Source organism: Hylobates moloch, unplaced genomic scaffold (genome assembly GCF_009828535.3).
Source record: "Hylobates moloch isolate HMO894 unplaced genomic scaffold, HMol_V3 SCAFFOLD_2, whole genome shotgun sequence".
NCBI classification, from domain to species: domain Eukaryota; kingdom Metazoa; phylum Chordata; class Mammalia; order Primates; family Hylobatidae; genus Hylobates; species Hylobates moloch.
In genome coordinates this window covers 167,892,167-167,947,275 of record NW_026652277.1, presented here as the reverse complement: position 1 = coordinate 167,947,275, position 55,109 = coordinate 167,892,167, and the positions used below count along the sequence as shown (strand labels likewise).

The following is a 55,109-nucleotide window of genomic DNA, read 5'->3' as shown; positions in this document are numbered from 1 at the left end:
CAGCCTGAGCAACAGAAACTCTGTCTCAAATAAATAAATAAAATTTCCTATAAGCATATCAAATTTGACATATTGAAATCAAACTCTTACAGCCTTCTCTAATCTCAGTGAGCAGTGTAACTATCTTCTGTTAACCAAACCAGAAATTTACCTCTGAAACTCCTCTTAAACATCACTTCTTATAGAAAAACCTTCCCATCTCCTGCATTTGGTGCAGCATCTTACCCCAACTTCCTCTTTCAACTTACTATATAATTCCTAGTTTATCTGTCTCCTCTACTAGACTATATAAGCTTTGCAAGATGATCCTGTTACGCTGCTTTATGCACAGCTCCTAGCACATTATAGGCAGTTTTGAATGAACACCAATACATTCTTTATGGCCAGTGCCTAGCACATTTGAATGAGTGTGAATATATTCTTCTGGAGACAAGGAATGTATTGTTTCCTGCCTGAAGGCTCTATCTAGAGTAAGTTTAGGAGCAAATCTTGAGAAGGTAATTGCATGCTTCTGTTGAGTGGCCAAACAGCATCTGTCCCCTGAGGAGTCCTCATTATAGCTACTCATATGATTACCTACTCATATGGGATAGACGGGGACTAAGAATAATGAATGAAGGAAAGAAGAGGAATTTTTTTTTTTTTTGAGATGGAGTCTTGCTCTGTCACCCAGGCTGGAGTGCAGTGGCGTGATCTCGGCTCACCGCAACCTCCACCTCCTGGGTTCAAGCAATTCTTCTGCCTCAGCCTCCCGAGTAGCTGGGATTACAGGCCCGTGCCACCATACCCAGCTAATTTTTGTATTTTTAGTAAAGAGGGGGTTTCACCATGTTAGGCTGGTCTCAAACTCCTGACCTTGTGATCCGCCCACCTCGGCCTCCCAAAGTGCTGGGATTACAGGCGTGAGCCACTGCACCCAGCCAGCTGGAAAATAATTTTTAAAATTACGTCTTGACCGGGTGCGGTGGCTCATGCCTGTAATCCGCACTTTGGGAGGCCAAGGCGGGCAGATCACCTGAGGTCTGGAGTTCAAGACCTGCCTGACCAACATGGAGAAACTCTGTCTCTACTAAAAATACAAAATTAGCTGGGTGTGGTGGCACATGCCCGTAAATCCCAGCTACTAGGGAGGCTACGGCAGGAGAATTGCTTGAACCCGGGAGGCGGAGGTTGCGGTGAGCTGAGATCACTCCATTGCACTACAGCCTGGGCAACAAGAGCGAAACTCCGTCTCAAAATAAATAAATAAATAAATAAAATTACATCTAGATCTCAAATCATAAACTACCTGGACTGGTGAGCAGGGTGAGTGGGCAGGAAGCCACAAAAATCTCCAAGTGCTTACTCATGAGGAGCCACCATTACAGCAGTGCTATGGAGCCAGTTTATCCTGAAGGGGCCTTCTCAGCATCCTCTCCCTCGTAAGATGCAATCATTCTTGGTTAAGTTTCATAAAGGTTTGCAGGAGTCCAAGCCAGGTCTTTATGCTAGAGGCTGGATTCACCAACCTACCATGTAGCAAATTCCTCCTTGGTCTCCATGAGGCGAACAGTGAATCATCAAAGTGGATTTGTCATAGGATGGAGGTCAGCAGTGTGCTCCTTACCACTAGGGGCTAGCTCAACACTGCCTCAGCACAGCCACCCCATGATGGGTCCAGATCAGTGACATTACCTGGGACTATGAAAGTGTTCACTATAACCACAGGGATAGGTGAACTCCCAAGACAGTGACATAGAGCAGCAGGCAATGATTTGAGTACAGGGCATAACTACTCATGAAAGAGGGAACATCTGAGAAAGAAAGTTGTCAGAAGGAATGGCTTTACATTGTTTTGCAAAAGTGTCTAAAAAACTGGAGTAGTCAGTTGTATCCAATACAGCTGAGGAGCCAAGGAAACTGACATCTATTGCACTCTCTCTATATAGAGGACTCCTAGCAGGAACCAAACTGGGGCACCAATCAGGGGGCACTGTGATCTTTAGACTTCCCAGCCTCCAAAAACAGTGAGGAATGAGTGTGTAAAGCCACCCAGTCTGTGGTTTTTTTTTCATAGCAGCCCAAGCTAAGACAGTAGTGAGTGCTCTTACAGCAGAGAAAAACAAAACATCGAGCCTCGAGGATACATTTGCCCAAATCAATTAAGTGTAATACCAGGATTCAAACCAATTAGATGCAGAAGCCACTCTATCACCTCTTATCATAGTCATACCAGAAAATAAAGCATCTAACTCCAGAAATGAGAAATACTGACTCTATGTACCACAGCATAAGTGCTCTGAGTTATTCATCAAGGCAGACTCAACAGAAACATGAAAATGTCACATTAACAGTTCAATATTAAATTCAGTCATAAAATTGTATCACTGGTTGAAAAATTAATTTCCTACCACAAACTCTTGATTACATTACACCAACAGGACAGAGAAATTCCATTTTTGTTTAAATTGGTCAAGTTGAAGGATGTACATAACAAAAGCCAAACACAGTATCTGATATATCAAACACCAAAATGTTTAATCACATGCAAATTAAAAATCGTACAGGATTTTTTACTCACTTGAGCAGACTGTAGAAAAGGTTAATCAAGGCTGGGCACAGTGGCTCACGCCTGTAATCCTAGCACTTTGGGAGGCCGAGGTGGGTGCTTCACGAGGTCAGGAGTTCGAGACCAGCCTGGCCAACACAGTGAAACCCGGTCTCTTCTGAAAACACAAAAATAAGCCGGGCGTGTTGGTGCACGCCCGTAATCCCAGCTACTCAGGAGTCTGAGGCAGGAGAATTGCTTGAATCCGGGACGTGGAGGTTGCAGTGAGCCGCGATGGTGCCACGGCACTCCAGCCTGGGTGGCAGAGCGAGACTCTCGCAAAAAAAAAAAAAGAAAAAAAAGAAAAGGTTAATCAAGAGACAGTGCAGTAATTAATATACTTCTGAAGACCGGATATACCTGTATCAGCTAAACAAGCAAAAGCAGCAGTTACTTTCAAATAAGTTGTACCTCAGTTTTCGAGTATTACAACTCCACTTCCAAGGTTCCTTGATTGTATTACAAGTTATGTCTAAAACAATACTTTGCTTTTAGCAGAAATGGAATTTCAACCATATATGAAAGCTACACATTTGAAGGCCATTCAGTATCACAGACTTTTATACTTAATTACCTCTGAGAAAATGGAGCAAACTTTGACATTCTTCCACCTTAAAAACATTTTCTCCTATCTACATTCTAACACCCCTTACTCATGTAATATTACCAGATATGTTGCTGGTAAAAGTCAGTAGTACTGGCCAGCGTTTTAAAACAAACATCACTGACTACAAAGATACTCTACTTGAAATCAGACCACAAAAAACAAACCTTGCTTTTCAATTAAAACTCAAAAAGGGCTGGGAGCTGTAGCTCACTCCTGCAATCCCAACACGTTGGGAAGGCAAGGCAGAAGAATCCCTTGGGGCCAGGAGTTTGAGGCCAGCCTGTGCAACATAGCAAGGCCTTGTCTCTATTAAAATTAAAATATATGTAGCTGGGTGTGGTAGTATATGCCTATAGTCTCAGGTACTCGGAAGGCTGAGGTGGGAGGATCACTTGAGTCTAGGACTTTGCGGCTGCAGTAAGCCATGACTGCACCACTGGACTTGAGCCTAGGTGACAAAGCGAGACCCTGTCTCAACTTAAAAAAAAAAAAAAAAAAAAAAAAAAGCCTAAGAAATAGATGACTATTTTCTTTATATTTTTCTGTATTTTAAAATATTTTGTAACAATTATAAGTCAAGAAAAAATTTTCAATGTAGCCCTAAACTCCAGCTCCGTTTTGCAAAATAAGGCATAAATTAAAAATTGTGTGCAAAATCGTAATCAATGCTTAATTAAGTTTGACTGTTGTGGTACTTGAAGGATAATGAGTAGAAATTCAGTGACTCAATGAAAATGACAAATGCTAAACATACATCCAAAACAAAACAAAAAAGCTAATTAAGGAGTTACAATAAAAATCTTTATTTAGGTTTGGTCAGTACAGGTAAGATATACTGGAGTCACAGAGCAATATGCATTAACAGGATACAACAGTTCATAAAAACTGAGTAACTATGCACACAAATTTCTTAAACAGTCACCTAAAGAGAAAATGCACAGATGTATGGTGGAAAAAACTGTATCTAACACTGAAACTACTACAGGACTCCATCAATGAGTCCAACTTTTAGTGATAAAAAACTACTGTACTGGGCAAACTTGGCAGTCATAAACCCACATCTACTCTAACAAGTCTGAATGGTGCATAAGTACAGTAACAGCATGAGTAAGAATGCCCTTACACAGCACAGATTCTACACAGACATAGATTTATACAGACGTCATTGTGTTATATTTTAAGGAAAAATTTCCATTTACAATTTCACATTAACTCATATAAAAATAACTTGACCCTACACAAAATGTCCTTTTAGCAACATTCAAAGTAATTAACTGTTACAATTTCCAAAGGGGCAGAGGTATTGAAGCAAAAAAAACAAAACAAAACAAAAAAAAAAACAGAAAAAAACAAAGAGAAAAAACAACAACAAAAAACAAAACATACACCCACAAAAAGGCAAATTGTGACAAAAGTATGCATTAATTTTCTGGACAGTATCCTCTCCCAAATTAAATGACACTGTATAAAAATTTGCTGAAAAAATATTACAAAACTGAACCCTGTACATTTACACTTGAGTCCAAGCCATTCTGAACGTGGCGGGAACCCACAGTTCGGTTACCTTTCCCACTCACTGCTTTCTCCTCTTGAGGGTCATGATTGGAGTCTGTGTCATTTGATTGGTGTGTGAGAGAGTTTTCACTGCCCGTGGGAGAGTCTACACTTTCATACCCCGCACTGAGTTGATTTACGTAACCACTACCTCCTCTGCCAGTTCTCTCCTCTGAGCTGTTGGAGGACTTATTACCATTCCCTGGAGAAGAAGGAAAGTCATCTTCGGTTGTGTTGCCCTCCCTGTGAAATCCAGACCCAGACGTCCTCTGGCGGGAGGAGCTACCATTACTTGGTCCGTTTGTCAGACGGCTGCAGTCTTTACTTGTGGCCTCTGACTGTTCTACAGGTTCAGAAGCTGTAGTCCTGCTGGTACTTGGGGCAGAGGCCTGAGACTGCTGCTGCTGGTACTGAGCCAACTGCTGGCGTGTCTCCTTCAGCTGCTGCTGCAGAACTAGAATGGTACTCTGCATACCCTCTACTTCTTCATCAAGCTGGATGATGAAGTCATTCAGTTCTGTGCAAAGGAGAGTCAGACCAACTTTAATATCGCTTATAACATTAAAAAATGTTTCTTTAGTGCCTGCCACAAAGCAAGGGAGTCAATAAATGCTTAAGTAAACAAATACAATTCTAAAATCACACTACATTTAAAAATTTTGCTTAGAATCTTAAAATATGACTGAGTTTGTTTTGGGGGAAGTCAGATACTTAACATACAGTTGGCCCTCCACATGCAACCATGAATTCAACCAACTGTAGAAGGAAAATATTCAAGGAAGAAAAAACTGGGTCTATACTGAACATGTACAGATTTTTTTTTCTTGTCATTATCCCCCAAACAATACAGTAAAATAACTATTTTCATAGCATTTATATTGTATTAGGTACTGTTAAGTAATCTAGAGATGGCTCAAAGGGGAAGATGTACATAGGTTTATATGTAAATATGACATCATTTTATATGAGGGGCTTACTGTGGGAGGTCCTGACACCAATCCACCACGGATACCGAGGGCGACTGTATTAAGCAACCAAGTTAAAATTGTTTTGATCCATCTTGCCATATGCCTGATTACAGCCCCAAAGTTTGACTCACGTTTACTTATGGGCCCACTATGGCCAATCCCCTTATTCCTGACCCAGTGCCTTAGTTCCATAGCAGGTCTGATCCTTAAGGACAGTGTGGTCCTCTATAACACTCCAAAGAGGCCCATGTTCTCAACCAAGGACTGTTACATATATAAGGACAAAAGTCACAGGAAATAATTCCTGAAGATTTTGAAAAGGTAGGTAGTTCAGAAGAAATTACTTGGTTACTGATCATCTTTGCAATTAACCAGACACTAATTTTCAATTTAAAATTTCAAAGAATTTGGATATTTTCCTTATTAATAATGCACCTTACAAAGAAGAGAAACAGGGATAAAGCTACACTTGCACTAAAAAGGATGGAGACGGACAAGTTTTGTTTATCTCAGCAAATTTAAAGATTAAATCTCTTATTCACTAATAAAACCTTCACAGATACAATCAACTATATTACTTTCAGATCGCTGAAAACTACCAATGTTTCTAAAATTTACGCTTAACAAGAAATGCTTAAAAAGATATTCTCTCTTTCAAACAATGAATACAAATTTGTCCATCTTGTTAAGTAATACAACACCCTTTTATCTTTTACCAAATCCTACCCTCGACTAAAAACAAAAATGAAGAAATTTTGAACAATAAAGAATTAGGAGGGTGGGGATAAACATACTAAAATTATATGGCTTTGTTTGCGGACTCAACTAAAAATGCTTCATTCACAATAATATACAATCATAGAGCAGAGGTTAACAATGTACAGAATCTAACCTATAATATTCATGACTGGCAGTTTTAAAAAGCCAATGCAAAGTTAAGAGAACTTTTCAAAAAAAAAAAAAAAAAAAAAAGAAAAGAGAAAAAACCCCTTACCATCCTGACTGCTTTTAAGCTCCTCACTGTATTTCTTCTGTAAAGCCAACTCTGCTTCAAGTTGTGCAATACGTCCCTGGGACAGCTGCCTTCCAAGCTCTTGATTCTCCTGGATAAGCATTCGACACTTCGCCATTAACTTTTTCCCTGTTTGGCTGCAAAGGAAAGAGCCATCCATCACAAAATGAAGACAAAACTCTCTGTCTTTGCTTACAATTATTACAGTGATAGATGTAACACATACAAACATAACTCTATCACAGCAGATGCTTCCCCATAATTACCATCTTCTTTTCTGGGACACATCCATCTTCTGCATTTCAGTATTTTGCCAACACAGCAGCAAAAATAAACCCTAAACAAAAAGTGCCCAAACAGCTACACCTTGTTTCTATTACATCAATAATCAATTCTGAAATCCATCTATTTTCATCTCAAATTATCACTTGAAATGGAAACAGAGCCAGTTAATTAACACACACCTTGGCTATACCAGTATTATTACACTAAGGAATCTGGCACTTTATCAGAAAAGTTCTTGAAAAGGTACATGCAACATCAATCACAAATACTTCTCTATGAAAATCAGTACCTACAAATAAAAATGAATGAGGGTATTCTTGCTAGAAAAACATTTAATAAGGATTTTCCTTAACAGGAAGTCCTCCAGCATGGGCAACATAGTGAGATCCCAACTCTACAAAATTTTTTTTAAAAAGTAGCCAGGCACACATGCTTGTAGTGCCAGCCTCTGGAAAGGCTGAGGTGAGAGGACTGCTTAAGCCCAAGTGGTTGACGCTGTGACCATGCCACTGCATTCCAGCTTGGGAAACAGGGACCCTGCCTCAAAAAAAAGGAGAGAAGGAAGTTTTCTGGTACATCCATCTTCCATAACTCTCAAGAATATATTATATTAATTGAGGCACATTCCGCAATTAAGGTTTTTTTTTTTTTTTTTTTAAAGACTTAAGACTTTATTAACAGAAAAGATCATCCTTTTGACACAAAAATAAGACCAGTGGTCACGTATCACAATTCAAACATGCAAATATATGCCAATCTAGGAGTGTCACACTTTCCACAAATTAGTTTCCAAATGCTAGTGCAACATACTATAGAACCTATGTGTACATACATAGCAATTGCAAATATGTAATGAAAAGCTCAAATGTTTCCCAATAAAATTTTACTGCTTTTCTTTAGCCTCAGCAATAAAAGGAGAAATTATTTGCTTGTTCTTGTAATTATTTATGAAGACAAAAAAGAAAAAAAAAATGATCACTTTTAAAGGGATCTAAGTAAATAATTGTGATAATTACCTTTGAGACTTGGATAAAGACAGTGTGACATTCTTGTCCTTGGGGTAAGTCCAGGATGACCTTATTGGTTAAAACATTTTTTAAATTCTAGTCTTTCCTTCTTCTAGTGAGGCTTTCACTTGCCTGATACACTACTTCAGTATGCCTTATAATTTAAAAATGAGAGTATTTTGTAAATAATTATCAGTCTTTGAAGTGTTGCATGGTTCTTTCACCTACAGCATATTTTTTTTTTGAGATGGGGGTCTCACTGTATTGCCCAGGCTGGAGTGCAGTGGCGTGATCTCAGCTCACTGGAGGCTTGATGTCCTCAGGCTCAGGTGATCCTCCCACCTCAGCCTCTGGAGTAGCTGGGACTATAGGTGTGCATGAGCACCCCCAGCTAATTTTGGATTTTTAGTAGAGATGGGGTTTCGCCATGTTGCCCAGGCTGGTCTCAAACTCCTAAGCTCAAGTGATCTGCCTACCTCAGCCTTCCAAAGTGTTGGGATTACAGACATGAGCCACTGTGCCTGGCTGCAAGTTTTCTAACCTAATGTAATTCAAGGAAAAGTTTGTAATTAAGCTTTCTTCCAGAAAAGAGTTCAACCTGGGTTACTACTGCTCAGAGGAGCCCAAGGGTGAAAGCCACCAGTGAGCATGTGGTAAAGGCTTTATTCTTTGATATGATAACTTTATTAGCTGGTGTTCTTGTTCACTGCTACTGTAGCTCCAGATTTCCACCATTTCCCATGAGCACTCTCAGGCGTTAGCCTCCACTGAACATCCACTTAGAAATTAAACAGTGGGAAAATAAGAGATATGCAAGATTGTTAAAAACAATGGAATTCCTTCCACTTTACTGCCTATGCTCTCAAAACTGTCTTCTTGCAAAGTATATATTTCATTGGTGTTTACAACTAACCTTCTTACTATATGAATTTTAAAGAGTAGAAAAAGACAACTGTAGGATACATTAATTTGTGACCCGACTTAACCCCATATAAAAATGTCACAAATTCTAATGCAAAAAAGGTTTCGTTTAAAAAGTCATACCTTTTAATAAATAAATGTCTGAGCTAAGATAGTCATATCACGTTTAAAACTAGTGATTAGTAAAATAAATTTTAACAAAACCACAGTTTTGAAAAATAATTTAATTACAAGTAATTGTTTTTGAAATAATTTTTTTAAATTACAAACAAAAAAATCAACCCATTCCTAAAATCGATTAACCCACAAACATAATAGAAAGCACTTTGAAAGATATACCTCTAAACACTCTAAAATGTGTGCATTCTCACATGAATGAAATATTTTAACTGAACTGGACAGGTTATTTCTGGGAATCTTTCTTCCTCAAAATTAAAACAGAAAAACAGTAAAGCAAAGACACACACACGCGCGTGCGCGTGCACGCAACCCAAAGCAAAACCCATTCCACTACTGGAAATATTCCAGACAGGGGATTGCCTGAGCCATTATTTGTTTCAAATTAGTGATGTATTTATAGTACCTGATATACTCTGGCTTATAGCCAATTTTATAGAAAAAAATTCCATTTATAAGCGATTCAAATAAATTATGATTCCTTAATATAACAGAAATACACTATGTAACCATTAAAAATGTAGTTGTCTAGATACACTAAAAAATGGAAAAATGCCAGAGACCAAGTAAAAAAAAAAACAAGGTGCAACTCATTTGTGTTTATGGTATGATCACATTTGTTTAAAACAATATACATAAAATGACTGTATACGCATAGAAATTATCTTGATGATACCCAAGAAAAAGTAATAGCAGTTACTGCTCTTGGAGAACAGAATGAGGATGTCAAGGTCACATCTGGGAGTGACACTCACTTTTCATCTCCCCCTTTCTCTACAGTATTTCAATTTTATACACAACCATGTATTATCTTATTAAAAGAGAAAATTTTAACAATGACAAGAAAAAACCCACAGAACTCATGACTGTTATCTAAGTGGCAAAGAAAGATGCCTGCTAAATTTGGGTACATGTTAATAGTACATTTTATGGATTACTTTTCCACTAAAATCTACTAAAAAGATACTTAGGCCATTTCTACTGTGAACTTAAATGGTATAAAATATTTACAAAAGCCTTAATGCAAGCACATAAGCTAATTTCAAACAGATCTGGTTACTTACCCTCCAACCCTCACAAATAGTGAGAATTTTAGAAGCAGATTTCTTGCTGAAAAGTCACACAAACCACTTCTTCAACCCACCCTCTGCCCCACAATCAGTTCCCTAAAGCACAAACGTATGATACTTACAATTGATTTGAATGATTAAGAGAGAACTTAAGTCACCCTTGTTAAAACTGCACTTAAACGTTGGGACAAGCTGGAACATTTATCTTCCACTCATCTTAGACTCCATTATCACCAAGCGAAAATTTGAATTGGTGACTTATAGAATGATCTGACGGAAAAAATTCACCTCCAGGATTGGATGGAAGCATGAAGAAAATAATGCCTCATTTATCTAAATGATTAAATGAATTTGCTAGAAATGATCACTATACCTTTTTTCAATTCACAAAATGTCTTACTTAGGCCAGCCCACAGTTCCAACACATTATCTTCTGGCAGACACCCTGTGAAGCTGTCCCGCGTTACTTCCTACTGCAATACCCTGGGACAAAGTGTCATAAAAGTAACAAGTGTCAAGTCTCCTTGTCTTTTATGTAGGTCTTTTAAAAATGAGGCACAGCGCCTTTTCCTTCACTTTGAAGAGCACAGCAACAGTATTTCCAAAATGAATCTGCTCTCAACAGGCCCTCCCCGCCCCAAATTAAAATGTTAGAGAGTACAACAAAATCATCATAATATTCTTTGAACTTAAAAAAAAAACCAACTATTTCAAGGCACATTTAATTTAATATCAAGGTGCAATACAAAAGGCCCAAATACAATGAAGGAACACATTCCCCCATTAACACCAACGACAAAGCTCTTTTAAAACATGTGCCTGTTGAATGGAATGGGGATTTCATAAAATTCACTAAAAAAAATAATGCAGTGAGTCTCATCACAGCTAATATCCTTATACAATCTAGTTGTGAAATGAATGTTTATAATGCTTCAAACAGTTTCAACCTGAAGTTTGATACCACACCTTCATGTTTGTACAGTCCTCAGAAAGATTATCTACAGTTTTTGCAACCATTCAAACAACAAACCATTGAATAAAACCACATTGATTAAGGCTCAAGCAAGTAATATAGAGCCCCAAACTAAATGTTTAAATATATGCGCTACTTGTACGGACATCTACCATTTGATTCTCTCATGACTATTGAAAGTTGGTTCTCAGCAAATAAACCCTTTAAAGGCAAAATTCACCTCATTTGAGTTTTGACCCAGAAGTTCAACAACAATCATGAAGTCCACAGTCTTATTGGCAAAACTGATACACAGTGTCTCTAAGTCACTATGCTCAAGGTTAAGAGCGATGCATATTCCGTTTTTACATTTTACTGGAATTTTACATGTTCAATTCATGATTTAAAATCTCTAGGTTTTCATTCCTTCAAACTGTCTGAAGACACAGTGTGCCACAGACTTAAGACTTCTGCTTCTCCCTCTATTTTCTTCAAACAGAAACATTTCTCAAGTGTCTACATGTTCTAGAAGGGGAATTTTTCGGAGGTGGCCACTTCTTCGGAATAGTCCGACGCCATCAGGCCTCTGAAGCAAGGGGAAGGGGAAAAGAAAAAAGCTGAAACACAAGGTTCATCTGGTAAGTTTTACATTAACCATTACAAGCTGGACAGTGTAAGAATGTGGCTTTTTTTTGGCTCAAAAAGTCTGAGTCTTGGTGTGGAAACGAGTACTTGGCTGTCCCACCACAGCTTTCTCGTAGTGGGACTGTCAGGGAAGTCTTGACTGGGGAGTATGATTTGTTTACCTATCAGGCGTAAACTTCCAGGCACTCAGTTCATTTTGGGCTTGTTCCAGTTTGTCTTTAGTCTGTTCCAGTTCACCTTTCATTTTTAGGAAAAACAAGTTGATCGCTGGGTCTACCATTGTTGATCTCAGTTGGGCAACGCTCGGCTGCTGGACTTGCTTGAGGTACTGGATTTGAGTCTGTGCAAAGCAAAAGAAACAATTACGACCAAATCAAAGGAAACATACATAAGAAGGTGGGGAAAACTCCCTCCATTCACTTGATTTACCAACTCTTTCATTAAGCTCCTCCCCTCTTTGATCCTGAAATTCTCTAGAAAAATCTTAAAACTTTCTAGAAAAAGTACAGATTAAAAACTATTTGATGAATATGCTTATCACCCCGATCTGATCACTGTACATTATATGTATTGAAACATCACTATGTAGTAGTCCTTGAGTATGTACAAAAATTATTTGTCAATTAAAAAAATAACTATTTAAGGTTACTCATTTAGGAATTGAGGCCATTTGATTACATCTCCAAATCTGGGACTTAACTTTAAAGTGGCTACATACATTTTACTTTACAATCTAAACATTACCAAAAAACAAACAAAAATCAATGTTATATTTACTAAAAATGCTGACAACCCACTGGAAAAAAGCAAAGCTTAAAATATTAATTACCTAAGAGTTAATGAAGTCTTTTGGTTTGCTTAATTTTTTGCCTATGGAAATTGTTCTATGTAAAGTCCCCTAAAAATACATCAGGTGCAAGATTATAACTTAAAATACACATTTGAATTTCTAAAGGAAAAAATATACAGTACTTATAGCTATAAGAGTTGCTGTTACAGCTTTATGAAAGCAAAACTCTATAGGACCTTAAGCCAAAATAAAGTGTAATTCATATTTTTCCCCTTCTGAATAGATCCGAATCATAGAATTGTAAAGCTGGAAAGTAACTAACCTAATCCAAACTGCTTATTTTGAGATTAAATAACCCAACTGTTTAGTTCAGTGCCATAGCGGGACTAGAACTCTAGTTCTCCAGCCTTCTGATTGCCAGTCTAGAGCTTTTTCCACCATACCAGAACCCTTCTACTTACATATGAAACCTTCAATTTCGACTTCAGTTGTGCTATTTACTAGCACACTAAAAATACATTTCTAAAATATGAAATATAGTTATTAGCATCAAATTCATCATTTTCTGCATACTCAAAGTAGATCTGGCCCAAGATCTAACTCCATACTAAGGTTTAAATAGGATTACAGTTAAAATTTTCTAATATAAATTTAGTAAAAGGAACAAATATACTAAGTGGTTTGGGAATATATTTGTTTCATTGAGCAAAAATCTAGTACAACTGCATAGTCAATGTGAAGCCAGCTGCTAAAATAACTTAACAGAGCAAAAATAAACCATGAGTTACAGTACACTCCATGTACTGACAGAACTGATTAAAACAGTCTACAGCACTGAGACTCAGTTACTATTTAGCTTTATAAAGACCCAACAGTCAACACTTTCAATCATGAAGAGAGGTGAATCTGACTAGAATAAATTCCATGTTCTAGGGAAGAGAACACTGAGTAAAGTGTTTTCAACGTTAGTTTTATTCCTAAATCTATTTTGAGTTGATTGGCAAAAGACTAAATGAAAAACAGAAATATCCCTGAGGTGAACAAAAATGATAGATTTTACTTACCAACAAAATAGAATATAGTTCAGAATATAGTATATAGTTCAGAATATAGTAACTACGTGGCTAACTTATGCCTTACACTCAAAACTAACTAAATTGACTACTGATGTACTTGGCAAAGACTGCATGCAGACAAAAAAATAAAGCATTATTATTATTAAAAGGTCAAATGGATGAGTTAGTATGCTGGACAAACAAAAGATCTACACAAATAGACTCCTAAGGATGTATTTTATTTTTTCTAAGCTTAGCTTAATTTGAAATACCAAGTGTAAATGCAGCAGCTCTGTTTTAAAGGACAGGTACCTAATACAAACCTTTCCACTATTTTTCACTCTCAAGAGGGTAAGAAACCCTCCTTCTCAGGGCCAATCCTTTCAACCATTTGCTTAACCTATTCCCTCCGAACTCCTATAGTACATAACTCCCATTCTTTCTACTCTTTAAATTCAGTTTCTCTCACTTCCCACTTGACAGTTCCTCTAGAGCAGGGATATCCAATCTTTTGGCTTCCTTGGCCAACAACCTCTTAACTGCCAAGTCTAACGAACAATTTTAAATTCGTATTGTACAGAACTTTATGTATGCCTTTGTTTTAATCACTTTATATTTTGGGGAAGGAGGAGGGAATGCCGGATTTCCTCAGTTTTCCTAACACCACACTCTACTCTTCTTTTAAAATTTGATCTTTGTAGGCTCTATCCTAGTAGCATCATTACTCCGTCAAACAAGACAAATCTGAAGCTGTGATTCCTCCCTAGAATTTTTTCATTCCTTCCACAACAGCATCCAAACTAAACAAGTCCTATTGACTGTGCCTCCAAAACACCTATTCTATCCTGTCTGTTATCACCAGTGGCTTCCTGTATTTCATCTGGACTATTTTAACAGCCTCACAGTTGGTTTTCTTGCTTAAAGTCCTGTTCCTCTCAAATCCATCTTTCATACTCAAGCCAGAGTGATCTACCTAAAATGTAAATCTAAATCTGATCCATCACATACATCTCTTGGTGAAAAATTCTTCAGTGGTCCCCTCTCTTCTAGAATACCCAAGATTCCAGCCTGACTTCATCTTTTTTCACTCTCACCTGAAACTTTATCCTCATCTGCCATATATAATCTTGCCCTTTCCTTGTGATTTTGCTCCTGCTGCCCTGCCCTGTCTACAAAACCTCACTTGTATTATAATTGGAAGAATAGGAAGTTGCTCAGCTGGCGTGTGCAGGTGACAGCTGTTAAAAAAAAAAAAAAAAAAAGGCTGGAAAAGGTTAGGTTCCATTACAGTTGAAATAACCTTAAAATCCAGGTCGAGGAGACAAGAGTGATGAGGTATCACCGAAGGCCTTGACCAGGCATAATATGATCAAAACTGCCAGCACATATACAACAGATGGAGAATCGGAGGTGCATGAATAGCACACACTCTGTGATGTGCACACATCAACTATGATGTCAAGAGTAGGAATCCAGAAAAGAAAAGGAATTCAAGACATTCTGATCCTATGAGATATTAACATCAACACCATCTATTCACACTCTGTCTCCCAAGTGCTAGCAGTCTAAAGGTAAGATCCATTTTTCGTGTAAAGGGAAATTTGTTAAAACATTCATTAGTAACTATGGAGAAAGAAGTATTAGTGGTGGTGAGAATTACAACAAAACTGACAAACAAAAGGACAAAATGTGGTAAGAAGGTAGAGAAAATGATGATGGGCCAGGTGTGATGGCTCACACCTATAATCCCAACAGTTCTGGGAGGCCAAGGAGTAAGGATTGCCAAAGCACAGGAGTTCAAGACCAGTCTGGGAAACATAGGGAAGACCTCATCTCTACAAAAATTAAAAAATTAGCAGCGCTTGGTGGCGCGTGCCTGAAGTCCCAGTTACTAGGGAAGCTGAAGTGAGGTGTGATTACACCACTGCACTCCAGCCTGGATGAGAGAGAGGCCCTGTCTCAAGAAAAGGGGGGGAGAGTAAAGAAAATGATAAAAGCCAGCCTTTAGAAAAGTAAAATGTGAAGAAGTCATTTAGTAACAACTGAAAGAAGAGTGAACAGGTACTTTTGTGGAAATTTAAACAATCTCTGTAAGGGAAGTAAAAGGACTGTGACTGAGCCTTAAGGAACATTCTATTGGCAAAAGAAACAGGAACAGGACTGTGCCCATAGATTTTTGGTGTCTCCAATGACCAGAATACTACCTTAGAAGATTTTAATAACACATTAGAAGACTTCTATATGTATCAAATGAATGGAGAGTACACAAAGAATTGAAGAAACATTCAGATTTTAAAATCAGAAACAAGGATACAGCTGCCTCTAATTATTTTGTATAATTACACTGTAAGATTGAGCCTAAACTACCAGAGCTGGATGATCAATTATGTCACTAGATTTCAGATCTACGTAGACATAGTAAATACTACACAGTACACATCAAAGTTCTAACAATTAAAAAGGAGACAGTGAAGAAGTTGCTGACACTAGGAAAAACAGTTCTATACACAGAAGGGACAAGACAGCAGAGATAAAGTCATCAGATGGCTCTCCTAATCAGTGAAAGCAAAGCAATAAAGAGCAAATGCTCTTTTATTGATTACACCCTCAGACACCAAGGTATCTGAAAAATGTCTGGAATTGATGAACTAATATTTATAAGGCATGAAAATTTCAAAAAAAAAAAACCAAAACTTTGCCATCTTGGCCACAAAAAAATATCTAAATGAGACATTATCAAAATTTTTCATCTAGCATTCTTAAAGCTCAAAGCATACGTACCTATAAAAGATAAGCTCTTATATTTAGCATTAAGTGTTTAAAATTAACATGTAATAATGTGGACTAAAAACCAATTCCTCAACTAAAGACATTTATATAACTTGAAATACTTACAGTACACTCTTGCATCTCTTGTTCCTTGGTTGCTAGTCGCATTACAAGGATGTTTTCCCTGCGTGCAGACTCCTGCTGTTGTTGCTTTAGTTTCTCTTCAGACTCTCTTAGGCCAGTTACATCATTAGCTGATGATTAAAAAAATATTATAAATATAATTTTAAGATCAAGTTCTAAATACCTCTGTCAAGAACAATAAAAACTAGGGTCAAAAAATTAATCAAGTCTTTAGTTTCCATCCTAACTACTTTTATAACAAGCGAATTTCTTCCCGGTCATGAGAGCTCCTTTAGGAGGCAATGGTGTCATAGTGCTCCATGGCTACTAACTGAATTATGTTTTTATAGTTTCATCTATTCCCAACAGAAGACAGGAAACATCTGTGTTATACACTATTCACAAATCCTGATTAGTATGTTTTAACCTATTTAATATAAAAATGCTGTCTGGGCACAGTGGCTCACGCCTGTAATCCCAGCACTTTGGGAGGCCGAGGCAGGTAGATCACTTGAGGTCAGGATTTTGAGACCAGCCTAACCAACATGGTGAAACACCATCTCTACTAAAAATACAAAATTAGCCAGTCGTGGTGATGCATGTCTGTAATCCCAGCTACTTGGGAGGCTGAGGCAGGCAAATGACTTGAACCTGGGAGGTGGAGGTTGCACTAAGCCCAGATTGTGCCATTGCACTCCAGCCTGGGCAACAGTGCAAGACCCTGTCTCAAACAAACAAATAAATAAAACAGTAATAACTGCTGGACAATTCGTATTTTAAACTTGAGGCAGGATCTTATTCTGTTACCCAGGCAGGAGTCCAGTGGCACAATCAGGGCTCACTGCAGCCTTGACCTCCCGGGCTCAAGTGATCCCCCTGACTCATTTTTTTTTTTTTTTTTTTTGTCGAGACAAGGTCTCCCTATGTTGCCTATGCTGGTCTCAAACTCCTGGGCTCAAGTGATCTTCCCACCTTGGCCTCCCAAAGTGCTGGGATTATAGGTGTAAATTTCATTTCGTGATTCTATGGGTAACATAAGTCATGTAAAATTAATTTCAGGGTTTAACCTTCTGAATTAGAAAATATATATATATATATATATATATATATATATATATATATTTTTTCGCTGTATCGCCCAGGCTGGAGTGCAATGGCGCAATCTCGGCTCACTGCAAGCTCTGCCTCCCGGGTTCACGCCCTTCTCCTGCCTCAGCCTCTCCGAGTAGCTGGGACTACAGGCGCCCGCCACCACGCCCGGCTAATTTTTTGTATTTTTAGTAGAGACAGGGTTTCACCGTGGTCTCGATCTCCTGATCTCGTGATCCGCCCGCCTCGGCCTCCCAAAGTGCTGGGATTACAAGCGTGAGCCACTGCGCCCGGCCTATATATTGGTTTTTATACTCAACAAATAGTATGTGATTCAAACAGTAAAAAGTGAGACTAAAATGGCTTAAAATGATAACCTTTCTTATTTTCAGCAAATTTATCTGTATATATTAAATATAATTAAGTTATATATATTGATTTAAGCTGTCATAAATCTGTTACTGGTTGCTTCTATTTATTTCTCTTCTAGACAAGTAACTCATGCTTCAAGTCAAATTCCTATGTAGAAGGGGTTAGGGACAAGTAAGAAAAGTTTCAAGTAGTTCTGAGTTACTGTATCTATACTCAGAACCTCGCATATAATTTTGCTAAGTCATGTCATTACATGAGTATTACACATCTGTCTTCTCCAATGACTGAGACTGTGTCTCATTCATCTTTGTATTTTCTTGCACCCAACACAGTGCCTATGTATAGTTCTTATAATAAAATACGAGAAAAATTACATTTGCTTTAATAAAACCAATTACCCTTTTGATTGTAACAACAATCAAAAGGAGATTATTCAGTCTTTAGGAAGCTAAAACTCAAACTTACAGTTAAGATCTGTGTACTTGCCCTCCAAAGCTTGTACATATGCTTCATACTGTTTCCATCTAATAAAAAAAATCCATACATTAGTTGTTACAATAAAATAGTTTTTATTAAATAAACTAGAAGTTATCTATAAACTCACAGATTTTAGTAATACTGAGCATTCTTCTGGATTTTTCATTTTAAATCTAGTTTTTTTTAGACAGGGTCTCGCTCTGTCCCCCAGGCTGGAGTGCAGTGTGGTGCAAACAGGGTCTGGGCTCAAGCGATATCCCTGCTTCAGCTTCCTGTATAGCTGGGACCAAAGGCACATGGCTAATTTTTTTGTAAAGATGGGGTCTCACTATGTTGCCCAGGCTGGTCTTGAACTCCCGAGCTTAAATGATCCTCACACCTTGGCCTCCCAAAGTGCTGAAATTACAGGCCTGAGTCACCACACCCGGCCTAAATCTAGTTTAACTGATAATAAAGTAGTCCCTCATTATTCCTTGCCATTTTACAGGAAACAGGTAAAAGGAGATATATAGAGAAGGTGTTTTCTGCTGAGAACATGCCAAGCATGCTCTGGGTGAGATCAAACTCCAGATTCACTTTGGTGTCACTGATGATGTTCAGGATAATCCTAGGTTATAGAATCTGAAAAAAAAAAATCCTACTGCTGCTTTCGTATGTTGTCCACTTAGAAAAAAAGGCATATTAGAAATGTGCCTCATTATGTAGAGTTGAAGGTTATCTTGGCTCTTTTGTGAAAATATCATGTGACTCTTCTCAAGGTAATATCAATTTCTGCCTGTAAACATAGGGGGAGAATATAGCATTTTTCAAGACTGTAATTTAACAATCACATCTAACTGTCAGAAACCTGCATAAATGCCATATGCTATCAGAATATAAGGGGACTGTTTTTCTTCATTATACTTCTCTACCCTGAATATATACACTGCTAGGTCCTCTTAGCAATAAAGATTTTTCCTAGTCTTATTAGGCAGTTCCTAATGGAAAGTACCCTGCCGTGAATGTCTGCCATCCTGCATACTTAAGAGCCATGTTTTCAAGCTGCTCTTCAGGTACAGTTAATTAAAATTTGGCTTTAGAAAACCATTTTATAATCTTAAAAACAGGCTTGTCGTGAGTTATTAACATTACAACATAATCAACAAAAAGGCTCATGCCTGTAATCCCAGCACTTTGGGAGGCCGAGGTGGGCAGATCATGAGGTCAAGAAATTGAGACCATCCTGGCCAACACAGTGAAATCACGTCTCTACTGAAAATACAAAAAAATTAGCAGGGCATGGTGGCGCATGCCCGTAGTCCCAGCTACTTGGGAGGCTGAGGCAGGAGAATTGCTTGACTGGGAGGTGGCGGTTACAGTGAGCCGAGATCGCGCAACTGCATTCCAGCCTGGTGACAGAGCAAGACTCTGTCTAAAAAAAAAGGAAAAGAAAAACAAAAAACCTTCCTAATACCAGACTAATCCACTTTCTATATAAACACTAATGTTCAGCCAAGGCCATGCTTTATTTTTATGGCACTTACAACCTAGGACACATACAGTTTACCAAATATTTGGGGATGTATAGAGAAAGGTCTTCAGTGGAGGCTATGAAAGAATGATTTATTTTAGAAGAACAGAAAAATATAAAAACTGAAGCAAGAACATGTATATCGCAAGGATAGAAGGCACAGACTAGTTAAATAAGTAGCAGCTGGTTTAAAATCTCCAAGAGAATTAAAGAGAAAAAAACTCACCTAAAAGTCTTACATGAATTCCCTAAGGAAAGATGTTAAACTGACCGCAAGGAAATACACTGCATATGATTTAGAAACCTTAAAGGTATCTTAAAATAAAACATTTCTATGATTCTTTATTAAGATTACTGATTTTTCCCCTCCCACAGTTAAATCAAGAAAATGACTGCACAGACTAACCAGAGCAATTATGTAAGAAGGCATAAAAAAAAAGTGTACAATGCCAGAGATAGGGAAAAAAAAATCACGGCCAGGCATGGTGGCCCACGCCTGTAATCCCAGCACTTTGGGAGGCCAAGGTAAGAGAATCACTTCAGGCCAGGCATTCAAGACCAGCCTGAGCAACACCTCACCTCTATTATAATTTATATGCACATTAAAACAAACAAAACCCAGCATTGAGTACTAGTATATCTTAAGTAAGTATATACTTCAGCATAAGACAGAAGTGTTTTAGAATACCAAAAATTTAAATTTTATGTGCAGAAAGACAAAGGTATGCAATGCAAACTGTCCTATGTATGAGATTATGGCAAAAAAAAAAAAAAAAAAGATAAAAAGTGTGTTCATAATACAGTAGCTGTGCAAAGGTGAAAGTAGGAAATTGTCACACTCTAGGAAACAACAAAATCCGTGTTAGCCTATCTCACAAAACATCTTTTCTCTCCTCCGCTTTCAGCCTGTTAAAATACTCATTTTATTTTTATCTATAAGTTATCAAGAAACTTACTAACCACAGCAATAAAATACAGAAAGAATATATTTAAGTTATAAAACAGAACATCCTACTTCCTGATTTCTTACACAATCTAAAAAGATTATACGCTGTACTTGACAATCTGCTTTTGTAAGACATTTACAAGATAACCACAGAAATTCGGAACTGGAAGTCACCTTTAACAATAACTTAACCCAACCTCTTCAACTTACAGATGAGAAAATGAAGAGTATGAAGTTATATGACATGGTGAAGGTCACACTAATAAGAAAAAGTAGCCTCACTTCATTAGTAAATTATGTATTTCTTCCATAAATATAAGTGCATCTTTTAGGATTATATTTTTTTTCAAATGTTAAACATGAAAGGAAAAACTACACAAAACAAGCCATATATTTGTTAAACTTATAGCTTCCTAGTAGTTCTTTAAAGTGTTACGTTTTCCTCAGTGTTAATGTAAGAAATAGGTCATAGTATGCTCAAAAAGTACATTAATTATTTGAGGATATAACAACATTAAAAACAATATCTGGCACAAAGACAATTACAGTGTAGAGTCACAATATAATGTTCTATAGAAAGACTTTGTTTTTGAACAAAGAACATTTTACCTTAGAATTAACTCATCTCTTGCCATAACTTTGAAGTCTGTTTCACTCAATCGAACCTATAAAGAGAATTACAATATGAATTTAGTGATCTTCCTGAAGACACAAAGTTCTATAATGAGACCTATGAACCATCTCCCGAGTTTGAGATTTAAACGGCTCAGTACATATTATGATTAAAAAAAAAAAGTGTTTTATTACAAAAGTTTTTTTTTTTTTTTTTTTTTTAAGGTGAACTATTTGGTATCTTAACAATGGGTATCATCATTAGGAAAATGCACATTAAAACCCCAGGTATCACCACACACTGATTAGAATGGCTAAAATAAAAATTAGTGGCAACACCAAATACTGGTGAGGATTCAGAGAAACTGAAGTTTCCTACACTGCAGGTAAGAATGTAAAATGGTATCTGAAGAAGTATGGCGGTTCCTTTTATTAATACAACTAAAAATGAATGTGCCATATAACCCAGCAGTTGCACTCTTAAACATGTATCTCAAAGAAATGAAAACTAACATGCAAGCAGCTTTACTTGTAAAAGCTAAAAAAACTGAAAACTATCCAAATGTCCTTTAACAGGCAAATGATTAAACTATCATACAGGCACACCATGCAACACTTCAAGCAATAAAAAGAAACAGGACTACTGATACATGAAACAATTTGTATAAGCCTTAAGGAAACTGTGCTAAGGAAAAAAAAAATAGTCTCAAAAAGATGCATACTACATGATTACATTTATATAACACTCTGAAGTAACAACTATACAAATGGAGATAAATTAGTGGTTGCCAGGGGTCAGGCAAGGAGAGGGAGGGGGTAGATGTGGCTATAAAAGAATAACTCGATGAAGCTTTATGGTGATAGTTCAGATATGTATCTTGATTAATGATGGTTACACAAAGCTAGACATGATAATAGTGCATATAGCTCTTCCCTACTCCCCCCACTAACAGTGCAAGTATAACATGAAATGTGAATAAGCTCTGTGGATTGTACCAATGTCAATTCCCTGATTTTCATAGTTATTAGAGATGTCTGCTAGTCACGCAAGATGTTAACAATGAAGCACGCTCAGTGAAAGTTGTACAGAACCTCCCTGTACATTTATTTGCAACTTCCTATGAATCTATAATTATTTCAAAATAAAAAGTTGAAAAAGGGCATAAGCTAACATGCTTCAAAAATTGAGAAACAGTATATTCACTACACCAAATAAAGGCTGTAAAGGTGAGATACCTCTCCTATCTCAGTATAAAATTAAGGCTTTGGCTGGGCATTGTGGCTCATGCCTCCTGCACTTTGGGAGACTGAGGCGGGAGGATATCTTGAACTCAGGAGTTCAAGATCAGACTGGGTAACATGGCAAAACCCCATCTCTACCAAAAAATACAAAAATTAGCCAGGCGTAGTGGCACACCTGTAGTCTGAGCTACTTTGGGGGGCAGAGGTGGGAGGATCGCATAAGCTGGGGTACGAGGCCACAATGAGCCAAGATTGTACCACTGCACTCCAGCATGGGTGACAGAGTGAGACCCTGTCTCAGAAAATAAAAAATAAAAATAAAATAAAGGCTTTATTAGTATTCCCTTACAAGACACTTAAATTTTTTTCCTTAAAAATGTTTCAAATTATAATACTAACCAGTAAAATAGTATTACCATAAAATGCAATGGGGGAACTATTATAGTGTAATATACTGAAAGGCTGCCAGAGGCAGCTCATGCCTATTATCCCAGCACTTTGGAAGGTAGAGGCAGGTGGCTATCTCTTGAGCCCGGGAGTTCGAGACCAGCCTGGGCAACATGGTAAAACCCCATCTCTACAAGAAATACAAAAAAGAGCTGGGCGTGGTGGCACTTGTAGCTCCCAGATACTGAGGAGGCTGAGGTGGGATGATCGCTTGAGCCCAGGAGGTGGAGACTGCAGTAAGCCAAGATTGCACCACTGCACTCCAACCTGGGCGAGAGAGCAAGACCCTGTTCCAAGGGAGGAAAATCAAAGGGTACCAGAGGGAGCACACAGTAATTCTCAGATTATGAAAGCATAGTACAATCTTTTATTCATTTAATGAGTAATTTGACTCCACAATAGGAAACTTCTGTAATATCTAAATTATTCACTTAAATATTAAGTTTAGTAAGCTTTCCCAATTGAATCACAAATTCCTCCTAGAGACCACGTTACCTCTTTTTTAACAGCCACTGTGTATGTGTGTATGTAAGAGTAACTAAACTCAAGGTAGGAATGCACAACAGGGGGAGATTTGAGACTAGACAACAAAACTTCAGAGAAAAAGGTAGAATTTGAAAATTAGCTATAACCATTTTTTTAAATAAAGTGTTTAATTACAATCAAAGGGATTTACACTAGGAAAATAATAACAATATACTCATAATGTCCATTTTTGACATTATTTGTATATATGTACCTGGAAATATTCACATAATGAACATTAAGAGTAGACCATGGGAATATTATAACTAAAGTTTTCCAAAATCTGAGAATATTCTAAAAATATACAGGATATAAGATACAATATCTGGCACATTGTACAACTCCAATGCTATTATTGTTATAAAGGCAAAGAAATGAAAAATAAGCAAACAATGATAATCCCTTCAAGTCTATTTTTTTAAAAGTGCTTAAAACCGCTTAAAAAACAAAAAAACCCAAAACAAAACAAAACAAAACAAAAAAACCCAAAACCAAAACCAAAACCCATACCTTCTTGGGAAGAGGTTCTTCGTTGGTCATCTTGAATCCTAAAAAAAAAGTTGAGGAAAACAAGTTCAATTGATTTTCTTCCAGTGAAAGTAGGAATAAAAAATACTGACTGTTTCAAATCAATTTATTAGTGAACTAAATTACTGTCAAATAATTAGAATTTAAATAAACAATTTTAAAATAGTTTTAGATTTACCAAAAAGTGGCAAAGATATCACAGAGTTCCTATATACTCTGTACCCAGATCCTCCTTTGTTAACATCTTCCATTATTATAGTTATTGGGTAGTTTTTACAAATTCCCTCGTAAAAAAGCTGATCAGCCATTCAAATCATTTGATATCGCCATAAAGCGTCAAGAGAAATATAATGACCTCAAGTAGTATCCTAGGCATGTTGCTAAGGGGCTACAAAAGGGTAATACCAGTTTAAGTCTTTCTTTTTATAGCATTATGTTGTTAAATTACGGTAGTACCTACCACAGTCATAACTTACTACTGCCCAATAGTTTTTTAGACATATTATATATTTTATTTTTATTTTTTTTGAGACACAGTCTAGCTCTGTCGCCCAGGATGGAGTGCAGTGGCGCAATCTCAGGTCACTGCAACCTCTGCCTCCAGGGTTCAAACAATTCTCCTGCCTCAGCCCCCTAAATAGCTGGGACTACAGGTGCGTGCCACCACACCTGGCTCATTTTTGTATTTTTAGTAGAGACAGGGTTTCACCGTGTTGGTCAGGCTGGTCTCAAACTCCTGACACTGCAATCCGTCCGCCTTGGCCTCCCAAAGTGCTGGGATTACAGGCATGAACCACCACGCCCATCCTATTACATATTTTAAAATATATGTTACACTGGCTGGGCGTGATGGCTCACGACTGTAATTCCAGCATTTTGGGAGGCTGGTGGGTGGATCACTTGAGGTCAGAAGTTCAAGACAAGTCTGGCCAACATGGTGAAACCCGGTCTCTACCAAAAAATTTAAAAAATTAGCCCGGCGTAGTGGCACATGCCTGTAATCCCAGCTACTAGGGAGACTGAGGCAGGAATCGCCTCAACCTGGGAGGCAGAGGTTGCAGCAAGCTGAGATGGCGCGCCACTGCATTCCAGCCTGGGCAACAGAGACTCCATCTCAAACAAACAACAAAAACTCACATACACATGTACGTCACACCTTAATAAAAATATTCCTACAATATTTAATTTTATGCCAAATATTTTGTATCTCAAAATTAGCTTCATTATACAAAATTCACTTAACCCTGTTTCAAAGATAGGTTAATGAATTCGAGTAGGGAACACTTTATTATGCTGTTTTTTTAGAACGAATGCTAATAGAAGCTATTATTCATTAAACTACAAATCCACACACTAAAAAAAAAAAAAGACAAAGAAAAAATGTGTAATAAACATACCATAAATACCACGTTAAAATATAAGGTTGGAAAAAAAAGTATACAACATGAAGAGCTAACCTGACAAACCTAAAATCTTTATATAAAAATTCTATGAGGATTAAAAAATTGAATCAGGGTTCTGAGTACCAGTGCTCTTTTGAAAAAGCATCTAAATTGCATCTGGCATATTATTAACTTATACAAATTAAGTAATTAGTTCTTATACTAATTTAGTTATTCCTATTCTTTCTTTCTTAAGAGATGGGGACCCACCATAGTGCCCAGGCTAGTCTTGAACTCTTGGGCTCAAGTCATCCTCTCACCTCAGCCTCTCAAGTAGCTATGGACTACCTGTGGAAGGATCACGCCCAGCCCTAGGTATTATTTCTAATAGCATACTCATGAATGTTCCCTTAAAGTATTTATGGTTTATTTTACCCATACTTATTATAAATTCTAAACTACTAGAAATTTGACCAAAAGCTTGGTATGTTAAACTGAATTTTTTTTTTTTTTGAGATGGAGTCTCACTCTGTTGCCAGGCTGGAGTGCTGTGGCGCCATCTCGAAAGCTACTTGAGGCCGGTGTGGTGGCTCACACTTGTAATCCCAGCACTTTGGGAGGCTGAGGCAGGAGAGTTGCTTGAGCCTAAGAGTTTGAACCAAGCCTGGGCAATGTAGTAAGACCCTGTCTCTCATTAAAACAAACAAACAAAACACACACACACACCAAGACTACTTGATTTCTCCCACTTGATTTTGAGATTCCTCAAAAGGAGAGAATCTTCCAACAGCATTTTTTATACTACATACAATCTCAACTCTACTTTATAAATGAAACATTCTAATCATAAACCCTGGTTTTCAGATTAAGTAAATTGTGTTGAAGAAAGCAGAATTTAGAGGAAAAGTCATAAATTGATCTCAGATTACTGGCTTGCTTCTTTCTCTCTCTCTTTCTTTGGAGATGGAGTTTCGCTCTTGTTGCCCGGGCTGGAGTGCAATGGCGTGATCTCAGCTCACCACAACCTCCGCCTCCCGGGTTCAAGCAATTCTCCTGCCTCAGCCTCCCAAGTAGCTGGGATTACAGGCATGCGCCACCATGCCCGGCTAACTTCTTTGTATTTTTAGTAGAGATGGGGTTTCTCCATGTTGGTCAGGGTGGTCTTGAAATCCCGACCTCAGGTGATCTGCCCACCTCAGCCTCCCAAAGTGCTGGGACTACAGGCGTGAGCCAGCGTGCTGGGCTTTTTTTTTTTTTTTTTTTTTGAGACAGAGTGCAGTGGTGCAATCATGGCTCACTGCAATCTTGACCTCCCAGGCTCAAGTGATCCTCCCACCTCAGCCTCCTGAGTGCCTGGGACTACAGGCATGTGCCACCACACCCAGCTAATTTTTGTACTTTTTTTTTGGTAGAGACAGGGTTTCACCAGGCTGCCCAGGCTAGTCTCGAACTCCTGGGCTCAAGCAATCCAACTGCCTCGGCCTCCCAAAGTGCTGGCATTACAGGCGTGAGCCACTGCACCCTGCCTTCCCTCTTTAATCTTTCTCAAGGGATATAGCAAACAGATAAAAACCTCAGTATTTGTTTCTGAGCTAATTGTATACAGTCTGTTTCACTGAGCAAGTCACTCTGTCCTATGAAGACAGAAACCATATTACTATGATATAAAATGTGTATTCTTTTTCTTTAAATTGGTTCCTGCCTACTTTATGATCCTTGTTGCCCAGTTTATTATCTCTGCTGCCATTATAGAAAGCTGCTTTGTAACTACCTTAACCTGGTGGCAGTCATTTTAATCATTTGAGAAACCATCACCATATTTAACTCCACATGTCTAACTACTTCTATTTTAGCATGACACATACATTAGGCTGCAAAGTCTTAGAACCCAGATATCAAATCTGGCATTTCCTTGTAATTTCCCATTTGTCTAGAGCTAAAGATCAATTTTACACACACACACACACACACACACACAGAGAGAGAGAGAGAGAGAGAGACAGAGACAGAGACACCTCACCCCCCCCGTCCCCGGTCTCTGTCGCCCAGGCTGGAGTGCAATGGCGCGATCTTGGCTCACTGCAACCTCCGCCGCCTGGATTCAAGCGATTCTCCTGCCTCAGCCTCCAGAGTAGCTGAGATTACAGGTGCCCGTCACCACGCCCAGCTAATTTTTGTATTTTTAGTTTCACCACGTTGACCAGGCTGGTCTTGAACTCCTCACCTCAGGTGATCCGCCTGCCTTGGCCTCCCAAAGTGTTGGGATTACAGGTGTAAGCCACTGCGCCCGGCCAATAATATTTTTAATTTAAAAAATCTTAAAGATAATTTTAGCTATTTGAGCTGTACCTATTTAACCAGTGTATCATATCTGTATCTATGTATATGTGAACATAAACTTTTGAGAACCAACCAGGAACTTCATGTAACAGGTACTGTGGTAGAGATCTGTGAATAACAGTTTGAAAACAGCTATGTTTATCACCATGGCTGGGTGGTATACCTTTTATCTAGTTACTGGGCATCCTACCTACTCAGTATGTACAATTTTAGTTGTAATACTAAAGTACCATGGGTGCTATTCAATAAAAATTCCAGCTTATAAAAGTTATTACAGTTAGTCCTTGAACAACCCAGGTTTTAGCTGCATAGGTCCATTTATATGTGGATTTTTTTCAATCAAACTCAGATTAAAAAATACAGTACTCGGATCAAAAATACAGCATTCATGGGATGTGAAACCTGAGTATGCAAAGGGCAGACTTTTCATACACCGGGGTTCAAATTCCTATGCCAGGATTTTGGCAAGGATCATCGGTATGTGGTTCTACAATCTGATACTTCCCCTAGGTTTACTTGCTCACTCTCTTCTTAAAGACAGGTATCCATATTCTTATTCCACTAAAATAAAATTAACTGTAAGCATAGCAACAAATGAGATGATAATCTGTTTTTAAAGGGCATTAAAAGGACTGAGAAACACATGAAGAAAGTTCTGATAACCTTGGTATTCTAAAACAGGCTGTCAACCTTGCAAATACAAAAGTAGCAAAATCTCTGCACCTCAGTTTCCCCATCTCAAAAAGAATTACCACAACCAGGGCCCAAATACTGTGCTATTTCCGAAGACAGACATTAATCTTTAGCATGGTAACTGGCACAAAATGGGCATTTAATTAATAGTTTCTTCTCCACATCAAAAACACAGACTCAGTGTTTCTTGAAAAACCTAAAGAGATAATCCACAGGTTGAGGATAATAATCATACTGTCCTCCTGACTGTTTCTAACACTTACTGCAGAATTCTCTGGCATCTCCAATATTTAGAATTCTAAACAAAGTCACTAAAATTTTCTTTTTTTTACTCTCTTTTTTTGAGACAGAGTCTCACTCTGTCGCCCAGGCTGGAGTGCAGTGACTCGATCATGGCTCACTGCAGCCTCCATCTCTTGGGCTCAACTGATCCTCTTGCCTCAGCCTCCTTTGTAGCTGGGATCACAGGTGTGAACCACCACGCCCAGCTAATTTGTTTTTTTTTTTTCTTGTTAGTAGAGATGAAGTCTTGCTATGTTGCCCAGGCTGGTCTTGAACTCCTGGGCTCAGGAATCCTCCTGCTTGGGCCTCCAAAAGTGCTGGGATTACAGTTGTGAGCCACCGTGCCCAGCCTGCAATTAGCGAAATTTCTTTTCTTTTTTTTTTCTATTTTTGAGACGGAGTCTCTCTCTGTTGCCCAGGCTGGAGTGCACAGGCATGATCTCGGCTCACTGCAACCTCCGCCTCCCGGGTTCAAGCGATTCTACTGCCTCAGCCTCCCTAGGAGCTGGAACTACAGGCATGCACCACCATGCCCAGCTAATTTTTGTATTTTTCTTTTTCTAATAGAGACAACGTTTCACTATGTTGGCCAGGCTGGTCTCCAACTCCTGATATTGGCTTGTGTTCTTTTTAAAAAGTTTGATGTTGAGTAGATTTTAATTAAATGGTGCTTTTTATTGAAATTTTCTTTAAAAATAAAATTCTGTATTTGTAATATAAGTCAGGAGTAAATACAGGTTTTGGATAAATGTCTACACTTCCTAAGTCAACTCTCAGAGTCACTTTTAAGATCACTCTAGCTGTCTGGGGTATCCAATTTGGGAAATTCAGAGCCTCAGTATTTAGAAAGAAAATCCTTCAACTTTAATCTGATGAAAAGTAAATCTTTCCTTGAAAGTCGATGATATGCCACAAAGTTAAATGCACCATCTGGCAAAAGGCAAATTAGAACAGGTTCAAAATTTACAACTGTCTACAACATTCAACTATTTGGTCAAAATAGAACCTAATTGGCAATTTTGACTTTCACACCACACGAATGTACCGAGAAGTTTGGTATTCCCCAGGGCAATTTTTTTTTTTAGCGCAAATGACAAACACAATAACCATTTAAAGTCAATTCTAGATTCATAAAGGCAATGAATATTCTAGGTTCTCAGAACAATCTATTCTCGTATCAGAAAAAATAGAATGACCATAACATCATTTGGAGTCAATTAAAGTTGAATCCTGAAGGAAAATAATAAAGAAAATATGTTCAGTTCTTATGAGTCACACATTTAATAACAGCACTTTTCAAAGTCATAGTTAGTTCCCATTTTCCAGGATGAAAATGACTGTGAGTCATAAGGTGATCAGCTATTAGGTGATTAAAACAGCTATTAATTAATAAATTGGGGGTAAGGGTCTCAAATTTGGTGCCCCTCAAAAAGGTGGTAACATGATTGACTAGTTTTAAAATTACGTAAAGGTTTCAGTTATTTATGTAGGTAATTCAGAGACAATATATCTCCGAAAATCAGGACCACCATCTACTTTTGATGTCTTAACATAGAAAAACAGCTTAGTATGGAGTTCAGTCTAGCCTGGTTAGGTGCCTAGCATCCCAGATTCCAGTACCTTCCTGGCTCTTAGCATCATAAAGTTAGGTAACTCAGTTCCCTCTGAACAGAGGCAAGCGCCAGCCAAAACAACTTCAGTAAGAAGACACGGTACCTTGGTGAAACAAATCATAGCTGAATGTAAGACACCAATCTTCAGACACTGTAGTAGCAAGGTACTGATGAGGAACTGAAAGGCTTTTCCTTATCCTCTATCTGCCATGTGTGATTCCAAGCAAGTCTTTTAACTCTTGCAGTTTCCAAATCAGCAAAAAGATAATTTTGCCTGCCTCACAAAGTGCTGCAAATTATTAATGCTTTCAGCACAATAAAAATGCTATACAAATAATTTTTCAAATAAAACATGGACATAATATGAACATAAAAGGCAACTTCAATGTGCACTTAGAAAAGATTAAATTCTATTAACTACATCTTCAAAGGCAGAAAATATTTATAGCAATATATTTTAGTCAGATGGAACACCTTGTTATACACAATACACAACGAAGTATACTATTGTGGAGATACTGAAAAGTTTTTCTGTGTTAAGCTTAGTAACTACAAGAAACAAAATATTTAGAGACAGAAAACTTGAAGACAACTAAAAAAATTAAAAACAAGAATAAAACCAAAATACTATCTTCAGTCTTGTTTTGCTGAAGGACCTACTAACATACAATTTTGAGGAGCAACAAACAAATACATAATGATCAAAACGGCTAAACAACATATTCAAGGGGATTCAATACTACATACAAGACCATAAGAGACCTTGAATGCTTTAATGTACTGTACAAATTGTGACAACGCTCATCTCCACATCATAGGGCTTTTTACACATTTTGTTTCATCTCTACCAGCTTATTTCTGACAAACAATACACAAAAAAATTTTTAGCAAACATGACTCAACGTTGAATCGGAAAAGCTAGACATAAAAGAGCCATGTAAAAATAAGCAGTGCCTGGGACACACTATTATTATTACTTTTATCCTTTAGGAGTTAGAAATTCTGGTAGCTTGTTCAAATTCTGCCAATGAAAAAGTACTAAAAATACTGAACTTTTAAACTATGTATCTGCTTAAGATACTTTAAGATCTAAAAGCACTGTAAGAAACACACCTACCCAAACCCTTAAAATGTAACCTCAACCTTATCACAAGCCAACCTGCGAACTGCAATCTTTCCCCGACTTGGCTAATCAGATGCTACTTTAATGAATTAAAATGTATTCATCTTGAAAAGATTTTTCGCTCATAATTTTAAATTACGGTTTTAAATGTCCACAACATGTTTATCTATCGTAGAAAACTTAATGGTCAAAATTTTAAAATCCAAAAAACGAGAACTTGTGATGGATCTATGACGTCCACTTATCTTCCGAAGCAACGGAATTAACTAAAACTAGATAAAATAGGCACAAATACAACTTCCAATTGTAACATACTCATCGAAGTATTTCCCTACCAGACTAAATAGTAGTTTTTTGGGTTTTTTTTCTTTACATAATCACAGTTATGCTAGTCCTTGATAATGTTAAGCTAGTCATTTGGGATCAAACAACCGAGTGACTTTATCAAAACAAGAACTTGGGCTTTTCCACTACGTGTACACTGACTTATGGAAAACAGTGAAAAAAAATCTAGTAACTGTCTCACAGGGATCCAAGGTAAGACTCGGATTTCACAAAAATCTGCAAATAATTTAGTTTCTTTCCTCAGAATGCTTGTACTCATTTAAAAATGGAAGTCTACAAGAGAACGTAGCTGCAGTAACATCCTACTGCGTGACATGAAATGTAGAGAACGAATGTTTTTTTTTTTCCTTGCTGAAATCGTTAGTGCCGCCAGGTTCTCGGGAGAGACCCAAGGGAGGTAGAGGGGGCGACACCGAGGCGAGGAAAAAACGAGCGCCGCCGCTCAGCCCGGGGAGGGCATCCTCTGGCCTCCGTGAGTGGCCGGTCTCTCCGGCCGCCGGAGCACCCCTCTCAACCCGGGCCACCCCTCTCACCCCGGGCCTTGAGGACGGAGAACGGAGATAAAATGGCCTCGAAGCGGTGGAAGTGTTCCCCGCAGGCGGGAAGGTAGAGCGGATAACGAGAGACCGGTGCCGCACCAGGCCCGAGTGGCCTTTCGGGCCCTGCCCGCCCCTTACCCGCCTGGGGCAGCTGCGCGCCAGCCCTCAGGCCCCAGAGGTCCCCCGCGTCCGCTCCCGCCAGCCGGCCCGCACTTACCTCTCCAGGCGGAAGCCGCGCCGGCGCCACCGGTCGCATAGGCCGAGGCCGCGCTGCTTGCCCTGCCGCCCGGGCCCCCCGGGCCACCGCGCAGCCGGACAGCTCTGCCGCCGGCCCCGCCGCGCTCCTACTCCCGCCGCAACCCCAGTGCTCCCCTTTATTTGTGGGTCTCGCTGCCACAAAATGGCGCTGAGGGAGGAAACCAGGCCCCGCCACCGGGCCCCGCCCCGCCGCACGGCTCCTCTCCGCCCTGCCCCGCCCCACAGCCGGTCTGAACGCGCCGCAGGCCAGCGCCACTGCCTCCCGCCTCCCGCCAGCCTCCCCGCTCCGCCATGTTCGCATTCTGGCCCACTCACAGAAGAGTCGCCTTTCAGGCGTGGCTGCAGTCAGTCGCCCGCCACCAAGCCCCGCCAGGAGAGGAAAGGTGAAGGGAGGGAGGCCGCCGGCCTAGCCCGATCGGGGCCTCGAGGCGCAGTGGAGTAGCTGCTCCCCGGTAACACGCCCCGTCCTTTCCCGGGAGCCTGGAGCGAGCTCCGCGGGCACCGGAGCTCAGCAAGCTCAGTAAGGGAAGCGGCCGAAGGGAGGGGCGGGCCAGCGAGGTCGGAGGTCAGCCCCGGGGCATCACGGGAAGGGAAGGTGGAAGCATTCGCCGGGGCCACCTGCAGCTGCGGGGGGGCGGGGGGGGGGGGGGGTCAGCCTCGTGCGGAGGGATCTGGGCGAAGGCGGCGCGTGATTGGCCGCTCTGTGTGTTCGCGTCGCTCATCTGTGATGCTTCCGCGTACCGGAGGACCAGGTGCCACCTCGAGAGAGGCCGTGGGCGGCGAGCCGCGGGCGTTTACTCTTAGCAGAAGCTCACCTGTAAGTTTTGAGAACTTAGAAACCGATGCCCTCCCTCTCTTCAGTCGTGAGGCGCAGTCTCCTGGCCGCTGGGTTCGTTCCTCCTTGACATCTCCGGAGACGCATCGAGGAGCTATTGTTCTCTGGCGTCGGAGGTTGCGCTGTGTCCGCGGCGCTGAGGGCCCGTTGCTAACTGGAACGCGGGGAAGGCGGCCCTGTGAGGTTTAGTGAACCCGATCAAAGAGGTCCTGCAAGTGGAGTAGACTCCCTGAAGCAAGACTGCTATCTGGACCGCCGAGTAAGGGCGGTGTTATCTGGAGAACGTGAAACAGTCTGTAAACACTTACTAGAAGAGTACCTAATTCTTTTGATTGGTCTGTCCTTAGCCGGCTTTATCAAACCTGTTCATCCCCAAAGGAGTGTCTTGTACTAAGGTGATTTATTAGGATAAGATTAAAGTACACTCCAGATGGTCGTAGTGTATTCCCAGTGAATCAGATCAGTCTGGAGAAAATCTTTGCAACTTGTATCACAAGAACTCTCAAAAATTGAAAACAAACAGTCCAAAAGCCAAAGGAGAAAATGGGGAAGGACATGAACAGATGATTCTCAGAAAAAATACCGTAATGGTCCTTAAACATAGGAAATCGCTCCACCTCACTTACAATGGACATACACATTAAAATTACCTTTCCTGATGGGAGTGGAAAAATGGTTCAAGTTCTGTGGAGTACAAAATTACTTGTGTTTATTCTTATACCTTGCAGTTATACTTCTAACCCTAACCTTATTCTGAAGGTGCAACTCCACACATGGAAACAATAGGTATACAAAGTTATTGCAGTGCTTTTCGTCATAGCAAAAGTTAGGGATAACCCAAATATCCATTAATAGGGAACTGATTGGGAATGGTGCATCCATACAAAAGAACACAATGCAACCATTAAAAAGATTCAGAAAATAATCATGTGTTGCTTTGGAATGAGTCTCAGGTTATATTAAGTATTCACTTAAATACTTAAGTATAATAAGTATTCACTGTATTCAAAAGCAAAAATAAGCATATATGCTTTTATGTATTAAATATATAAAAATATATATTTATATTTAATATGAATATTTATGTATATATGCTTATTTTTGGGGAGGAATTGGAAGGATATCCTGGAAACTTAAAATTTTTAGTTACCTATAAAGAGTGCAGGGGGGAGACAAGATTTCTCTGTCTGAAATTTTAGTTTTACGTAGCCAAAAAAGTAAATAAAAAAAAACAAAGTAAATCCTAAGGTTGAAAGCAAATTGAAACAAATGAACTTAACTGTTAACTAATATAACTAAGATACACAGAAAAAATAATTATTCTTTGGGTTTTTTTTTTTTTTTTGAGACAGTCTCACTGTGTTGCCCAGGCTGGAGTGCAGTGGTGCAATCTCAGCTCACTGCAACCTCTGCCTCGTGGGTTCAAGCGATTCTCCCACCTCAGCCTCCTGAGTAGCTGGGATTACAGGCATGCGCCACCATCCCCTGCTGATTTTTGTATTTTTAGTAGAGATGGGGTTTCACCATGTTGGCCAGGCTGGTCTCAAACTCCTGACCTCAGGTGATCCGCCCGCAGGTTGGCCTCCCAAAGTGCTGGGATTACAGGAGTGAACCACCACCACTGGCCCCTCCGAGCTTTTGAACACAGTACTCTAGTAGTGTATCTGTGTTGAGATAGTGTAGTCTTTCCTTATATGCAGGAGATTGGATTTAGGACCTTCTGCGAGCATATGCAGAAATCCGCATACTAAAGTCCCGGAGCTGAGCATAGGGAAAGTTGGTTCTTTGTATAGGCGTGTTTTGCATCCCACTGTACTTCTGTTTTGTTTTCTTCCTTCCCTTTCCTTTCTTTTCTTTTTTTCTTTCTCTCCCTCTCTTCTTCCCTCCCTCCTTCCCTCCCTCCTTCCCTCTCTCCCTCTCTTCCCCGCCCCCCTTCCTTCCCTTCCCTTGCTTTTCTTTTTTTTTTTCTTTTTTGAGAACAGGGTCTGACTCTGTCGTCCAGGCTGGAGTGCGGTGGTACGATCACGGCTCACTTACAGCCTTGACTTCCTGGGCTCAAGCAATCCTCCCATCTCAGCCTCCCAAGTAGCTGGGACCACAGGCATGTGCCAGCACATCTAGCTAATTTTTTTCTATTTTTTTGTAGAGAGCTGTGTTACCTAGTCTGGTCTTGAACTCCTGGGCTCAAGTGATCCTCCCACCTAGCCTCCCAAAATGCTGGGATTATAGGTGTGAGCCACCGTCCCCTGCCCCACTGTATTTTTCATCTGTGTTGGAGTGCAAAAAATCCACATATAGGTGGACCCTGGCATTCCAAACCAGTGTTGTTCAAGGGTCAACTGTGTATTCTAAGGATGAAAAAAGTGCACAGGAGCTTTCAGCTTCACTGATTTATGATTAATGGTAACATTGTTACTGTGGTTTTGAAACTATGTACTGTATATGGTAGGATAACATAAGTATTTTAATGTTACTATATACAAAGATTTGCAGTGTATGAGAGAATGAGATACAAATGCAAGATCGAAGAAGTTCAGAAAAGGGCCAGGTGGCTGATGCCTGTAACCCCAGCACTTTGGTAGGCCAAAGCGGGAGGATCACTAGAGTCCAGGAGTTTGAGACCAGCCTGGGCAACATAGCAAGACCCCGTCTCCATTTTTTTAAAAATTTAAAACAATTTTTAAGAAGTTCGTTCATCCGGGGGTGGGGGTGGAAACTAATATAAAGAATTTTAACAAGTTCAGAAAAAAAAAAGTCTGTAATATTGAGTTTAAACTGGAGGGCTGGGTGCAGTGGCAGACACCTGTAATCCCAGTGCTTTGGGAAGCCAAAGTGGCTTAGGAGTTCAAGACCAGCCTGGGCAACACAGTGAGATCTTGTCTCTACAAAATACAAAATAATAAAATAGCCAGGGGTGGTGGCCTGTGCCTATAGTCCTAGCTACTTGGGAGGCTGAGGCGAGAGGCCCAATTGAGCCCAGGAGTTTAAAGTTACAGTGAGTTGTGATCTCACCATTGCACTCCAGCTTGGGCAATAGACCCTATCAAAAAGAAAAAAAAAAAGAAAAAAAGTTTAAACTGAAAAAAAAAAAAAGTCCTAGTTCTGTGGACTGAATGGGCCTAGAAGCACTAGGGTGACCAGTTGTTCTAGTTTGCCACAAACAGAGGGGTTTTCTCTGGATGCTGGACTTTCAGATTAAAACGAACAGTCCTGGCTGAACCAGGATGTACAGGCATGGTCACCGTACAGTAACAGTGAGCACATCTAACACCGAGATCTTGGTTTCTAAATTCCATTTTCCACTAAAAAGATCCAGAGCTCCTTTGGAGAACTGGCTGATTCCAGCTCTGGGACGGGAAAGGTGCAAGATGAGCCAGGTATTTCGTTGTGCCTGAACGCAAAGGAAGTGCTTACACCAATGAGGCTATGCCAACTGTATTTAGGAGAACAAACAACACTAATCCATAGTGATAGACAGCAGATCAGTGGTTGGCTAGGAGGGGAGGAGAGAAGGAATTGACTGGAAAGGAAAATGGGAGAACTTTTGGGGGTGATGGAAATGTTCTGTGTCATGGTTAATGGGGATGTATACATTTGTCAGAATTCATCAAATTGTGTCACTATAAAGGATGCATTTTATTGCAAACCAAATGAGAAAAGCAAAGTCGATTGAGAACTTGCCGTAGCAAGGGAGTCAGCCACCATCCCGTATGTTTTAGCAGAGGTTCAAAGGCATGCAGAGGAGTGGGAAAGCTTTACAGCGGACAAAAGGAAAGGTTTCACAGGTATGCCTGATTGGAAGCTGTTGGCATGGGGAAGCTGGAAGCTAACTACAAGTTGGCATCCTATGGTCTTGGTTAAAGGAGCATATTTGGCTTTCTCTGGATGGTCATAAGCTAGAAGTGGGGACAAAAATTAGGGAAGCTATCAATTTTTAATCAAGTCCTGGCCATTTTGAGCTGATTGTCATAGAAGTTATTATTTAGCTTCCTGGATTGCTTCCAGAGATAGCAGTCTGACTTCCTACCAGTCTGGTTGATAGCAGGTTTGGCTTTCAGGCTGGGAGTACACTTATGGTAGATAAGTGGTTGGTTTGCTGGGCTAGTTGTTGTAGGTAATGGGTCAGAATTCTGTTTTTATGTGTATTCTGGCCATTCACCATTTGTATTTTTAGTCTCTCAAAATAAATTTTAGAGACATGGGAGCCAGCTTGAAGGATCTCCCACGGGCCAAATTTAGAGCAGTTTTAGCGTCAAAAAGAAAATGAATACAATTGATTGCAAATACTGAATAAATAAAAATCTACTCTCTAGTACAGAGAAGAGAGAATGAGAAGAGGGAAACTATTTTTCCATCATTGGTAGTGTCTATTACACCAATTTGATATTCTGAAAATTAGTTATTAAAGGGAGATAGCATTTACCCTGTTTGTTTTTTGTTTCATTGGTTTTTGTTTTTAAGACAGACTCTTGCTCTGTCATCCAGGCTGGAGTGCAGTGGCATGAACATGGCTCACTGCAGTCTTGACCTCCTGGGCTCAAGTGATCCTCCTGCCTCCTCAAGCTGGGAGTACAGGTGCTCACCACGATACCTGGCTAAGTGTTTTTGCTTGTTTTTTTAGAGATGGGGTCTTGCTATGTTGCCCAGGCTGGTCTTGAACTCCTGGGCTCAAGTGATGCTCCCACCTCAACCTCCCAAAGCGCTGGGAGTACAGGCATGGGCCACTGCTCCCAAACTACCCTGTTTTTTTTTTTTTTTTTCTTTTTTTTTAATAAAGAATGTGGTTTACCCAGTTGATGAGGAAAAACCCTTCTTTACTATAGGATGCCAGCTAATAAGTATAGAATAAATAGAGAATTAGACAATAACCATGATGCAAACCTTAATGAAATAATTAACTCAGACAAGGACTATCAATGGACTTTAAAACCTTTAGATGAAAGATTGCTGGGAAATGCCATCAAAGTATCACTCTACAGGCTACTTACCTAATTGTAAAAGAAATTACAGGCTGGGTGCGGTGGCTCACGCCTGTAATTCCAGCACTTTGGGAGGCCGAGGCAAGCAGATCACGAAGTCAGGAGTTCAAGACCAACCTGGCCAACATAGTGAAACCCCATCTCTACTAAAAATACAAAAAAAAAAAAAAAAAAAAAAAAAAGTCGGCCGCAGTGGCTCACGCCTGTAATCCCAGCACTTTGGGAGGCCAAGGCAGGCAGATCACCTGAGGTTGGGAGTTCGAGACCAGCCTGACCAACACGGAGAAACCCCGTCTCTACTAAAAATACAAAATTAGCCGGGCATGGTGGCACATGCCTGTAATCCCAGCTACTCAGGAGGCTGAGGCAGGAGAATTGCTTGAACCCAGGAGGTGGAAGTTGTGGTGAGCCAAGATCGCACCATTGCACTACAGCCTGGGCAACGAGAGCAAAACTCCATCTCAAAAATAAATAAATAGGCCGGGCACGGTGGCTCAAGCCTGTAATCCCAGCACTTTGGGAGGCCGAGGCGGGCGGATCATGAGGTCAGGAGATCGAGACCATCCTGGCTAACACGGTGAAACCCCGTCTCTACTAAAAATACAAAAAATTAGCCAGGCATGGTGGCGGGCGCCTGTAATCCCAGCTACTCGGGAGGCTGAGGCAGGAGAATGGCGTGAACCCAGGAGGCGGAGCTTGCAGGTAGCCGAGATCGCGCCAGTGCACTCCAGCCTGGGGGACAGAGAAAGACTCCGTCTCAAAAAAATAAATAAATAAATAAATAAAATAAAATAAAATAAAATAAATAAATAAATAAAACTGCTGGGCGCGGTGGCTCATGCCTGTAATCCCAGCACTTTGGAAGGCTGAGGCGGGCACATCACGAAGTCAGGAGATTGAGACCATCCTGGCTAACACGGTGAAACCCCGTCTCTACTAAAAATACAAAAAATTAGCCAGGTGTGGTGGTGGGTGGCAGTGGTCCCAGCTACTCGGGAGGCTGAGGCAGGAGAATGGCATGAACCCGGGAGGCGGAGCTTGCAGCGAGCTGAGATTGTGCCACTGCACTCCAGCCTGGGCAACAGAGCGAGACTCCATCTCAAAAAAAAAAATTAAAAAATAAAAATAAATAAATAAAAATAAAAATACAAAAAAAAATTAGTTGGGTGCAGTGGCATGCGCCTGTAGTCCCAGCTCTTCAGGAGGCTGAGGCAGGAGAATCGCTTGAACCCAGGAGCAGAGGTTGCACTGAGCCGAGATCGCGCCATTGCACTACAACCTGGGCGACACAGCAAGACACTGTCTCAAACAAAACAAAACAAAAAAAAAGATAAAGAAAATACACCTGTATAGTGGAGCCATCTGGTGGTCACCATTTGAACCAAACCATCAAATTTAGTATCAGTAATAGTGGGACAACCTCCAGTTTAGAGAATACAAGAGAAAGAGTTGTCATGCAAATCTGATAGTACTAGCAAAGATAATTATTCTAAAAAACATCATAAGATTATAAGCTTTTATATATATTACATATTATATAATATATGTAATATATATAAGCTTATATAATTATTATAAGTTATTGAGCAGCTGAGTTAGGCATACTATAGTCTCAGTTTCAGTATCTAACCAGCTTCAAGTCACCATTTTGAATGAAATATTAACGCATGATGAAAGTTAACTTAACAACCATCCTTTTCTTGGGGTTGTGCTATTGTCCAGTGGGTACCTAGTGAGGGCAGTACTGCTAACTCCTGCACAACACACTGAAATCAACTAGAGCTTTGCTTTGCCTTGGTGTAATTTTTGGAAAAATGAAAAACAGCTTTCCCATACACACACAGTTATTTATATATTACTGTATTAAAAAGTACATACAGGCTGAGCACCGCGGCTTATGCCTATAATCCCAGCACTCTAGGAGGCCGAGGTGGGCGGATCATTTGAGGTCAAGAGTTCGTGACCAGCCTGGCCAACATGGTGAAACTCTTGTCTCTGCTAAAAAAAATATATATACAAAAAAAAATTAGCCAGGCGTGGTGGTGGGCACCTGTAATCCCAGCTACTCCGGAGGATGAGACAGGAGATTCACTTGAACCCGGGAGGCAGAAGTTGCAATGAGCCGAGATTGTGCCACTGCACTCCAGCCTGGGAGACAGAGTGAGACTCTGTCCCAAAAAAAAAAAAAAAAAAAAGCAAGGCTGGGCATGGTGTCTCATGCCTGTAATCCCAGGACTTTGGGAGACCGAGGTGGGCAGATCACTTGAGGTCAGGAGTTCGAGACCAGCCTAGCCAACATAGTGAAACCCTGTCTCTGCTAAAAAATACAAAAATTAGCCAGGCATGGTGGCACACACCTGTAATCCCAACTACATGGGAGGCTGAGGGAGGAGACTCTCTTGAACCCAGGAGGCGGAGGTTGCAGTGAGCCGAGATCGTGTGACTGCACTCCAACCTGGGGCACACAGCAAGACTCTGTCTCAAAAAAAAAAAAAAAGAAAAAGAAAAAACCATAATACTGAGTTAGATTAAGTGAATTGGCCACTTCTTTGCCATCAGCCTAATACTTAGCCTATAACTTTTTTTTTTTTTTTTGAGAAAGGGTGTTGCTCTGTTGCTCAGGCTGGAGTGAGGTAGCACGATTTTGGCTCACTGCAGACTCCGCCTCCTTTGCCCAGGTGATCTTCCTGTCTCAGCCTCTCCAGTAGCTGCGACCACAGGCACAAGCCACCTCTCCCGATCTCGGCTCACTGCAACCTCCGCCTCCTTGGTTCAAGCGATTTTCCCACCTCAGCATCCTGAGTAGCTGGGATTACAGGCACATGCCACCGTGCTCAGCTAGGGACATGGGTAGAGACATAGAGACAGAGTTTCACCACATTGGCCAGGCTGGTCTTGAACTCCTGACCTCGTGATCCACCTGCCTCGGCCTCCCAAAGTGCTGGGATTACAGGCATGGGCTACCGTGCCAGCCGACTTCTCTTATCTCTTATGTGGTGAAAACGGGAAAAGAGAGCTCTATGGGATCCCTTTTATAAGGGCACTGATCTCATTGATGAAGGCCCTACCTTCATGACCTAATCACCTTCCAAGGGCCTCACCACCTACCTCCACATTAGGGGTTAAGATTTCAACATGAATTTTGGATGGACGCAAACATTCAATCTATTGCAGAAGTAGAGAGGGAAAAAAAAAAGATTTGCAGTAAGTCTAGGTTTTGTTATTGGCACCCAGAAATCCAGGGATCCTGGAGAGATTATCAGAGTTGTTGGTTAAAAATGTTAATGTTAATCCATGACACTCTCAAGAGCTCACATCTGGTGTGACTATGACCATGTCATGCTGTTTCACCAGTTAGTACCTCTGCTGAGTCCATTCTTTCTGTCTGGAATGCTCTTTCTACTCTTCTGTGCCAGGTTATCTCCTATTTACCGTTAGCAATTAGCCTAAGAAACATTATTTGTTTACGTTAGTTTGTGTCAAGCATAGAGAGTTGTGGTTTTACAGATAGGGAAGCCAAACCTAACTTCCTAGCCTACTTTTCTTTTTCTAATCTAGTGGATTTTATACTGACTTACAAGATTTTACTGTGAGCAGCAATGCAACATATCAACCCAATGTATCTAATCTTTCAGATTTAATGAACATTTAGATTTTTAAAATTACAATTAAAGCTAATAATGTTTAGTCTTCATTTTCTCTGCAGACCGCAAAGACTTCTGACATTCTAAGTTTTTTTTAAAAATAACTAAGTAGATTGTTATCAAAATTTTTACTAGACTATTATTAAAATATTATTTCAGAAATTCATATGTTGATGAGATATCTGCGTTCCCGTGTATATTGCAGCACCATTCACAATAACCAAGATAAAGACTCAGCCTAAGTGTCCATCAACAGATGAATGGATAAGGAAAATCTGGTATATATGACCAGGCATGGTGGCTCATGCCTATAATCCCAGCACTTTAGGAGGCTGGGAGTTCAGAAGTGGGAGAATTGCTCAAGGAGGGTTTGAGACCAGCCTGGGCAACAAAGTGAGACCCCGCCTCTACAAAAAAATAAAAATTAGCCAGGCATGGTGGTGTGTGCCTATAGTCCTAGCTACTTGGGAGGCTGAGGTGAGAAGATTTCATGAGCCCAGGAGTTCAAGGCTATAGTGAGCTATGAATGCACCTCTGCATTCCAGCCTGGGTGACAGAGGGGAGAGACCCTATCCCAGAAAGAAAGAGAAAAGGAGAGAGAAAAAGAAAGAAAGAAAATGTGGTATATATATACATACATACATATCCATACATATATATATATGTTGGAATACTATTTAGCCACAGGAGGACCCAAGCACAGAAAGAGAAATACTGCATGTTCTCACTGATATGTGAAAGCTAAAAAAGTTGATCTCATAAAAGTAGAGAGTAGAATAGTGGTTACTAGAGGCTGGAAAGGGTAGGGGTAGGGAGGGGACAGCCAGAGGTTATTAACAGATACAAGAGTACAGCTAGATGGGAGGAATAAGTGCTAGTGTTCTACAGCACCATTGGGTAACCATAATAACCAACGATTTATTGTATATTTTCAAATAGAAGAGCAAATTTTGAATATTTTCAACACAAAGCAATAATAGATATTTGAAGTGATAGATGTGCCAATTACCCTGATTTGATCACTACACATTGTATACATGTATGGAAATATCACAGTGTACTCCAGAAGATGTACAGTTATTATGTGTCAATTAAAAATAATAATTTTATGGTTAGGCACAGTGGCTCATGCCTATAAGCCTAGAACTTTGGGATACTGAGGTGGGAGAAGTCCTTGAACCCAGGGGTTCAAGACCCTCTTGGGCAACATAGCAAGACCCTGTCTCTAATTCTAAAACAATAATAGTAAGAAAAATAGAGTTAGGTTTTCAACATTCTGAACTCCTTGGTGGGAGTGAGAAGCATCCGTTAGTCAACAGAGGTAACAGAGGTATGGGTAACTCAGAGTCAATTATTCTCGGAAACAGGCTTGTCCAGCTACTGGAAAAAAATCCCTTCATTAGGAAAAATAAAGGCACCTTTTGCATGTAATTTCCCTGTCCTGATCCCTGTAATTCTTTCCTAGTTGCCCATTCGGTACAAATAATAGCAGCTTTCTGAAAAGGATTTAGCATGCCAGAATGACTAGGCATTGCTGTACTCCTTCCAACATCTGCTGGGATATTGTGGCACACACTACTGGGAGCCATGTTCCTCCTCTTGCACAATCTAGGAACTTCTAAATTGTGTTTGAGTCATAGTATCTTCAGGCCAGGGGATGAATTATGGCTGGTGTAAGCCAGTGTTTCTCAACAAATGTGCTACTGGAATTTTGGACAAGACAATTTGTGTGTGTGTGAAAAGTATTTTGTGCATTTTAGGACATTTAGCATCCCCAGACCAACCCACTAGATGCCAATAGCACCTCTCTGTTTATGTGACAACTGAAAGTGTCCCTTTCTATATTTTCAATACTGCCCCCTCCCGTCATGCCCTTGATGAGAACCCCTGGTCTAAGGCAAGCATGGCTATCATGGTCTTTACCACATAGTGATGGTGCTCAGTCTTCTTGCAGGCAGAGTTGGCCAGTCGAGCAGTTCTGGCTGGGATCAGAGGAAATCTCTCGGGGCTTCTGAGAAAAATTTTCCTTCCTGAGAGAGGCACACAAGGTGAAATGTTTTCCCCCTCCCTTCCTTCTTGTCTCTTCCTAGGCTGTGAGAGGCTGTGATGCTTGCACCTATAGAAAACATCTTGTGACAATGAGGCAACAAGTTGGAAAATGAAAGCAGGCTGCTGGGAATTCAGAGTCAAGAATGGAAAGTCCCTGGGTCCGGGATGACCTTGTTAATCTTCCAGACTCACCAAGGGACTGCCAGTTCTTGCACTTTTTATTAGGTAAAACAGATATGTCCTTACATTTAAAACCACTGTTCATCAGGATTCCTGTTACCCATAGCCAAACACATTCTAACTTAGTTAGAGAGGAAGGGCATTTACGTGATCAGCAAGTGAAATAAAATGGAGAGGGGCCAGCAAAACTAGGTTTTTCTGTGACACTTTGCTTTATTGTTGTTGTTTTTACATTATGATGTACATAGCCCTTGTTTCACAATTTAATAAAGCAAAAATTTAAAAGTCATTATTCATTTCCAGAAAACCAAATTTTTATAAGACAAAAAGCTAACTACAATAAAAATATAAGGGTCTTGAAGGATTTTATTTTCAGAACTTTTTTTTTTTTTTCCCTTGAGACAGGGTCTAGCTCTGTTGCCCAGACTGGAGACCGGTGGTGTGATCTCAGTTCACTGCAGCCAACACCTCCTGGGCTCAAGCGATACTCCCACCTCAGCCCCCCAAATAGCTGGGACTACAGGTGTGAACTACCATACCCAGCTAACTTTTGCATTTTTTATGGAGACGGAGTCTCACCAGGTTGCCCAGGCTGGTCTCAAACTCCTGGGCTCAAGTGATTCTCCCACCTTGACCTCCCAAAGTGTTAAGATTACAGGCGTGAGCCACCATGCCTGGCCTATTTTCAGAACTTTTCAAAATACTATTCTGTTTGCCTCTGTTGCTTGCTAATTGTGTTTAACTTTATGGATGCAACAGTAAGATCCTGTGTGGTCAAACCTTCAGTCAAATCTCTTCAGTTTCTAAAAGGACAATTTTTTGTTCCCCACAAATTAAAGACCCACTAGGACAGGAAACAGTCCATTCAAAAACTACATGCCTGTTGACAAACGGTAAATCTGTTCTTCTGCCAGAGGATAGCACTGGGCCTTAAGCAATGGTTCTACTGTGGACCACACTGACTGCCTGTTAGACTTGTTTTTGTTGCTCTTCCCTGTTTTTCCTAACCTCTAAATAGTTTTCTCTATCCCACTCATTTGGGTCCCAGTGCCACTGGCCAATCCAGGTCTTCAGCTTTTCTTGTTGACTAACAGTGGCCCCCCAATTGGTCCTCTGCCACCCATCTTTGCTTCCCATCAAAACTGTCTCCTACACAACAAGCCGTTTCTAAACACAATTTTGGGAAATTTCCACTCCTGGGGAAATGGAGTAGACATACTTTTCCATGTTCCTCTCACCAAGTACGGCTAAAAATCCTGAATATTATATGTAAAACAAGCAGAAGACTGAAAGGCAAACTGGCTATGGACTTCAGGACCCAAGGACTGACCCACTCCCTGTGTTTCATTTTTGCCTCATATATCCTGGAAGCCAGCAATCTGTAAACATCAACAAGCACAGACAAAAACATCCACCAGCAAAAGCCTCTTACGTATAAAGGTCCAGGAAAGGAGGCAGTCTACCAAGACAGAAAACCTTTAGACAGTAACTGCTGTACTCCAGCCAGACAACAGAGAAGAATCTGCAGCCTGCCCCCATCCACTCAAGCAAAGGCTTCTGATGAAAATGCCAGTGGGCTGTGATGTGATTAATTAGGCAGGACACCAGGGTAGGCTTATCATAATCTGGGCACACAGAATTGCAGTCATTTGGCACACCTTTTCAGCAAAGTGAAAAACAGGAATTGCTTTATAGTACCGTGGGAAAGAGCACCGCCTGGCAATGAAACAAGAGCAAAACATCTAGAGGATGTGCTGCTGAGCCTGCTGCTGGAAGTCAAATCAGTGTTGGTTCTTAAAAGTTCACTACCCAGGCCCTGCCTGGGGAGTGAAGTAGGGAATGTACAGTCAGGAGAAGGGACTGATGGAGTGTGCTAGTCTGTTCCTGATGGAAGCTCGGCTCATCTTCCCTTGGAGGGAAGAATCCGTATGTAATATGTCAACCAGTGCGGGACTCAGGGAAGTCCAAGGTCATTGGGTTTCTGGAGGGGAAAAAGAATAGAGGAAAAGGTATAGGCAGAGAAAGAGATGGGGAATGATGTTTCTTTGGTCCTCACAACCCGACATCTAGGGAAGTGAGGGCCTGTATTAGTCTCGTGTGACAGATGGGACAGCAGAGGCACAAAGAAGTTAGACGGCAGCAGAGATAAGAGGTAAAGCCGGTGTGCTCATTTGATCACTTGCTTATGTGAGCAGAAGTAGTTCTGGTTGTCATCTTGCTATAGCCCATTTGAAGGCAGAAGGAGGATAATTGCCCACTACACCAAAATTGCATTCAGCCAAACTTGCCACCAAGAGCTCAACAGTTGCCACGATGCTGAGCACAGAAGGCAGGGAGGGGTTCGTGGTGAAGGTCCAGGGCCTACCCTGGTCCTGCTCAGCTGAAGAAGTGATGCACTTCTCTGATTGCAAAATACAAAATGGCACATCAGATATTTGTTTCATCTACACCAGAGAAGGCAGACCAAGTGGTGAAGCATTTGTTGAACTTGAATCTGCAGATGAAGCGAAATTGGCTTTAAAGACAGAGAAACCATGGGACACAGATACGTTGAAGTATTCAAGTCTAATAGTGTTGAAATGGATTGGGTATTGAAGCACACAGGTCTGAATAGTCCTGATACTGCCAACGATGGCTTCGTCTGGCTTAGAGGACTTACATTTGGCTGTCCAAGGAAGAGATTGTTCATTTCTTTTCAGGGTTGGAAATTGTGCCAAATGGAATAACACTGTGAATGGACTTACAGGGCAGAAGCACAGGGGAAGCCTTTGTGCAGTTGGCTTCACAGGAGATAGCTGAGATGGCGTTGAAGAAACACAGGGGAAGAATAGGGCACAGGTACATTGAAATCTAGAATAGCCAAGCTGAAGTTCATACCTACTATGATCCCTCTCAGAAGCTCATGGCTGTGCAGTGGCCAGGTCCCAGTGATAGGCCAGGGGCTGGCCGAGGGTATAATAGCATTGGCAGAGGAGCTGGGTTTGAAAGGATGAGGCAGGGTCCCTATGGTGGAGGGTATAGAGGCTATGACTATGGTGGCTGTAATGATGGATATGGCTTTAGGTCTGGTAGATTTGGAAAAGACTAATTACTGTTTTTCAGGAATGTCTGATCATAGATACAGAGATAGTGCGTCCAGTTTCCAGAGCACCACAGGGCACTGTGTACACACGAGGGGTTTACCTTACAGAGCCACTAAGAATGTTATAATTTCTAGTCACCTCAACCTCATGAGAGTACATACTGAAATTGGACCCGATGACAGAGACTACCGGTAGAGCAGATGTTGAGTTTGCTGCTCACGAAGATGCAGTGGCAGCTATGGCAAAAGACAAAGCTAATATGCAGCACAGATACATGGAGATCTTTTTAAATGCTGCAGGAACAAGTAGGGGGGTTTATGAACACAGCTATGTAGAACTTTTCTTGAATCTACAGCAGGGGCAAGTGGTGGTGCTTATGGTAGCCAAATGATGGGAGAGATGGGCTTAGCCAACAGTCTAGTTATGCAGCTGAGTGGTGGTTATGGAGGTGGTTATGGTGGTCCGAGCAGTGTGAGTGGTGGTTATGGAGGTGGTTATGGTGATCAGAGCAGTGTGAGTGGTGGTTATGGAGGTGGTTATGGTGGTCAGAGCAGTGTGAATGGTGGTTATGGAGGTGTTTTTGGTGATTAGAGCAATGTGAATGGTGTTTATGGAGGTGGTTATGGTGGTCAGAGCAATGTGAGTGGTGGTTATGGAAGTGGTTATGGTGATCAGTGCAGTGTGAGCGGTGGTTACAGTGGTCAGAGCAATGTGAATGGTGGTTATGGAGATGGTTATGGTGATTAGAGCAGTATGAATGGTGGTTATGGTGGTCAGAGCAGTGTGAGTGGTGGTTATGGAGGTGTTTTTGGTGATTAGAGCAATGTGAATGGTGTTTATGGAGGTGGTTATGGTGGTCAGAGCAATGTGAGTGGTGGTTATGGTGGTCAGAGCAGTGTGAATGGTGGTTATGGAGGTGTTTTTGGTGATTAGAGCAATGTGAATGGTGTTTATGGAGGTGGTTATGGTGGTCAGAGCAATGTGAGTGGTGGTTATGGAAGTGGTTATGGTGATCAGTGCAGTGTGAGCGGTGGTTACAGTGATTAGAGCAGTATGAATGGTGGTTATGGTGGTCAGAGCAGTGTGAGTGGTGGTTGTGGTTATGGTCGTCAGAGCAGTGCGAGTGGTGGTTATGGAGGTGGTTATGGTGGTCAGATCAGCTGAGTGGTGGTTATGGAGGTCAGAGCAGTGTGAGTGGTGGTTATGGTGGTCAGAGCAGTGCGAGTGGTGGTTATGGAGGTGGTTAGGGTGATCAGAGCAGTATGAGTGGATATGACTACGTTCTGGAGGAAAACTCCAGTGACTATCAGTCAAACCTTGGTTAGGTAGAGAAGGAGCACTAAAGAGCTACTTCAGATATAAAAGCTGTGCATTTATGGGAGTTGAATAGAATGGGAGGGATGTCTAGTATATCCAGTATGATGGGTAAATGGGAAATATAATTTATTCTGATCACTCTTGGTCAGCTTCTCTGTCTTCTTTCTTTCTCCTCTTTTTTTGAGACGGAGTCTCACTCTGTCGCCAGGTTGGAGTGCAGTGGCACGATCTTGACTCACTGCAACTTCCGCCTCCCAGGTTCAAGTGATTTCTCCTGCCTTAGCCTCCCAGTAGCTGGGACTATAGGCACGCGCCATGACGCCCAGCTAATTTTTGTATTTTATATATATTTATATATATTTATACTTTAAGTTCTAGGGTACATGTGCACAATGTGTAGGTTTGTTACATATGTATGCATGTGCCATGTTGCTGTACTACACCCATTAACTCGTCATTTACATTAGGTATATCTCCTAATGCTATCCCGCCCCCCTCCCCCCACCCCACAACGGGCCCCAGTGTGTGATGTTCCTCTTCCTGTGTCCACGTTCAATTGTTCAATTCCCACCTATGAGTGAGAACATGCGGTGTTTGGTTTTTTGTCCTTGCAATAGTTTGCTGAGAATGATGGTTTCCAGCTTCATCCATGTCCCTACAAATGGACATGAACTCATCATTTTTTATGGCTGCATAGTATTCCATGGCGTATATGTGCCACATTTTCTTAATCCAGTCTATCATTGTTGGACATTTGGGTTGATTCCAAGTCTTTCCTATTGTGAGTAGTGCCACAATAAACATATGTGTGCATGTATCTTTATAGCAACATGATTTATATTCCTTTGGGTATATACTTAGTAACGGGATTGCTGGGTCTAATGGTATTTCTACTTCTAGATCCCTGAGGAATCGCCACACTGTCTTCCACAATGGTTGAACCAGTTTACAGTCCCACCAACAGTGTAAAAGTGTTCCTATTTCTCCACATCCTTTCCAGCACCTGTTGTTTCCTGACTTTTTAATGATTGCCATTCTTACTGGTGTGAGATGATATCTCATTGTAGTTTTGATTTGCATTTCTCTGATGGCCAGTGATGATGAGCATTTTTTCATCTGTCTGTTGGCTGCATAAATGTCTTTTGGGAAGTGTCTGTTCATATTCTTTGCCCACTTTTTGATGGGGTTGTTTTTTTCTTGTAAGTTTGTTTGAGTTCTTTGTAGATTCTGGATATTAGCCCTTTGTCAGATGAGTAGATTGCAAAAATTTTCTCCCATTCTGTAGGTTGCCTATTCACTCTGATTGTAGTTTCTTTTGCTGTGCAGAAGCTCTTTAGTTTAATTAGATCCCATTTGTCAATTTTGGCTTTTGTTACCATTGCTTTTGGTGTTTTAGACATGAAGTCCTTGCCCATGCCTATGTCCTGAATGGTATTGCTTAGGTTTTCTTCTAGGGTTTTTATGGTTTTAGGTCTAACATTTAAGTCTTTAATCCATCTTGAATTAATTTTTGTATAAGGTGTAAGGAAGGGATCCAGTTTCAGTTTTCTACATACGGCTAGCCAGTTTTCCCAGCACCGTTTGTTAAATAGGGAATCCTTTCCCCATTTCTTGTTTTTGTCACGTTTGTCAAAGATCAGATAGTTGTAGATGTGTGGTATTATTTCTGAGGGCTCTGTTCTGTTCCATTGGTCTATATCTCTGTTGTGGTACCAGTACCATGCTGTTTTGGTAGACTTGTAGTATAGTTTGAAGTCAGGTAGCGTGATGCCTCCAGCTTTGTTCTTTTGGCTTAGGATTGACTTGGCAACGTGGGCTCTTTTTTGGTTCCGTGTGAACTTTAAAGTAGTTTTTTCCAATTATGTGAAGAAAGTCATTGGTAGCTTGATGGGGATGGCATTGAATCTAGAAATTACCTTGGGCAGTATGGCCATTTTCACCATATTGATTCTTCCTATCCATGAGCATGGAATATTCTTCCATTTGCTTGTGTCTTTTATTTCATTGAGCAGTGGTTTGTAGTTCTCCTTGAAGAGGTCCTTCACATCCCTTGTAAGTTGGATTCCTAGGTATTTTATTCTTTTTGAAGCAATTGTGAATGGGAGTTCACTCATGATTTGGCTCTCTGTTTGTCTGTGATTGATGTATAAGAATGCTTGTGATTTTTGCACATTGATTTTGTATCCTGAGATTTTGCTGAAGTTGCTTATCAGCTTAAGGAGATTTTGGGCTGAGACGATGGGGTTTTCTAGATATACAATCATGTCATCTGCAAACAGGGACAATTTGACTTCCTCTTTTCCTAATTGAATACCCTTTATTTCTTTCTCCTGCCTGATTGCCCTGGCCAGAACTTCCAACACTGTGTTGAATAGGAGAGGTGAGAGAGGGCATCCCTGTCTTGTGCCAGTTTTCAAAGGGAATGCTTCCAATTTTTGCCCATTCAGTATGATATTGGCTGTGGGTTTGTCATAAATAGCTCTTATTATTTTGAGATACGTCCCATCAATACCTAATTTATTGAGAGTTTTTAGCATGAAGGGCTGTTGAATTTTGTCCAAGGCCTTTTCTGCATCTATTGAGATAATCATGTGGTTTTTGTCTTTGGTTCTGTTTATATGCTGGATTACATTTATTGGCTTGCGTATGTTGAACCATTCTTGCATCCCAGGGATGATGCCCACTTGATCATGGTGGATAAACTTTGTGATGTTCTGCTGGATTCGGTTTGCCAGTATTTTACTGAGGATTTTTGCATCGATGTTCATCAGGGATATTGGTCTAAAATTCTCTTTTTTTGTTGTGTCTCTGCCAGGTTTTGGTATCAGGATGATGCTGGCCTCATAAAATGAGTTAGGGAGGATTCCCTCTTTTTCTATTGATTGGAATAGTTTCAGAAGGAATGGTACCAGCTCCTCCTTGTACCTCTGATAGAATTTGGCTGTGAATCTGGCTAGTCCTGGACTTTTTTTGGTTGGTAAGCTATTAATTATTGCCTCAATTTCAGAGCCTGTTATTGGTCTATTCAGAGATTCAGCTTCTTCCTGGTTTAGTCTTGGGAGGGTACATGTGTCCAGGAATTTATCCATTTCTTCTAGATTTTCTAGTTTATTTGCGTAGAGGTGTTTATAGTATTCTCTGATGGTAGTTTGTATTTCTGTGGGATCGGTGATTCTGTGATATCTCCTTTATCATTTTTTATTGCATCTATTTGATTCTTCTCTCTTTTCTTTTTTATTAGTCTTGCTAGTGGTCTATCAATTGTGATCGTTTCAGAAAACCAGCTCCTGGATTCATTGATTTTTTTGAAGAGTTTTTTGTGTCTCTGTCTCCTTCAGTTCTGCTCTGATCTTAGTTATTTCTTGCCTTGTGCTAGCTTTTGAATATGTTTGCTCTTGCTTCTCTAGTTCTTTTAATTGTGATGTTAGGGTGTCAATTTTAGATCTTTCCTGCTTTCTCTTGTGGGCATTTAGTGCTATAAATTTCTCTCTACACACTGCTTTAAATGTGTCCCAGAGATTCTGGTATGTTGTGTCTTTGTTCTCATTGGTTTCAAAGAACATCTTTATTTCTGTCTTCATTTCATTACGTACCCAGTAGTCATTCAGGAGCAGGTGGTTCAGTTTCCATGTAGTTGAGCGGTTTTGAGTGAGTTTCTTAATCCTGAGTTCCAGTTTGATTGCACTGTGGTTTGAGAGACAGTTTGTTATAATTTCTGTTCTTTTACATTTGCTGAGGAGTGCTTTACTTCCAACTATGTGGTCAATTTTGGAATAGATGCAATGTGGTGCTGAGAAGAATGTATATTCTGTTGATTTGGGGTGGAGAGTTCTGTAGATGTCTATTAGGCCCGCTTGGTGCAGAACTGAATTCAATTCCTGGATATCCTTGTTAACTTTCTGTCTCCTTGATCTGTCTAATGTTGACAGTGGGGTGTTAAAGTCTCCCATTATTATTGTGTGGGAGTCTAAGTCTCTTTGTAGGTCTCTAAGGACTTGCTTTATGAATCTGGGTGCTCCTGTATTGGGTGCATATATATTTAGGATAGTCAGCTCTTCTTGTTGAATTGATCCCTTTACCATTATGTAACGGCCTTCTTTGTCTCTTTTGATCTTTGTTGGTTTAAAGTCTGTTTTATCAGAGACTAGGATTGCAACCCCTGCCTTTTTTTGTATTCCATTTGCTTGGTAGATCTTCCTCCATCCCTTTATTTTGAGCCTATGTGTGTCTCTGCATGTGAGATGGGTTTCCTGAATACCGCAGACTGATGGGTCTTGACTCTTTATCCAGTTTGCCAGTCTGTTTCTTTTAATTGGAGCATTTAGCCCATTTACATTTAAGGTTAATATTGCTATGTGTGAATTTGATCCTGTCATTATGATGTTAGCTGGTTATTTTGCTCATTAGTTGATGCAGTTTCTTCCTGGCATCAATGGTCTTTACAATTTGGCATGTTTTTGCAGTGGCTGGTACCAGTTGTTCCTTTCTATGTTTAGTGCTTCCTTCAGGAGCTCTTGTAGGGCAGGCCTAGTGGTGACAAAATCTCTCAGCATTTGCTTGTCTGTAAAGGATTTTATTTCTCCTTCACTTATGAAGCTTAGTTTGGCTGGTTATGAAATTCTGGGTTGAAAATTCTTTTCTTTAAGAACGTTGAATATCGGCCCCCACTCTCTTCTGGCTTGTAGAGTTTATGCCGAGAGATCAGCTTTTAGTCTGATGGGCTTCCCTTTGTGGGTAATCCGACCTTTCTCTCTGGCTGCCCTTAACATTTTTTCCTTCATTTCAACTTTGGTGAATCTGACAATTATGTGTCTTGGAGTTGCTCTTCTTGAGGAGTATCTTTGTGGCGTTCTCTGTATTTCCTGAATTTGAATGTTGTCCTGCCTTGCTAGGTTGGGGAGGTTCTCCTGGATAATATCCTGCAGAGTGTTTTCCAGCTTGGTTCCATTCTCCCTGTCACTTTCAGGTACACCAATCAGATGTAGATTTGGTCTTTTCACATAGTCCCATATTTCTTGGAGGCTTTGTTTCTTTTTACTCTTGTTTCTCTAAACTTCTCTTCTCGCTTCATTTCATTCATTTGATCTTCAATCACTGATACCCTTTCTTCCAGTTGATCAAATCGGCTACTGAAGCTTGTGCATTTGTCATGTAGTTCTCGTGCCATGGTTTTCAGCTCCATCAGGTCCTTTAAGGACTTCTCTGCATTGGTTATTCTAGTTAGCCATTCGTTTAATCTTTTTTCAAGGTTTTTAACTTCTTTGCGATGGGTTCAAACTTCCTTCTTTCGCTCGGAGAAGTTTGATCGTCTGAAGCCTTCTCTCAGCTCGTCAAAGTCATTCTCTGTCCAGCTTTGTTCCATTGCTGGTGAGGAGCTGCGTTCCTTTGGAGGAGGAGAAGTGCTCTGATTTTTAGAATTTTCAGCTTTTCTGCTCTGTTTTTTCCCCATCTTTGTGGTTTTATCTACCTTTGTTCTTTGATGATGGTGACGTACAGATGGGGTTTTGGTGTGGGTGTCCTTTCTGTTTGTTAGTTTTCCTTCTAACAGGACCCTCAGCTGCAGCTCTGTTGGAGTTTGCTGGAGGTCCACTCCAGACCCTGTTTGCCTGGGAATCAGCAGTGGAGGCTGTAGAACAGTGAATATTGCTGAACAGCAAATGTTGCTGCCTGATCATTCCTCTGGAGGTTTCCTCTCAGAGGGGTACCTGGCCGTGTGAGGTGTCAATCTGCCCCTACTGGGGGGTGCCTCCCAGTTAGGCTACTCGGGGGTTAGGGATCCACTTGAGGAGGCAGTCTGTCTGTTCTCAGATCTCAAACTCCATGCTGGGAGAACCACTACTCTCTTCAAAGCTGTCAGACAGGGACATTTAAGTCTGCAGAGGTTTCTGCTGCCTTTTGTTCGGCTATACCCTGCCCCTAGAGGTGGAGTCTACAGAGGCAGGCAGGCCTCCTTGAGCTGCAGTGGGCTCCACCCAGTTTGAGCTTCCTGGCCACTTTGTTTACCTACTCAAGCCTCGGCAATGGCGGGCTCCCCTCCCCAAGTCTCGCTGCCGCCTTGCAGTTCAATCTCAGGCTGCTGTGCTAGCAGTGAGCAAGGCTCCATGGGCGTGACACCCTCTGAGCCAGGCACAGGATATAATTTCCTGGTGTGCTGTTTGCTAAGACCATTGGAAAAGC

At 40.5% G+C, this 55,109-nt stretch overlaps 1 protein-coding gene, 1 non-coding gene and 1 pseudogene across 5 annotated transcripts; 2 read left to right on the top strand and 1 right to left on the bottom strand.

Moving 5' to 3' along the window:
* Positions 1–3,973: 3,973 nt before the first annotated feature.
* Positions 3,974–33,378, bottom strand: WTAP (WT1 associated protein). Of its 4 annotated transcripts, none has more exons than XM_032161734.2 (8): positions 33,161–33,378; positions 24,253–24,290; positions 21,526–21,581; positions 18,449–18,507; positions 16,526–16,653; positions 11,947–12,125; positions 6,711–6,865; positions 3,974–5,265 (listed from the first exon to the last, which is right to left on the bottom strand). In XM_032161734.2, exons 2-8 carry the CDS (start codon positions 24,280–24,282, stop codon positions 4,682–4,684), a joined length of 1,191 nt encoding a protein of 396 aa, XP_032017625.1. In that variant the 5' UTR covers positions 24,283–24,290; positions 33,161–33,378; the 3' UTR covers positions 3,974–4,681. The 4 variants fall into 4 exon arrangements, with proteins under 4 accessions (XP_032017625.1, XP_032017634.1, XP_058291628.1 ...); XM_032161743.2 differs by lacking the exon at positions 33,161–33,378 and adding an exon at positions 32,805–32,950; XM_058435645.1 differs by lacking the exon at positions 3,974–5,265 and having other exon boundaries at positions 6,735–11,726.
* Positions 33,379–40,347: 6,969 nt separating this feature from the next.
* On the top strand, positions 40,348–40,473 carry LOC116477736 (U4atac minor spliceosomal RNA). Its single transcript, XR_004250621.1, has one exon. It is a non-coding gene; the product is annotated as a U4atac minor spliceosomal RNA (small nuclear RNA).
* A 6,214-nt stretch (positions 40,474–46,687) lies between these two features.
* LOC116473541 (heterogeneous nuclear ribonucleoprotein H2-like) lies at positions 46,688–49,131 on the top strand (annotated as a pseudogene).
* The last annotated feature ends 5,978 nt before the right edge of the window (positions 49,132–55,109 follow it).

Bases quoted from the DNA above. Each gene is read 5' to 3' on its own strand.
- WTAP (XM_032161734.2), bottom strand. From the start codon at position 24,282: ATGACCAACGAAGAACCTCTTCCCAAGAAG. The intron at 21,582-24,252 runs GTATGGGTTTTG...TTCTCTTTATAG, and splicing joins AAGAACCTCTTCCCAAGAAG to GTTCGATTGAGTGAAACAGA. The intron at 12,126-16,525 runs GTAAGTATTTCA...TGCTTTGCACAG, and splicing joins AAGAGATGCAAGAGTGTACT to ACTCAAATCCAGTACCTCAA.